At 37.2% G+C, this 72089-nt stretch overlaps 2 protein-coding genes across 3 annotated transcripts; both read left to right on the top strand.

Annotated features, from left to right (window-relative positions):
* Positions 1 to 4428: 4428 nt before the first annotated feature.
* On the top strand, positions 4429 to 8696 carry LOC121391420 (sepiapterin reductase-like). Its single transcript, XM_041523061.1, has 3 exons — positions 4429 to 5013; positions 5940 to 6095; positions 7989 to 8696. The coding sequence occupies exons 1-3, from the start codon at positions 4518 to 4520 to the stop codon at positions 8096 to 8098; spliced, it is 762 nt and encodes a 253-aa protein (XP_041378995.1). The 5' UTR covers positions 4429 to 4517; the 3' UTR covers positions 8099 to 8696.
* An 8238-nt stretch (positions 8697 to 16934) lies between these two features.
* On the top strand, positions 16935 to 37541 carry LOC121391421. Of its 2 annotated transcripts, none has more exons than XM_041523063.1 (8): positions 16935 to 18001; positions 25505 to 27792; positions 29193 to 29287; positions 31598 to 31798; positions 34371 to 34482; positions 35423 to 35442; positions 35532 to 35618; positions 36834 to 37541. In XM_041523063.1, the coding sequence occupies exons 2-8, from the start codon at positions 25524 to 25526 to the stop codon at positions 36939 to 36941; spliced, it is 2892 nt and encodes a 963-aa protein (XP_041378997.1). In that variant the 5' UTR covers positions 16935 to 18001; positions 25505 to 25523; the 3' UTR covers positions 36942 to 37541. The 2 variants fall into 2 exon arrangements, with proteins under 2 accessions (XP_041378997.1, XP_041378996.1); XM_041523062.1 differs by having other exon boundaries at positions 25505 to 27852.
* Positions 37542 to 72089: the final 34548 nt, after the last annotated feature.

Raw genomic sequence — 72089 nt, 5'->3', positions numbered from 1 at the left:
GTGTTTACTTAGCTGAAATATATATTAGCTAACAAATAAGTAAACTGTGACGGAACATGTTCTTAATTTGTTTTCGCCTGTGGCGATGTTAATTGTTTTAGAGGGCCGTGTGCAGTCCCAATATGCACTTAGACTAGGTGGGCACTTTGTTACATAATACCTCTGCGCGACGGTGGTCGAGCTGTTCTAATACACACCCAGACCAGGTGCGGAGGCCATGTGGCCAGTAGTTACATAATACCTCCGCTAGTTCGGTTACGATCGGGGTATTGCTGGCGAACTAGGCGACGACCAGTCTAGGCTTCTAAGAAAAAATACCGACTCTGGGAGTTGTGGGAAATTCACATGATAGGGGGAGGACTGCGATGTGCCCCCAGCCGATATTCGGTTTTGTAATAAATAGCTAGGATTTAGATTTATCGGGGAGAAACATAGGAAGGCTGCAGGGGAAATGGACGTCGTCCACTGAACGAAATATATAAGTTCAGTCCGGACGTGGTAAATATATTTTTCTGCTCTGTTGTATAACCTTGATGTGATTGATGTGACTTTAAATATTTTAATACTGTATTATACCAATATTATTTAGACAGTGTTTCCGGTAAACTGACGAAGTAAATTGTAGGCTTCACTGTTCTAAAATTATTAAGGCTTAACCAGGCATCCTAGAGGACCTAGGTAAACTGTAGGTTATTGTCTTTATTATGATAGGTACCAGTATTAATTCTGTATTAGAAGGTTACTGAATGAGTAGTTACGGGTTAATTAAAAATTAACCAGTTAGGAATAGAGTGGTAATTCCTTTATTAATTAACTTCCCCTGGCAGCGTTTCTCAATTATTACACGTGTGTGTGTTGTATCACGGTGAAGTGATTAGAATATTGTGTAAACTAGACACCTAGTGATTAACTAAGTGATTAGTTCTGGGTTGTTTTTATTATTGTTGTTGTTAACTATTAACTGCGGCAAATATATTTGTCAGCTTAAGGTTAATACAGATTCCAAAGTGTATTGTGTTTTGTTGTGTTTTCTAGTGAACTAACGTGCTATATTATACCTAGAGCTGAGCCACTCGGGTATAGACTGCCCGATACAGAGAGATCTAATAGATAGTAGATACAGTTAGGAGAGATATTTGGATAATAGTGTTTCATTCAGTTACGGATATTATAGGATCCCCGTGACATAAACTAATATACCATATTTTGGGAAAAGTACCTTCGGTAGATGATCTTGTACCCTCGGTAGTTCGGTACCATAAAATCCACCCTATTGAAATCTTAAGTGTCTCATTTTCCTAGAACTATCCCTAGTACTGATAGTAAACATAAAGTATGTTTATTCACAAATATTAAAAAATAGTAATAATAAAAATAGAAAAAAATAATAACTTGTTATAATTTGAAAATCTACCCTTATTAGTTAGATAATGGAAAGAAAGAAAGAAATTTTTTATTTAACGACGCACTCAACACATTTTATTTACGGTTATATGGCATCAAACATATGGTTAAGGACCACACAGATTTTTAGAGGATCGTTTATTTGCGCTTCCCACAGGCAGGATAGGACAAACCATGGCCTTTGTTGAACCAGTTATGGATCACTGGTCAGTGCAAGTGGTTTACACCTACCCATTGAGCCTTACGGAGCACTCACTCAGGGTTTGGAGTCGGTATCTGGATTAAAAATCCCATGCCTCGACTGGGATCCGAACCCAGTACCTACCAGCCTGTAGACCGATGGCCTGCCACGACGCCACCGAGGCCGGTTTTGGTGCAATCTAAAGCCCTGACATTAGCCAAATATCATGAACCACATTGTTAGGTCAGTTGTTCGGTCAATTTAACCTCACCGTACCTGTAGGTGGTAGATTATGAATTAACGCACAATTATATATTCATTTTTACATATACTGTATATATATTCATGTTTACATATCTGATACAGACGTTAACTCCCCCCCCCCCCAAAAAAAAAAATAAAAAAATACACCCACCCAAACTATGCGATATATTATATTATTCACGTATTATTAATATTGTGTCACGTTTACAAACGATTAACTTTACAGCGTTGTTTGTAGTCCGATATATCTGTCATAAACTCACTGTTACTCAGTTGCCGAGTTGACGGCAGGTGTATCGGACTACGTAGGTACGTCAAAACATCGGAAGTACAGATTAGAAGAAAAAAACCCATTGAAAAACGCATTTGTATTACTTAATATTTTATTAAATGCTCGTTACAATAACACAGCTCTATATTTGACATAATTTACTAGGGAATTAGGCCTATTCGTTCATATTTATGTTTATTTCCCGCGGAAACATATCAGACTAGTTTATGACATGGGGCGTGGCTTACGAAAAAGGGCGTAGCTTAAAATCGCATTTCGCGAGATGTTACATCCTGGTGGCTACGATTAAGTATTTCCCAAACTTATGTGAGAACGGCTTCGCCGATTCACACAATTTACGGATGATTTATTTTGTTCATACCCCTATGAACGTAAAAGAAATAACAGACACTCCTTAAATAATAATAATAATAATAATGATATATGAATATATATAGAGTGATGACGGCTGTGTACAGGACGTTCCTACACAGGTCCGTCTAGTATTTTATATACTTAGATATGGTGGAAAACACATTAACAGTAAAGAAAATAAATATATTTTGTATAATACCCAATGCGTTCATGTTGACACTGTATAAAAATGTGGGTATGGGTAAACAGAACGGCACCTACCTTCAACCCCCCCCCCCCCCCCAAATCCCCCTTTTTTTAAATTCCCACTTTATGGATATACATGTAACAGCATAAAATCAATTCCTTTTTTTAACTTTTCCCAATTAGATAGACACTAAGAAAAAATGCAACAAAACACCTTCTGATATATATATATATATATATATATATATATATATATATATATATATATATATATATATATACATACAGTCAAACCTGTCCTAGCGGCCACCTGTACCCAGCGGTCACCTGCCTTAAGCGATTTATAATGTAAATGCACCTGTAATAAGCGGTCACCTGTCTAACGCGGCCAGCGGCCACCTAAATCGGATCCCAAATCGCTAAAATACCTGCATTAAGCGGCCACAGTAAAGTTTTACTCTTATATAAAAGGGATATTTTAACAACAGCGATAAGGTGCAGCAAATAACTGATCTTCACACCTTCAGGAATACTAGTACCCATTCAGTCCCGACATCTCCACTGTGTATCAATTAAGGAAGTATGAATCTGACATGCATCTAATTGCCTCTGGGCAGACTACGCTTGACATTTGTAGATTCACTTACTATAACAATACATCGCATGAAGTCGGAATTAAATAATTAAATGGAAAAAGAAAACAAAATTGTGGAGAACGGTTAATTTAATATATTCTATTTGCATTATTTCTGAAGGAGACAACATGTCAAAAGTTTATTTATAGTCAACTATGAAGCACAAATCCGTTAATTAGCAGTACAGACGGTAAAACAAGAAACAACAACAAATGTTTTAAAAACTATATATGTGGCAACCTGTACTCAGCGGCCACCTGTCTTAATCGGCCACGTTTATCTACTCCCTTGTGTGGCCGCTTAAGACAGTTTTGACTGTGTATATATATATATATATATATATATATATATATATATATATATATATATATATATATATATGTGTGTGTGTGTGTGTGTGTGTATACTCTCTCTCTCTCTCTCTCTCTCTCTCTCTCTCTCTCTCTCTCTCTCTCTCTCTCTCTCTCTCTCTCTCTCTCTCTCTGTTATCGACTAACAGAGACTTTTTAACGATTGTAATTACACATCAAATATATTTTTCTGCATAAAATATCAGTGGCTGTATATTAAACGTGTTTCTGATCGTTCTAATATTTGTACTATGTTAAATTTCATCTTATTTCCTAAAATATTTTTTTTTTCTTATGTACGAAGTTATTTGAAGACAAAATCCAGTCTGGGCTTCTTACAAATATTAAGACGATCAGAAACACATTGAATATACAGACACTGGTATTCTAAACAAGAAAATATATTTAATATGTAAATTTAATCGTAGAAATATTTTGTTAGTCGGAAACATCTTACAATGCAGCAAACTCAGGAATGTCCCTTTAATTTGAACCATTCCGCTGTAAATTTCAGCGGACCGTTTTCTACGGCCATTATGCCATCTAATTCGAAATATGTACATGTTAGTTGCCAAAGTTTAAAAGTCTCCTATGAAGCTACTCAAGTCACCCATAACAACCTGTCTGTCACGCCCCCCAATTTGTAAATAGACTAGTTTCAGTCTATTTTGTCAAGGGACGTTACTCTTCGCGCGCATGCGCAATAGGAATGCGAAATACCTCTATTAATATGCTAACGAAAACATTACACAGTGACAAATAGGCTAAGTGTTTGTGGGCGGGGCATATTGACCATTCGGACGCGAAAACCAGTCTAGCGAGAAAACTTCACCGTCTTGAACAGCAAAACTATGTTCTCCGGAAAAACCGTATGCATAATAACTGGTGCAAGCCGTGGTTTGGGCAAAAGCATTGCTTTGAACTTTTCAAATCTCTTTACCAAAGACTCTGTATTTATTCTGTTGGCTAGAGATGATAAATCTCTGTCTGATACAAAACAGGCGATAAGCCAGAAATGTGTGACCCAGTATTTTGATCAGGGAACACTGGACCAGAGTGTGTTCGATTCGTTACTGCCCAGGTGTTTGAATGAATTGCACGTAAACACTGAGGAGTTTGAGCACGCGTGCATCGTGCACAACGCAGGCACTCTCGAGTGTGAAATGACGGAAGATCTCGTGTCAGTTCAGAGTGTTTCGAATTACTTTAACGTCAACCTGATTGGTGCTGTGGCACTGAATGCAAGCTTTTTGCGAGTGTTTCAACATGTAGAACACAAACTTGTAATAGGAATATCATCACTAGCTGCACTACAGCCTATAAACAGCTGGGCACTTTATTGCTCAGGTTCATTTATTCATTCATTTATTCCAACTTACTTTCATGCTTACAGTATCCAATTAAGGTCCAGACACACTGTCCTGAGCACACACATCAGCTACCTGGGCTTAGTGAGACAGAAGAGGGTGTAGTGGTCTTACACCTACCAATTGAGATTGAGTCGTTAAAACTCGCTCTGGTTTGGAGCTGGTACTGGGCTGTGAACCCAGTACCTAGTAACCTACCAGCCTTATGTCCGATGGTTTATTTGATAAGTGTGAACATAATTTTTAAAGGTTTATGTCTATCTAGCAATTATAGGGGTAATGTCAGTTGCAGATTAAGTACAGTTGGGGCTTTTTTTTTTTTTACCTGGTACCGTTGGCAGAATCAGAGGGGGTCATAAACGTACAATATGGAGCAGGAGCAAAACCTCAAATTCGGGCAAAACTTATAGTATTTGAGCAAAATGTGCTAACCTGAGAAAATTTTACCATGTATTTCCATCATTCTACCCTCAAAATTAGTTATAATCCATGTAAAAATGCATACAGATTCTTTTGCAATCCTATATAGCTGTTTGGTAGTAATGCTAATATGAATAAATGTTATGCAGATTCAGGCATTTTTGTTTACTTCGGGCAAAAGCCAGCCTGCCTCCCTATAAAAATGAGAGCCTGTACGACTATGGAGTGGGTAATAGGCATCCACAATATAGGTGTCTCTGAGCATGTTTTATTTTTTTTAAATTCTGGGGAGCATGTCCCCGAAACACACACACATACGCACACACAGACAGACTCAAAATTGTCCTCGTTAGAATTTTGAGACCCTCTTCCCCCTAACCTTACAAAATCCTGCATCCACCCCTGGGTACCATACTCACCAAACCCAGGTACAGTTATTTAGCAATATGCTGACATTCATCTAATTATTATCTGTTTTCTATTCAGCCAAGGCAGCACGTGACATGTACTTCAAACATGTGGCATCGGAGTACCCCGCTATACGAGTCCTGAACTACGCCCCAGGTCCACTACGTACTGACATGCTGACTAAAACAGCGTGCACCGAATCAAAAGATCCACAAGTACTTAAAGTGTTTAAAGGTATGTGACATCAGTATATTGGACAGTGCTGTTTGTTTTAAAATAGCTATCTTGGTAAAACAAATATTGTTGTCAATTCACATATAGAGCTCGAATTTAAAGGGAGAGTAAACTCAAACATGAGCCCTGTGTGTTGGAAAGATGCATACACAGACCACCAACATAGCCTGACACTAGTGACAGTTTAACAAATGAAAATGCGTAATTTTAGAGTTGCCATAATAAAACTCTGATTGTTGCTGCTAACTGTGGGCAACCATTTTCTTTTCTTTTCGAGGGGTCCAGTACAGCTAGCAAGGGGCGAAGTGACGTCAGCTCCTGACCAACTCCTGTATGCATAGTGTAAACAAAAGCAGTAATTTTCAACAAGGTGCTTCTCTTTGATCAACCTGACTTGTAAAACACCATAAATGACGTGATAATATAATAAACTATTTAACTAAATATATTTTCAAGTTGCATTAACGGAATGAAATGGGGTTGTTTTACAAAACTATTTACAGTAATAAACCATGTCCATTACCATTAATATTACACACCTGCCATTCAGGAATCATTGGTAAAGGCAACTAACAGAATAGACCAATTAACTAAGAAAACACTTCATGTATCATTTCAGTACGTAGGTTAATGCATGGACAAAACATGGTGGTTTATTTTGTATTGAAAACTAATATATGCTTATTGCTGACTTATTGGGATGTATATTATTACAGAACATTGCAATGCATACCTATTTTATCATCCTGCAAAAACTTATGTAGATTCATTTCTCTAGTTCTAAGACTCCTGACGTTATGTGCTAAGTATTACGTAACCACCAGCTCGCCAGATGGCGTATTCACTGGAATAGAATGAAATGGCTGCACCCGTTATATATAACTGCCGTCACGTTTAACCGTTTTATTAATTAAATATTATAATATGCTTGTTGATATTAGCAATAATGTGCATTATATGTCGTTGAATATGCATACGCCTTGCTTGAGTATTCCTTTAAGAACTTGTCTCCCACTGCAATTTTTAATGGGATGGTGTGTATAAAAAATCCTGGATGCTGATCGAAAAGAGTAGCCCATGAAATGGCGATAGCAGGTTCTCTCTCTCAATGGTCCTTAACCATAATGTCTGACCCATATAACCATAAATAAAATGTGTTGAGTCCGTTGTTAAATAAAACATATCCTGGTGGGTTTGGGTCGAATATGAACTTATCAGACCCGTATGTCTACATTTTCCCTGAACACCTATCCAAATGACCTAATATTGCACTGTAAAAATAGTTTAGCCTCTGTGGAGGGGAGGGGTATTCCGAAATCCCCCCCCCCCCCCCCCCCCCAGCCTATGCTCCTGATTTGCCAACTACTAAATGTTGTAGTCACTTTGTATATAAAATATTCCTTGCTGCTAGTGGAAAGAGTTGGCAATGTGTCCTCTCTCATTATCTGGGGTGAGACGTAGCCCAGTGGTAAACGATCGCTTGATGTGCGGTTGGTATGGGATCGATTCCCAATGGTGGGCCTATTGGGCTATTTCTCACTCAGCTAGTGCATGACGACTGGTATATCAAAGGCCGTGGTATATGTTATCCTGTCTGTGGGATGGTGCGTATAAAAGATCCCTTGCTGCTAATCAAAAAGAGTAGCTCATGAAGTGGCGACAGCAGGTTTCCTCTCTCAGTATCTGTGTGGTCCTTAACCATATGTCCAACACCATATAACCATAAAATAAAATGTGTTGAGTGCATCGTTAAATAAAACATTTCCTTCCTTCTCTCATTATCTGTGTGTGCCTTTACCACATGTCATGCCATATAAGCGTAATTAAAATATGTTGGGTGTGTCGTTAAATAATGGCTTCCTACTTTCTGTTTGAATTAAATTTGTTTTTCAGATTTAGCTGCCAAGGCTCTGTCCTGCGACACCAGTGTTTTGAAGCTGATTGAGATTCTCAAAGGAAACAAGTTCAAGAATGGCGACCATGTGGACTATTATGATGAATAATTGTAACACTCGGGGCTAGCTCTGGGTCAGCAGAAAATTTCGCCAAATTATCTATACAACTTCAAAAACTGCAGAAACCTGGTTATTTTGTAACAAAATATCAGTTATTGTATGCAATTATTTCGCCAAACTATCTATACAACTTGAAAAACTGCAGAAACCTGGTTATTTTGTAACAAAATATCAGTTATTGTATGCAATTATTTCGCCAAATGAAAACAAAATTTAGGAATTGTTTTTTGAAATTCGAAATTGGTGAATTTGGCAAGTGACAGAGGTAGCCCTGACACTGCAGAAATAAACTCATAAGAAATAGATCTTGTAATATACATTTGTATATACATGTATATTAATCCGCTTGTGCTAGGGATATTTGAGAAAACATATGCTATGTAAAGTACCTGCATTTATTGTGTTCGATGGATGACAAATCTAATTGTAGTCATGCATTATGGGGTCTGGGATTTAGCTCCGTCGGTTGAGTGCTCGCTTGAGATGCGTGCATCAACTGATGGAGTTTTTTCTTGTTCCAACCAGTGCACCACAACTGGTCAACGGTCATGGTACATGTGCTTTACTGTCTGTGGGACAGTGCATATAAAATACCCCTTGCTACTAATGGGAAAATGTTGCTGGTTTCCACTCTGAATTACAAAATGTTCGACATCCATTAGCCAATGATTTATAAATTAATGTGCTGTAGTGGTGGTGTTAAAGAAAACAATCTTTCATACATTATGGTGATGTACACATGTATGGAACATCCAAACTATATCTATAGGCTCATTTATCACATGTTGAACATATTTAAAATGTGTGCTAATTGTTTGTCATGACATATATTTAGTATATCCCTAGCATATGTCAAGTAGTATACATTACTGTCAGTGTTCTCCCTGGGTGAAAATTAAAGGAGGGCGGCCGTGCAGCACCACACCCTTCAAGAAAGAAAAAAAATGGTTGGGGGGAGAGCTTGGTGGTTACCATGTTGTTGTGTGTTGATATACTTTGTGGAAAGACATACTCCTTATTTTGATTACAAAAAGTGTATACGAAATACAAGCAGACTCGTCTTTTAATTGAACCGAAGATGTTATCGGTCTGATATTCACTGACAGTTCCAGTTTTGCTGAACCGATCAAAGTTTTAATATTATTATTTTAATAAAGATTTCAAGATATACGCAAAACAAAAAAAAGACGTTTGTGTGATCCCCTAATGTCAATTTTTTTTTTTGCTATTCCCATCTTCATCAAATCAGTCTGTAGTATTTCAGTACATTGATAGTTATACAGCTGTTCCCTAAATTCTGTGCACTGACAACATTCCACCTTTTTAAATTTTATTCCTGACAAAACAATGTTTTGAAATGTTTTTTAACACACATTCCTTCTTCTTTTTTATCAGTGCCATATCTTGAATTATGCTGTATTGAATCATGTATTTATATCTTTATAAACATGTCAAGGAAGAAATTAGTAGGCAATTTTTTGTCACCTAGTTTGAGGGTAGAATGATGAAAACACATTGTAAAAAAGTCTCAGGTTAGTACATTTTCCCCTAATATCTCAACAATTTTTGCCCAAATTTGAGCTTTTGCTCCAGCACGAAGGGGGGGGGGGGGGGGGGGGGGGGGGGTGCCCCCTGCACCCCTTTCTTATATGCTAATGCATGTACCTGTAGTTTATAGAGAAGATGTTTTAAAAATTCAAATTGTGTCTAGCACAATCTGATTAAACATAGCTCTACTGATCTACCAGTAGATCTAACAGCATTGTGTGGACTCCCATGTCCAGGTGACATTTTATCCTTTAAATTACAATTTAAATATCGACCAATTACACTTCGCCTTTTATAGCGTTATTAGGGAGCATACAAATTCTAAAAATATTGGGCGAGACTATTTATGCAATAGACAAACTTCTTGGGTCTATTTCAACATTAAAAAACGGGGAGAAAAGTGCAGTAATAAACTCTGGATTGTATACTGGTATAAAAAGATTTTATGGCTATACAATTACAGGGTTTTTTCCATCTTGAAACAAATTTTATATAAAAATTTTTATTGAAATTAGTTTCCGGCATACTTCGTAATTCACCCGAATCATTTCGTATAACCTCTGCGTAATTCCAAATGTTTTCAAATTCTTTTCAAATCACTGGCATGATTTTGCAAGTAACATTTTGAGTGGTCGAATGAAAGGTCAACTGGACATGAGCTCCAATTGGGTGCTGTTAGATCCACAGGTAATCGTAATTAACCAGTGGAACTAATTTTAATTAGATTGAGTCTAGCAACGTCAACAGACATTTAAATATATGCTAGATAGTACGTACTGTGAGACATTATTAACCTTGTGCTGGGGCGTTTGTTAAACATTTATTCATTCATTCATTATTAACCTTGGGTCTAAACTGTAAAGTTTTATGATCTTACTTGGCATCTGTCATTTGATGTGAAGAAAAACAGTATATTTATAAGGTATGATGGTTATGATTTGTTCTGTAGAATTGAAAGTATTTGAACATTCTGCAATATTGAGAGGAAACACTTGATTATTTCTCTGTTTATGTGTGGGGCAGGACATAGCCCATTGGTAAAGCACTTGTTCTAGAATCGATCCCCGTCGGTGGGACCATTGGGTGATTTTCTCTCTAAGACTATGTCAGAATTACTAAATGTTTGACATTCGATAGCCGATGATTAATAAATCAATGCTCTAGTGGTGTCATTAAACAGAACAAACATTAACTATTTATGTGCAGTTGCCACTTATTCTTGATTAATTGTATGAAGACAGGAGGACAATTAGTCAACAAAAGCTGTTTGTAGTTTATCATGTGTTTATATCATGTGTGAATATTTACCTTTAAATCAAAAATTAATTTTCTCAAGTCACGTGTTTGTGCAATTACAACTTTAAGCTTGTGAACAATTTCTGATGATATGTTTTCATTACGCTTAAAGATCCATTATCAGAGTAGCAATTTTACTACTTGATTATCTTTGTGTACATTCACATTGTGATATTTTATTATAAATAAATAATCGATCCTACATATCACTGGGTCAGGGCAAGAATATTAAATCTTTAGCGTGTCCATATTGAGAGAACTAGCATTAAATCAGCAAAAGCAGAACTTATATTCTATATGTATGTCATGCCATATTTTGCTAATAATGGAAATGTTAAAGGTGAATCATGTTTTCTGGCTGACTTGTGGTGGTATTCAGGTTGTTTGGCCTTCATTGTTTTCTTTTTATTATACCATTCACTGTAGACATGGTATGCACCATATTGACATGTTAAAATGTGTCATCACGTGGTTACCTGTATATCATCTTGTATGGCCTTTTGAGTGGGGTTTTTTTTTTTTGGGGGGGGGGGTAAACATTTTCTGTTAACAGTAAATAAAATTCCCTATTAGATTGTAATTTTAAATAAAATGATTACTGGTAGGTTGTAGTTTTTTTTATGGGCATGCATGTATTTGAAGGTATGTTTACATGCCCTTCAAAGTTTGCTATGGATCACATATACTTTTGACCATCAAAAACGTTACATTTGATATGCTGTATTGGCTATATTTTACTGACCATCATGCCAGTGTGTGCAGAAAAGTTGTTTATAGTGATACAGTGATGACTATACATCAATAAACATGACCGGGTGAGATGTAGATCAGTGGTACAGCGCTCACTTGATGCACGGTCGGTCTGGGATTGATTCCCATCGGTGGGCCCATTGGGTTATTTTTCATTCCAGCCAGTGCAAAGGCCGTGGTATGTGCTATCCTTTCTGTTGGATGGTGCATATAAAAGATCCTTTGCTGCACTAGGAAAGATGTAGCGGGTTTCCTCTGATGACTACGGGTCAGAATTAGCAAATGTTTGATTTCCAATAGCTGATGATTGAATAATCAATGTGCTCTAGTGGTGTCGCTAAACAAACAAAAAACCCACATTTGAATGAATATTTGAACTAGTTTTGACAAAATAAACAAACAGTGCTGGCTCATTTATTTGCTCTTTTCTCTATTTATTTATTGCATGCTGTTATATTAAAATGTGTGTATGTTAGTTTTCTTTTGAGTACCGTACTGCACTTTATGCTGGGCAGATCTTGTTGCATTTTGTAACCCCCTTAATACAAACAAAAGTCGTCCAGCTCCTCGTTTAAAGTTACATTCTCTGGTTACCATATAACATCATGTACAAATGTGAAATACAAGCTCAAATGCACTTTTAAAAAAGTCGTGTGTGTTCGCTATGAACGAATATCGTCAAACGTATACGCTTGATTCGTCGCCTGTACCGCCATAGCTCGGCAAAGCACAAACGACAGCCTGTTGTCAGTTTCAGTTAACACGTGCGTTTGCCGATTTCAAATTGTAGGGTTCGTCTCAAAAATTTAAAAGATTAATCTTGAGCTGTACGAAGAACGTTCGGTTGAGGACGTTGGGACGTTGAGAACGTTCGGTTAAACCGGTTTGATCTTGACAACGTATTATCGACAGTCGTACCTTCCTATTTCAGAATTGATATTTTAATGTGTTAGTAGAACTTTCAAAGTTTAGTTTGTATACTAGTAACACATTAATCATGTATATATTTTAAAAATAAAATATACTAAAGTAGACCATGAACGTTTTCACTTCTTAATTTTACGTGTTAAAATCGACGAATTAAAATAAATATTATTTCGTTTCGAAAGGGTAAAGTTGGGGGTTAACGACATCAAAGGTAAAGCATATTGATTTAATAATCATCTGACCCCATACAACCGTAAATAAAATGTGTTGAGTGCGTCGTTAAATAAAACATCCTATCCTTCCTTCCTTCTGCTGTTGGATGTCTAACATTTGGTAATTTTGACATATAATCTTAGAGAGGAATCGGGTGCATGTGCCGGGGGAGGCTATTGGAGGTCGAAACCCTTACTTGCCCAAGCTTAAAAAAAATAAATGAAATGTATTTTTTTGGGGGAGCATGGCCCCATATAAACTTCGCTCAACACAGTCTATAACCCCAACCCCGCTGAAATGCCTGCACACGTGCCTTGGAAACCTGCTACATTTTTTTTTTTTAGCAAGGGATCGTTTATATGTACCATCCCACAGACAGGATATTACATACCATGGTCTTTTTGTATACCCGCCGATGGGGATCGATCCTAGATTGACCGCGCATTTCCATAAGTAATGAATAAAAATAACATAGTCTTGCAAAATGTTACGTAAATCGAACACAGTACCCTCTTCCTCTACCCTAGAGCGTTACGTAATTAGTAACACCCCTTTACATGTAACGCGTATGCCAACAGCTGGCCACTGTCAAAATTTCAAGGCAAATCCCCCACTCACCGACGCCTGGAAAGACGTTGTACCATACCTCTATGGATATAAATATGTTTTGGAGATATGAGACGACCCCTCAAGACAGATAAATTTGTTCAAAATTTGCGAAATCTCACGTGATCTCTTGTTGGGGAATTCTATACTTGTGATAAGCCAATGAAAACCGAGATCGGTACGAGCCCGTCAAAAGTGTCCAACTTTCAAAATACTGGCTTTGTTTTTGACCTGGATAAGCCAGCGTAGTGAAACCAATTCGGAGTGCGTCGTCATATATGCACCAAACGTAATTGGATTTTCTGTTCTATATGTTTTTCTGTTCTATACACTTTTACAAATAAATGAATGTTTAACGACACCCCAACACGAAAAATAAATCGGCTATTAGGTGTCAAAACTATGGTAATGCAAGCATATAAGGTGATAATCAGCATCAATATAAAAATTCAAGATTTAAATAAAAACAGTGTAAAGAACTGTGCAAAAATACAAATATCACAGATAGATACTGACTTTTACACAAAATTTCAATTTGTGCTGTATTGGCCATTCTCAAAGAGAATGTTACACCCCTGCACCACGGTGAGATTACAGCACGCGCAGGGGCAGTTATATTAAAGGCTACGCCTTGTAAATGATTTGCACACAATAAACGCCTCGGACTGCCAACATGTATGGCGCTTCTCTTTTATCTTTGATGAGCGCCGCCTCCCTTTCATCTTTAATATACCTACTTGGCTATATAACTAAGTCGTGTGTGAGACACCCACCGATACGTTTAACTGAAATTAAGAAGATAAAGATCAAAGCTCGATTTTTAGTATACAGCTTGTCTTTGTATTCGTCTGTTGTACTTTTAAAAAAAAAAAAAATATATATATATATATATATATATATATATACATACATGTGTTATAATTTTGTAACACTTTACGGATCAAAAACTTATTTTCCATATATAACATTTATATATCAGCAGCTGTAACGGAAGCATTAAAAACGTTTTTCAATGGTTAACTTATCATATATCTCGGGTATTGCTTCGATCCGATCATAACTATAGGGGCGAAGTAATAAAAATAACAACAGAAGATTCAGAGTAAATATATATGGTCTTCTCCAAACAAAAAGGGCATTTCTTGACCAATAATTAACTTTACACACCCCGCACCACCCATGCCATAATGTCAAGTCAAGGACATGGTGGGGGGGGGGGGGGGGGTAACTTAGCGGTACAGCGCTCGTTCGATGCGCGGTCGGTGTGGGATCGATCCCAGTCGGTGGGCCCATTGGGCTATTTCTCGTTCCAACCAGTGCACCACGACTGGTATATCAAAGGTCATGGTATGTACTACCTTGTCTGTGGGATGGTGCATATAAAAGATCCCTTGCAGCTAATCGAAAAGAGTAGCCCCTGAAGTGGCGATAGCGGGTTTCCTCTCTCAATATCTGTGTGGTCCTTAACCATATGTCTAACGCCATATAACCGTAAATAAAATGTGTTGAGTGCGTCGTTAAATAAAACATGTTCTTTCTTTGGTAATATTGTTTCATACCAGCCTCGGTGGCGTTGTGGCAGGCCATCGGTCTACAGGCTGGTAGGTACTGGGTTCGGATCCCAGTCGAGGCATGGGATTTTTAATCGAGATACCGACTCCAAACCCTGAGTGAGTGCTCCGCAAGGCTCAATGGGTAGGTGTAAACCACTTGCACCGACCAGTGATCCATAACTGGTTCAACAAAGGCCATGGTTTGTGCTATCCTGCCTGTGGGAAGCGCAAATAAAAGATCCCTTGCTGCCTGTCTTAAAAAGAGTAGCCTATGTGGCGACAGCGGGTTTCCTCTAAAAACAGTGTCAGAATGACCATATGTTTGACGTCCAATAGCCGATGATAAGATCAAAAATCAATGTGCTCTAGCGGCGTCGTTAAATAAAACAAACTTTTATTGTTTCATTGGCTTGCGAACATGCACCAACGTAAACAGATCAAAATGACGGAATACATGTCTTCTTCTACATGTCTTCTTCTACCCCCCCCCCCCCCCCCCCCCCCCCCCCCCTTTAAAATTATTTTTGTTTTGATACTGATGATTACAGTCTTTATGCATTGGTTACTATTTTCAACCCTGTCCAGTTAAGATTCTAGGCACGCATATTATGTAGGCACTTTTTTTTTCAAAAGTTTATTTCCATGAAATGCCACATTTACATCCGTGTTATATACTCACGTGGCTTGGGTATACTATATATACACACACATATACATATTATTAGAAAAAATAACATCGCAAAATATTAATCATGAAAAATAGCTATGTACATCTATTATCTGATAAGGATCGGCAAAGTCATGGAGGACAGTTATATTAGTAAGAAAATTAAGGAAATGTTTTATCTCCAGCTGGAAGGATGTTTCCATTAGCGTAAAAATAAACTATGTGGAATTGATGGACTTATTATTATTATTTAAAGTATTAATTTTAAACAGGTAAAATGCCCCATTTTTCTGTGAAGCGGTCTTCATTGTACCTTTTAATATATGTTTCTATTCGATAATATTTTATAAAACTAAGAGCTTCCATAAATTTTGGTAGTTTTTCTTTATGTTTACAAATATATATGTATATTTTTAGTATAACAAGTAGATTTATTAAAATGCTTTGACTAGGGTATGGCAGACGCAATGGGAAGGATATACAACTTTCTACGAGGACATAAAGAAATGATTTATTTAACAGGAAATGGTTTATTTAACGACGCACTCAACACATTTTATTTATGGTTATATGGCGTCGGACATATGGTTAAGGACCACACATTATATTGGAAGCCCGTTGTCGCCACTTCATGGGCTACTCTTTTTCGATTAGCAGCAAGGGATCTTTTATATGCACCATCTCATAGACAGGATAGCACATACCACGGCCTTTGGTGTTCCAGTCGTGGTACATTGGCTGGAGCGAGAAATGGACCATTGACAGGGATCGATCCCAAACCGACCGCACATCAAGCCAGCGCTTTGCCGCTTGGCTACGTCTCGCTCCGACATAATAAAGTCCTTTACACCTGGTTGTCTAGTTTACTGAATGCGAAAACAAAACCGTGTGCGCCTTATCCGGAATGTGACAATGTGCACCTTAATTACACGCTTACGTAAGGGTGTTTTCTGTCCACTAACACCTGGATGGTTAATAAGACAAGTTTTACAACAGACCAGCGTTACCGCCTCTGGGTAGAACGATCCAATAAACCAAACAGAACAATGGTACATAATTTTTGTGTTTAAATGATTATTTTATTTACATTTTCAAAAAAAGAAGAAGATAGAGAATTTTATAGTTAGGTCTACGCTGTTTACTTTTTTTTTACTGGAGTGGGGTGGTGATTGATTGGGGTTTTTTGGTGGGGGATAATACTGTATTTGATGTGAGGATTTTTTCCCTTTCTTTTCTTTATTATTATTTTTAAAAATATATTATTTAGGGGTTTTAAGGATGTTCTATTAATAATGTTGTTAAGATTGTTTTACAATCCTTAGCTAACCGACCCCATATTTTGCTGTACGTTCCAATTATTTTCCAAAACGCCCCTGGGGAAGGGTTAAAATAGACACACTAGCTGTGGCTCTGGATTGGAGCTAATACGGGGGCGGGATTTACCTCAGTCGGTTGAGTGCTTGCTTGAAGTGCTTGCGTCCCAGGATCGAACGACCTCGGTGGATCCATTCAACTGATTAGTTTTTTTCGCATTCCAACCAGTGAACTACAACTGGTCAAAGGCCGTGGTATGTGCTTTCCTGTTTGTGGGAAAGTGCATATAAAAGATCCCTTGCTGCATTAAACAAAATGTAGCGGGTTTCCTCTGATGACTGCGTGTCATGCTAGGCCTATTTGAAAACAGATGTATAATAATTATGCTGATATGTGTACAGGTATCGGATTAAACAAAATTAATGTGATCTGTGTGATGTGTTAATCCCCCCCCCCCCTCCCCACACACACACCCACACTCCACACCCCGCCTTCCTTTCCGCGTGTTATGTTATATAATACATGCGTGTCAATTAATCGTGCATGCATTTGTACGAGACTTAGAGGCTGTGCCCAGGTTGAACATGCTTGAACTTTGTCTAAATAATGACATGAAAAATGGGTTTTGTTTTGTTTAGTTCATTTTTAAGAGTCGATTCTTGCATATCCTTTAAAAATAACTCAAATAAATATTTTTGTATTATTAGTGAATTTGGTAAAAATTAAATTAAATTAAATTAAATTAAATTAAATTAATAAAAGATAAGGGGCTCCATAGTAGATATATTATGTCCCTTGTTTTGTCATTTTTTTTGTAGTTGTTTTTAATTATAAATATGAATTAATTAAGTTATTAAAAAAAAAATCACCGCCGTTATTCAATAATATTAATAATAATAATAATTTTCTCAATCTGCGTCCGTATCTTTAAAACGGACCAATCCCGAAATAATGTTCTGAAGTGTATGACTTCCTGTATGTGGAATTCTGGGAAGGACGCGAAATTTGAAAATGGTGGTATGTTATTTATCTTTATTTGTTATTTCTTGTTACTTTTGTTTTATCATTAACATTGTGATGCTATCAACCCTAATATATATATATTATTGATCTTTCTGTTCGCCTACATTTTTGGTGCATCTCAAATGTTAAAACTATGTTTTTGGGTGGGTTTTTTTTTTATATGACTGAAAATCTATTTCGGCATTTGCATAAAAAAAAAGTTTGAAAATGGTGACGAGTCTGACTTAGGATAACGAAAAATAGCGTTTTTTTAGTATTTGTTGTACTAATATGACATCTTTAAAATAACTATTTTTTGTTTATATATATATATATTTTTAAAGGTGCCCCATACTAATTAAAATTTTCTATTCACGGAAAGTAGCCCTGTTTGCAGTGTTTCACTGACACTGACTGACCGAGTCGCTGACAGTGTTTGCCAACAATTGAAAAAATTACCAAAAACCTATAGGCTATTTGCATAGTGAAAGTTTGTTATTTAGTGTTGAAATGCTTTTAATGAATAGCATTAAAACTAATGATTAAATGAAATTTGATACCCAATTTCTCACTGGTCATTTACAAAGTTTTTAGTTTTTTTATCATTCAGTATATATCGTCAACATCCCTAACTGCGTTATGCTTCCAACTCGGAGTTCACTTTGTTTTCTCGTGCATGGTTCGCACATTCAACATCCGATTTGTTGTCATCGGCATGTCGTTCATTCGTGAGGTTTTTCTTCACAGTTCAGGAACATTTTCATAAACAATAAAGTTCAGAAAAGTAAATATCTAAATACAAAACTTTACAAACCCCTAAAACCATTAATTTTACAAAGTCGTTTTTGTTCATTCCTTAAAATTACTGATATCGGATCCACATGACTCGTAGAAATTGACTTAAAATGGAGAAAGATGAACTAACATTCGGTGCGTGTCACATGACAAGGCCAAAGCATTTAATTTTTATGATTTTTAAGACCTCTGTTATTAGAATTTTTCAATTATTATATTCGATTTGCAGAAGTTATGCTACGTTTTTGTGCCTCTACTGTAGTGAATAGTATTCATAATCCATTCATAACAATTGTAATTGTTTTGAGTGTATAAATTATGTTAATTATGGATCAATTCATTAAAAAAAAGAAGAAAGACATTTTACAAACTATTCACTGGTATAAACGTAATGCCCATCAGTATTGACATCAAATGTTAGCGATGTGTGTTGATAAAACACGGACCTGACCAGAACGCTTGACAAATAAAAATTTTCCTTTTGAAAAAATATTAAACTAAGTGTTCGTCAACTGTGCATAGTTAAGAAACATATATTTTTTTCATGTATAGGACTTGAAAATGGAAAATAACGAACCACACATGCACGTTACGATACTTTTTGCAAACGCATGCACCTGAACGCTGTTAGAAACGTCGCACTCTTTCCTGTTTATCGGAGGGTGTTTCACTTTTGTTTACTAGAATGGATTTGTTTTACATCGACATTGATCAATCTATTTTGTTTGACGTATTGTAGCTGAAAAATGTAGAATAACATTTCTGTAAATATCGTTTTTGTCATTAGGTGAACGCAGTTTGGGACGTCGATGGTATATATTTTTTTATTGAATCCACATTTTGCACCCAACCCAAGCCAGTTCTCTCCCCAAAAATACGCAGTGCACAATATTTTACATGAACCGTTCGGTTACGCAACTTTAAAATCACAAGAACCGCCAATCGTTTACGTGGTGAACAATTACATTCTAAATTCAAAAGTACCATATATCAGTAATTAAAGTAAAAGTCAGTTTGTTTTTGAATACATTTCAACCACCAATGTAGCACAGAACTGCAGTTCAAGTGTTTTAGGATTAGGTAGGCCTAACTCATCGGTTATGAGAACTATATTCACATACGTAAACAACTGGTTACCTAAGTAAAACTCACGTGAACTGACTTCCGGTTACCTTAAATTTTGACATATTGTCCCCTGAATATGTCAGTCCCCCCACCCTCCAAACAGATAAATTTGTCAGTTCACCCCAAATCAGGAAGCAGGTCGATCTTGCCACAGTTCTATTTTGCCATGGGTGAGATGGCCGTAGATCACATTTACATGTAACTTGACTGGATTGTGGCTATTAAAATGTTCTCATTACTAACATACATTATTTAATTTATTTATAAGCTTACTATTGTTCAGTCTGTGTGTTTTTGTTTTTATTTGTATTTATTTCACATTACGGGGCGAAGTTGCCGACACTTTTTTTCCGAGTTTAGTCTTTTCCACTTACTGCATAGGAAGATATTAATGTAACAAGTTAATAAACAGGAAGTAAACAGCTGGTAAAAAGGCGTTCTCATTATGTGATTAGTTGCACCAACTTGTCGTAGTGAGTCTAATCATGTTTGTGGGAAGAAGTTATGTCATAAGATTTGATGACGTCAAACAAAGCTTGCCAGTTTTAAAATATTTTGCGGGAAATGTAAGTGCCTACAAATTTATACTGGAATAAAGAAAACATGAATGTAGACAATTTACTGATGACATTATGTGACAAAACAATTATTGAGCATGTGGACAATAATAGGTTACCTTGAATCTGGAAATTTTGACATACTTATAAGCTAATGAAAAAACACGGAAATGACAAGACCAAATGGTTTGTACTTTAATGTGATTTGATTGGCTGAGAGCTTACGATTTATCGTGAGAAATAGAACATGTTCTAATCGGTATGATTCTGACACGACTTGTCATATATGACTAATGTCGTTCCGATTTGTGTGTTCTTAAAGTACGATTCCGTGGCTTGCAACAAGTCTAATCGCATAATGAGAACACCCCCTAATGAATTAATAGTCAAAGAAGAAAAAAACAGACATACAAAGTTTTATTAAGCACAATTTTTGGACAAATTGCCGAGCCATGACGAAGTGCAGAAATCAAGTTAACATGACCCACCCACAATGAAAATAATTTATTAAAATAACAGAAACAATATTCATTTCGGGGACAGTATATCAAAATCTTAGGTACCCGGAAGTCTGTTCATGTGAGTTTTAATTAGGCAACTGATTGTTCGTTTAAGTGAACAGGGCTGACTAAAAGTACTCATCTGCTCGCGTAAGACAAGTAAAATTTACAATTCAATCATCCGCTGCCCAACCAAAATGACCAAACACAAACTGCCTGTTTATCTCTTTTGTACACTTGTGATTTTTGTAATTCCGTAGTCTGCATCAAGCGTCATCCACCATTTCAAAGCTAGACAGACTTTTGGATGGTTATGATTGCTCTATCTGCCAGAGTTAACTCTATGGCAAAAACACAGAATTGTGATTCCTGCTCTAATACAACAATAATCCTATGACGTTAAATACCTTTATCTGCCAATACTTTCACTTGTACAAATAAGTTGTTATTTTTATTTAAGTGCAAGGACATTAGTTTAGATTGTTCAAAATGAAACTGCATTGAACATTTTCACTTGTCCACTTGACAACCATTGAAGTACATTTTGCTTGTCTGAACATATTTTCACTTGTCAGGACAAACAGACAAGTGTTTATATCGAAAACTGCAGATGTACTCGAATATTTGGTGCACCAAACAACGATCTGTTTTGTAGTTACAATCGTATTCATCACTAGCTGAACCAAATACCCAATGTATACATATATCGGATAAATTACTCACCTCATATGCTCCAGGTGAGCAATTAGTGTTGCATGGAAAACATGTTGAGCATAACATGCACATCTATAGACAATAGCACCAATTGAATAATCTTTGTATAATCAGTATAATGAGATTAAAGCAGTATGCCGCCCCCCCCCCCCCCCCCCCCCCCCCCAAATGTAAAAGTATGGTCAGTTCCAAAAAAATTAATTTACAAATAAATATCAACTTCAGATAATACTGTCATAATAAATTTTCGAACACTGTCAATGGCAATGTAACACTAATATATTTTTAAAGACACACTTGCGTCTGAGAATTAACAATTATGAAGTCAAGTTTTAGTCTTATTTTTAGAGGGTATTTCACCATTTCAAAGTCACAGACTCATGTTTCACTCAATTGTAACGTTATCCAAATGTGTAGATTAATTAAACTTGGTGTTAATTTTTAAGGGTTGAAACTCGGGTCTGTCCCTTTAAACCGTATTTTTGTGCAACAAGTTTTAATGCGACCCTGAATAATAATGATGAAAAATAAGTAATCTCCTGGACAGTTACACCTGTTTTTAATATATCCTCCAAGGCTTCTAGAATTTTTATAAAATCCACTAGCCATGGAATTAGTGATTTAAAAACATTAATAGCCAATATTAAAAATTCACTAGCCTTACTTTACTTTAAGTTAATACAATGTTACTAAATAATAGTAATAATCAGATATGTCACCTAGTTGGGGTGGTGGGCAGGATATTCATATTTACAAAATAGACAACTGCAACATTTGACTAAGAATTTTTTTACTAGCCCAACATTAAATTACACTAGCCATGGGAGTGGGGCTACCATAATCTAGAAGCCCTGTATCCTTCAATCAGAGTTCAAAATTAAGAACCTGGGCAACTTGAGATGAAGTTTGCTGAAGAGGTGTCTGTTTTATTCCAATCGACACTAGTTAGCCAATAAAATGTGATACAACAGTCAGCGTGGTCCACAATTTAGACCATTCTGTATGCATAAGATACTTGGTAAATCAATGGGTCAACATTAGTGAGGTGCAAATTCAAAAGGGTTGGAATATTACCAACCTACCCTAGTGAGAAAAATTCTCCTGGTTAAAACAACTATACATTATGTTGGTGCTCAGAAAGGTTCTGCTGTTGTGGTTATAAATATATTTATAATGAACAAAAACAACCACATAAAAACACTGCGTAATAGGTGAATTTGTTGGATTAGCTGTGGTTTCGTTTTCCACTAGTTACCTATTTTAAAAATATATATATATTTATGGGTATGTATATAGAGGATAATAAATGAGTTACCAGTTATTATCAAATTTATATTCTGAGTGAAACAATTTTCAATTGTCACGAGCTTTAGCGAGTGACAAATGAAAATTATTTCACGAGGGACATACATTTGATAATAACTGGTACCAAGTTTGTTATTCTATTTATTACCTCATTTATTTTTTCTCGAAAAGCCTTTATTTTTTTTACGCACATGCACGAAGGCCAACCTGTATAGAAACGATGTAAACTACTTTACGCACTGTTCTGAGCATTGCTATAACATTGTAATTTAATCTCGCTCATAGATAATTTTCAAAAATGTTTTTTTATTCTGCTACAAAATCTATAATGAATTGCATTAAAATGACATTTTGTTAAAAATTTAACTCCAAAAAACAGAGAGCCATAAATAACTCTTTAACTACATGTCATTTTGTGTGTTTGCCAAATCGTGATGATGTCATATTTAGTACCGACACAGTCATTGGTTTGTAAGTGTCCAATAGTATTGTTCGTTAGACTAATGCAGAATATTTCTCACTGAGAAAATATGGAAAATATTTTTCCTGTGATGAGTGACCGCTGCGGTAATAAATATAATTTTTTTTTTTTTTTTTTAAATCACAATCTTTTTAGCACTTTCATTTCAGACATTTTATCAGCATGGATGATTTACACACACACACACACACACCTCTTTCTTTTGGGTATTCGTTTAGTAGGAACAAGTGATGCATTTGTGAGACTGTTTCAAGTTTAACAGATGTAAATAATTTATTATCGTTTTAATCCCATGCCACTTATATTTTTAAAAGATTATAATTTATCTACATCATAACTACCCCTCCCCACCCCTACTGTCACTCATTCAAACTCATGCTGCATAATGAAATGCTGGATTGTATGATGCTCTTTGATTGGCTGGAACAATTCATTTCGCTGTGACTTAAGCAGGATTCTTTCTATTCCCAAAAGATAACCTACTTGTTTTGTACTGTAGTCTTATCTGTATCTCTGACGAAATGTAGATTTTTTCAGAATATTTATTTTATTATTATTAATAAAAATCGCCAATGCATCATACACCACACCATACATTTTTATTTATGTCATTGTAAATTGAGTGTTAAAATAGTGTAAATAAGTGCACCGTTATTTTTTCAAACACCAGTTTATTTTCATAATTGAACATTGGATCGAAGTGTTAAAAACAAACTTGGGACTTCCATGAAATAATACCAACTCACAAATAAATCTAATGTGTTTAATTTTCACCAGTGAGTTTCTTGAATAATTACAAAATTAACTAGTATATACCAAAAATCAGCAACAAGACCCATGTTTAATCCGTACATCACTCTGCGCATCAACTATGACATAGATTGCCGTGTTTGTTTACAGTCGCTCTCACGGGATGTTCACAATACATACGGAACATAAATATAATATATCCCAACTTAAAGTAGTAGTAATAATAACCCAAGAATATATGAACTACTGGGGTTGGCTGTGTTAAATCAGCTGTTGTTCAAATCACCAGTGAAAGGCGTGCTGTTACCAGAGTTTTAGGTGGACGATAGAAAATTCACCAGAGATGAAATATAGGTGCGCGCAAATGCGACCGTGCACCTCGAATGTGGACTGAATCTTCAACATCGGTGCAATTTTGTACGAGAAAACAAAACGCTGACATAAATTCATTTAGTGGATGCTGCTTAAACGCGGAGTGACTTGCACGCGAACATCGATGCAATTCCTGACGAGAAAATGAAACGCAGAAGTCCTGAATGCATTGCCTGGTTTACGTTCGGAAACGAAACTACCATTCGTTGAAATTTTTTATCGAAAACGAAACACCGTTCTCGACTTTTCTAACATGTGGTAACCTCCCGGTAACCTGAACGACCGTTCTCGACTTATTTTGATGCCTGATAAACTGATTTATATTCCTTTACAATGAACAGATAGTTTAAATGACTCTACATTATATCTTCTGTTGCCTTTAAACTGAACATATAATCAGGGCTAGCTAGCCCTGTGCTCCTATTTATGTTTCGCCAATCATCAATTTGTTTTGTCAATTTAATTGATTTTGCCATCTACACAGACATTTCAGTCAATAACCCAAAGTTGACAATATACACTGTTTAAAATGTAATTTTATTATTACTTGGTGAATATTATACATTGCCCACCCTCTTCAAGTTGAAAGGCGAATAAATATATACACTGTAACAACTGCCAACCCCAAAGTGGGTGATAACTGTTTGTTTATTTATTTTTGAATTAATTTATTTATTGTATCATTACATGTAAACATAAGATCATAAAAATAAGTGTGCAATATGATTAATTAAGTGACATCATCAGATATACAAATTCTTGGACAGTGTCATTTCTACTTGTGTACAGAAATTAACAAAATTGTGTTACAAAGGCTAGACCATTAAAATGCCTTTTGACTGAAATGGTTATAACAAATTTACAAATTATATCTTTATATTGTATTCATTTATTTATTATTATTATTTGTTCTTTTCAGTTCTAACCATCAAACAGAAATGATCTCTGGTGAGCATTTCAGTGACGATGAAGACGTTTTCTTTGGTGAGATTTCTGAACGTGAGCTGCTCAAGTCAAACAAGTACGCCAGAAGGAAAACCGCTCTTTACGTGCCGGGACTGCCAACTGAGAAAAACCTTGTGCTGCGGGAGAGTGTTGAAATGGAGGAGGATGGACCCATGGTGGCAGGCTACGAGAGCATGTCATCACCCCCGTCACTGTTGGGATTCAATGTCATGACATCCCCGGCTGTCCAGCCCATCCCAGACAACAGTCCACCAGCTCCCAACAACAGCCCCATAGACGCTGACAAGAGCCCAGCGATTGGCATCTTGGTCAACTCCAAGCTAATCGCGGAGTACTCGCTGAGTGGAGAGACCACTCCGGTGTTTAAAGTGCCACAGAATTGTACAGTGAACAAAGAGTTTTCGCCGATGCCTAGGGAGTGTGATTCGAGACTGTGGGATAGCGGAGTGGAGTGTGGAACGGTTGATTGTTCAGTGCGGTCGACTCCCATGTCGTGTATCAAGTCAGGCAAAAAGCTGGTCGGTGATGCAGATCTCGGAAGTGAAATGGGAGTCACTGTTCCCTTGAATCATGTCCCCAAGGAATTGGTCAGTTCTCCGTTTGGTGTCACCACAGATGTTGTTAACCACAGTGCTAAAGGGACTGCCGAAGTCGCTGTGAAACGCAGGCTTAAGGATCCTCAGCTTCAGATGGATTTGTTGACAAAACAGACTCGACGTTCTCTGACGTTTTCTGTCGGTTCCGAGTCCGGTATGGACAGTGAGGTCAGCGTTCAGGATGAGTCCAAGGCATCAACAGACTGTGAGGAGCCAGCTGTCCGCAAACCGACCACAGCCAGCACACCGAGAATGTCTGCTGTGCCCACTCTGGACTTCACCAGCCCACATCTTCTCGTGAGTCCTATAGCCAAATACAAGACGATAGACTCCCTTAAAAGAGCAGATACAAAACAGTCTGTGCCGTCTTCGAAACTAGTCATGAGTTCAGCAAGTGCATTTCAGAGAGTGTCATCACACCAGGCCGTTCGCCGTAGTCTACGCAAAAAACCCATAGATGAAGATAGTGTGATTGATAATTCTCACATGGATTTGAGTACGTCGTGTCTGATGGACATGACGTCTTCCAGCTGTGTATCGGAGAACGATGTGTCGAGTTGTGGCTCATGTTACAGGGAGTTGTCCACACGGCAGACCCCACCCAAAAACCGACACAGCATAGCTTGTATTGAAACGATGGTAACAGGTTTCAGAGATACCATCAATGAGCTTACAAAGTCAATCTCACAGCTCAACAACAGACTTAGTGAATCAGCTGTGGTAACATCGTCAAGGAATTGTGTACAGTCTGGGAAGAGTTCGTCTTGTGATGTACTTGAACAGTCTGGACACGAAACCTCTTACAGTTCCGTGGATGGTGTTAAAAAGGTTGTTGTAGCAAGTCCTCCGTTTAAGTCGGTGTCTGAGAATGTGCTTTCCCTCCCGTCGACACTGGCCGGTCAGCAGCTTCAGTACGTGAAGAGTCGAGAACTGTCCTTGATGAACCTCGACAGTTCTCCTGACTCTGTTCAGTCGCACTGCTCTACGGCCACTCAGCCTGGACTAAGAGTGTCGTCGTCAGACAGCAGCGGGGCACCGTTTCACAGACCGGTAATCAGCAGCGGCGGTGTTCAACACCACAGTTCCTCTCAACTAACGGGCGAGATCCTGTCGAGAACTCAGTCCTTTGTTAACGACCACATGGAATATGACTGTCAAACAGAACAGAAAGAAAATTCATTAGACTGTGAACCTTCACGGAAATCTTGTTGTGACTCTTCTTCTTCCACAGACATACCTTTCATAGACGGTGCACCCTACAGGATATGCAGGAAAACTGGTTTGCCATCTCCCCCACTTCGTCCAAGTTTCAGTGACATTGATCTTGTAAACCATCAGACTGAAACATCTGATATCATAAGACGTCATAGGTCAAGAACAAAGAGGAAATATGTGGCTGAGACGAGTCGACTGTCTTGGACAGAGACCGGTTATTTCGATTCGGACAGCAGCAGTTCCGAGCTGTCTGACTGCTATAACTGTGGCTCGAGTTCGGAGTCTGACTCGTCATCTCTGCTCGACTACAGTGCCTCGGACTCCTTTGACTTTAACCCAGCCTTGCTGGTCACGGTAGAAGGCTCCAAGGAGAGACTGACCACCGTGGAAACGAACATTGATGTAGTTAGCGCCGAGCCAAGCAGCAAAGGCAAGTTAGTTAGGCAGAGATCATTTCAAGAAAAGCTTAGAAACTTCAGAGACAAACTAGGTATTTGGTTGTGATTTTGAAGTGTTTGCATGTTGCATGAACACCACTTTGTGTTTGGTAGCATGTCGGGTAGTATCTGTTGTTTTACCTAATTTATGAGTACAGTTTTTGTAGCATATATTTTACTAAATGTACAATCATGTAGATGCACCTGTTGATAGCTTCACAAGTGATTTGTGATTTTACCCTTGAAGCTACATGTGTGTATACCCTACATGTAGTTTCCGAGATCCATACCTTTTTGTGATTTGCATCAAATTAATTTTGATCTACTATTAAGATAAACAAAGATAAACAAGAACACATTGGATTTGGATGCAGTGGAGAATGTGAACAATAATGTTATTGGTATACTAGTATGTGGTGATGGGTTGTTTTTTACCTGCATTTATCGCACGAGTAGTTTTTATTGAAGGTGCACTGTTTACTAACCTAAACCATTGGCTTTGTGAATGTATATTGACCATGATTCATGTGCATACATGCATACAAGTGTGTCTTAACAGGACTAGCTCTAGATGATCAGACATTTTTACAAAATCATCACTTTTAAACTTCAAAAATTGCAAAAACCCAGTTATTTTCTAATAAAATTTATTAAAATAACAAATATTACATGAAATTTATTCGCAAAATTAAAATAAAATTAGCCAGTTTCGCAATTGTCGAACTTGGAGAGTGCCAGAGCTAACCCTGGTTATTGTTTTATTTTTGTTATTGTTTCAGTAGTGAAATAACTAATCAGCACATTCTTTGTTTTGCCTTTTGGTATTTTTATATAACGATTCACATACATACATACTGTATAATACTATAAATGATCATACATGTATCATTGTATGTAACAACTATACACAAATTGTTTAACATTTTTGTCAGTAATTTGCCTTGTTGATCCTCCATCTTGCCTAGGTGACCTACGGTATTTAAAAATAAATTAAAACATTTTAAATTTTTTAAAATACATACCTGCATATTGATTTTGATGCTTCAGTAATAATATTTGTTGACTGTTGTTTTTTGGTATGGCATTAATTAATACATATTTCATATATAAATTCAGTGTGTTACCATTACTGTTATAAACTAATATCAGGGCTAGCTCTGGCACTTGCCAAATTTGCCAATTGCGAATTTTTAAAACAGTTGGCGAATGTTATTTTAATTTGGCGAAAAAAATAATGTACTAATTGACAATTTTTTAGAAAATAACTGTTGATTTCTGCAATTTTTCAAGTTTAATAGACAATATGGCAAAATATTTTTCTCACGCAGAGCTAGCCCTGAATATTACACTTGAATAAAAATTTTTAATTCTCTGCTCGTTTTTTTTTTTGCAGTACCACGGAAGAAAAGATCTAGGAACAAATCCAAAATGAAAGTAGATAAGGAAAATACACCTGCTGTTACCAAAAAGAAAAACAGTTATCCAAAGGTTGGTAATGATTATTTATAAATATGTTTTCCCCCACTGTTCAGGGGTCTTGCTTCATGTCATAAGCGATGGCAGGCCCACCATCTCTTAAGACTAATTTCCAATATGCCCTCCATCCATTGGCAGCGATAGTAATATCCACCATCCGTTTATTTAGGCTGCCATCCAAAATCACAAGTCGTGCCATCATCTTGAACTACTAGAGTAATCAGGTTCATCGTTGTTTAAAAACATTTTCAAAGCACTTGTACCCTGCAAATCTTAGGTACCATCCCTTCCTATAAGTGGAACCACCTCTACCGATTTCCGTGTCACTTGCTTTTGGGAAAGGGCCTGTGTTGTGTACCACAAACAGCGTGGATAAATCCCAGGCTAATCAAGTTTGTTTTGTTTAACGACACCATTAGAGCACATTGATTTATTAATTGGCTATTGGATTTCAAACATTGGGTAATTTTGACATATAGTCTTAGAGAGGAAACCCGCTACATTTTTCCATCAGTAGCAAGAGATCTTTATTCTTACACACCCGTGTAGGAGATCACCATTGTGTATTAAAATTGTATACAACATATGTTGGAGATCATTTCTGAGAGATCATGACCCAGTTTAGTGTTATTGTAAGGAGAGGTAAAGTGACGTCATTCAAATTCAAAATTAGCTGTATTATTACAATGCTTCACTTTTCATCACTTTTATTTTCCGAGTGGTTGGCAAATGTTTTAGAGTGCTCTATTTTTTTTAAGGAAAACAGATTTGTTAGTACAGTAGTGATTTGGTTATGACGTGGTATGTATGCTTTAAGCCAAGTATCCATACGCCATGACCCAGTTAGGCTACGTTCTGTAACAACATAATTTAGTTTATTATATTGTTTTCATTTTCATTGTTTGGGGTATGTAAGAAATAGAATACTACATACGTGCCCGTTTGATACCATTTATCTTAGAACTCGTTTAAAAACATATCAAACTCGCTTTCGCTTGTTGGATATGTTATTACACAACTTGTTGTAAGATAAATGGTTACAAACGGAAACTCATGTATTATTCTCTATATATGCAACATCCCACAGACAGGATAGCCCAGGCTAATATTGACTGAAATTTGATCTACAGTAGCAAGTGTTCCCATATTCCGTTCTGTCTGTATATTATGTATACATGAACATGTATAGAATAATAAACACTTGCAAATCCATTGATCTTTTGCTATTACATATATACTGTAAGCAAAATAAATAAGTCCAATGAAGTATTGCCAATTAAATCTCTGGCTGTGTGATGAATAAAGAGCGAGAGTGTCATAATTAGTTTCCCATTCTTCAGAAGTGCACAGATTAGCTGGTTAATCCTTGATCTGGCAAGCTGTGATGCAGCACATCAAATCCATTATATCGGTGCTTAACATGCAGATAATTAACCTAATGGATACATGGTGACACTTGTTTTCAAAACATGTAGTGTTTAAGTTCATCCCCAGACATTTCACAGTTCTGTTTTTCATGTTTTAATAGAAGGTGTTTTCAATAGTTTAAATTATATATTGATTAATTGTACCTTCATGCCTGATCTAGGGGAATTGATTTGCATATACACTTATTATATGTACAGGTTTATGTGGCAGTGAGAAACATTTGATGCTTTTTATGATGGTGTCTGTTCATGGGGATACATGTAGCTTAATAGTTTAATTGTGACAAGTGGAATTGTCATCTTAATGAGACTAGATCTTTATATGTGTTTGCTGTTATATTTCAGTTGAATGTATCACATAATCAGGGTCATAACAAAACTACATGGTCAGCCATAAGCAGAAAGGTTGTATTGGTTTTGAAAAAAAAAAAAGAGATAAAGAAAACAGTTCTCTGAAATCTATATATCTGGAAAGAACTTGTTCTGACTGTGTGGTGTTTTAGTACATTTAACATGGGTCTTCACACTGTTTTTGAAGACTTTGAGATTGTTGAAATAAACTCAGAGGATAGCTGGTTTTTAAATACGGTAATTATCTAGTTGTTGATCAAACGTACATATAGTTTATATTTAATTCACATTTTAAAACAAATATTGTTAAATTCTTAAGTGCTCATAATTTTTATTTAAAAAAAATAATATCAATTACTACATGAAATTATTCTGCCAGATTAAAAAAAAAAATCACCAATTGTTTTTAATATTTGCAGTTAGCGAATTTAACAAGTAACAGAGCTAATCCTGGTATTAACTTTTGAAAGCTTGAGAAAGGGATCATACAGGAATTGGTAAAATTGGATGTTTGAGTAGTTAAATTTAAATGTTAATTTTTCAGACTGCGCGGTCAGTGAAGACCGGGTCAGCATCGTGTGGTGACCTGACGACCACTGAGGAGTTCACCTGTCTGAAAGTGCAGGTAAACGGAGCGGACTGCGCTCCAGCCGACGTTTCACAGTACAAGAAGAAAGCGCCGCAGAGGTGGAGGAAACCAGATGGCTTTATGTCACTGTCTCCTGTCACGGGGAAAAAGTCAAAGGTAATGATGCGTGCAGGAACTGCCTTAGTATGAACATCTTGGGACTTTGATGGGTACAGGGCATAAAATTTGGCACGAACGATTTTGTCATTTGTATGTCGGTTATGCAAAACCAATATTGACACGAACGACGGATCGTTTGTGCAAAAACTATAATCACTCGTCGGAAAATGTAAACCTACATTTATTTTTTTAACATATATAAATGCATCGTGTTGAGGTGTATCTCTGTGCCAAATATGAAAATGTACACTTCGGCATTAACATTCGGGCTTTGTTTTTGTCTCCGGGCAACGTTCGGGCTCCGGGCTGCAAATAGGTTGAAAAGGGGGGATACAGACTTGGAACAGACAAGTTCTTTAACAAAAGTTTTGGTGCCATTCCCATCGACCATCTTAGATAATTGTCGTAATCCCCAGGTGTGAAGTGGTCACAGCAAATCGAATCCCATCTTGACGGTCCTTTCCAATACACCAGTGTTTGGTTTAAGAACTGCTTCCGTGCAAACAATGTTGGTTTGTCTCTCGGAAAAATATGCAAACTTCTTTTGCTTTTAACTGCAGCTTTTGTACATCCATACACCGAACAATGGTTCACCATGTTTCACATTTGAAAGATATCTTCAAAATAATATTCCAAATATACAATTCAATTCAATAGAATAACATTTTCGCGTTTTAAAACTACACAGTGTTCCACTTCCATGTAAAATGACCGAAAAGGCTGTGAATCACGCGTTAATGTTATGCTGGTTAGCACGTCATGGGGACTTTTTATTGCGAATATATTAAAAACGGGTAAATTTTTAAATTTTTTATTTTATTAATACTTCATATATACTACTCAAAAGAATTTAAGGGTCAGAAATTTATAACCAAATAAGTTTCAGAGTGTATTAGATTGATGATGTAAACTACACCAAAAATTTAATTTATTGTTCCATATTTACAAAAAACCACAAATAAACGTCACTGTATACAAGAAAGTCACATGACATGCTGTCAAAGTTGAAGGTTGTCAAACATGGATTTTACACATTAGAACATTCGTTTAATAGTGTGTGAATCCACCCCTTGCGCGAATACACTCGACACATCGTTGCCTCATGCTGTTGATCAGACGTCTGAAGAACTCTTGGGGAATGGCCTGCCACTCTGCCATAAGAAGTTGACCCAGATCATGAAGGTTGGCCGGAGGGGCATGGTTATCCCGAACTCTCCTGCCTAATTCGTCCCAGACGTACTCTGTTGGGGCCAAGTCAGGCGAATATGCTGGCCAATCCATCCAGGCGATACCTTGTTGTCTGAGAAAGTCCGTTACCACCCTGGCGCGGTGGGGTCTGTCATTGTCATCCTGCAGAACTGCCCCGCCGCCAATCTGCTGAAGGCCTGGGAGAACCAACGGCCGGATAATCTCATTCAGATAGCGGATTCCATTCAGATTGCCATCCACCACATAGAGGGGGGTCCTGTGGTGGATAGATATGCCGCCCCACACCATGACGCTGCCACCACCGAACCGGTGACGTTGTCTAACGTTAACGTCAGCAAAGCGCTCCCCAGGACGTCTGTAGACACGAACCCGACCGTCGTTGAACTGGAGACTAAACCTGGACTCATCAGTGAACATCACTCGACCCCACTGAACATGCTGCGTGCACCAGTGACGTCTGGCCGTTCTGTGACGTGGTAGGAGTGGTGGTCGAACAGCCTGGCGACGGCAGCGTAGATTATTGGCTCTCAGGCGATTGCGTATTGTTTGATCAGACACTCGAGTTCCAGTCGCAGTCCGCAGATTGTCACGTAATTGGCGTGCAGTGGTTGTGCGTTGACGTAGAGCCATATTGGTGATGTAGCGGTCCTCTCTATTTGTAGTGCTTCGGGGTCTTCCCGAACGTGGACGATTTCGAACAGAATTCGTTGCTTGGTACTGTTGCCACAGTCGGCCAACGACACTCTGACTGACACCAAGTCTCAGAGCAACATTTCTTTGCGTATTGCCATCCTGAAGCCAAGCAATAGCCCTTCCTCGATCTTCGATAGTCAGTTGACGTCGTACCATTGTCGAATTTGGAGTGTGCACCGTACACGAACGCAAGCTTCAATTATATGGAAATTCAGCATTGGGAACATGGAATACACGTGCAAAGCGTGCAAATGAAGCGCTTTGTGAAAAAGCAAGTTATGGGCACTTAGCAGACCTTTCCCTTTCGCCCTAATTTACGTGCAAATGTAAGCATGTTTTCGCCATTAGAACTAGTCGACAGTGTCAATGACAGTGGATTTTAATTCATTTATGGGTTGCTTAGACCCACTTTCGTCAGAATGGAACAATACCATGCGTGACATTGTGGTCTAGCTAATATAATTGACATTCAGAAAATAATGTCGAAAATATCGTCTGACCCTTAAATTCTTTTGAGTAGTATATATATTGTAAAAAGTATACGTAGATACCAAACAATAGTAAATTACGTTTTTGATAAATGTAGACCTTTAATAACTTATAGGCATAACATGGTCACTTCTAGCATGACTTAATTTGTTGTTGTTGTTTTTGTTGTTTTTTTCAGTGTGATGAACATGTTGAAAGAATAACTCAACTTCACACCATGTGCAATGGTCAAAGAATTGTCCGATATCTCAACTTCTCAGAATCACCCATGATTATCAAACATTACCCACGTGAGTCAGTTAGTAGTATGTATAGGGGGTAAATTAATATATCCTCTAATTATATCCTCCCAGATCATAAAACACCCATGATTCATAGTCAAACATTAAAATCCTATTCCAAGTTATCCAGTTACACGTTCCCATTAGTAGTATGTATAGGGGGTTTAATTAATCACCCATCCTTACACACGTGAGTCAGTTAGTAGTATGTAGTAGGGGGTTCATCAATAATCACCCATGAATTGATCAAACATTACCCACGTGAGTCAGTTAGTAGTATGTATAGGGGGTTACATTAATATATCCTTTTCTAATCTTTATCTTTGTCATAAAATGTATAGGGGGGTGCGTTTCATGGACAAACTCAGTAAACGTCACAGCTTAGTAGTATGATATAACATTGTTTACAAAATAACCTCTTGGCATATATTAGGATCCAGTGATATGGTGTAAATAGGTCTTATCATATAGTTGGACATTTCGACTTCAAAGCTAAATATTTTTATCTGTTTATACAGTTTATTTGTAATAAATAACTATAAAACAATCAGAGATGAAAGTTTTCAGGGTTTATCAATAATTCTGGATTTTTAATCAGCTATACAGTGTTTTCGTGCTTTTAGTCATAAAAAAATTCCATGTTCTCCCATCTAACATGTGCATCATGGTTTCAGCTGATACTTTCTATACATTGTGAATGGGGGGGGGGGGGGGGGGGGGGGGGGGGGGGGGGGGGGGGGGGCATTTTCACACTATTTTCCAAACCTCAATCTCAGTACCCGACTACCAACATTAAAATTTCCAGATTTTTTTTTGTTTTGTATCTCTGAATAATTGAGCCTTCACAGAATCTTTGCAAAATCAGTTTTAGTATATAAAAATTATAGTTTGCTGCTACTGGGTGTAAAGACAAATTAATTTGTTAAATTTTTATTATTTATTATTGCAGCTCCTAAAGAGGCTGCTAAAGTAAGCTGGAGTGACACTGTCCAAAAAAAAAAAAAAAAAAGAAGAAAAAATAAAAAAAAAAAAAAAAAAAAAAAAAAAAAAAAAAAAAAGTAAGCTGGAGTGACACTGTCATTGAAGAAGATGGAGTCTACAGTCCTCTGTCGAGTCCACCTGCACCCAAGCCAATTCTACAACAGGTTTGTCATATTGTCTTTAATTCACCAAATACAAAACATCCAACATCCATCCATGCCAGTGGAAATGATTGCTTGATGTTTACAGGGTGAAGAAGTGCATGCATGCATGTGTGCATACAGTATTTTACTTTATTATATAACCTATTCAATCTTGCTATAGTGATAAAGAAATTTTCAAGCTGTCTGATAAATTTATCTTGTGTCGCACATATGTGCGATTTGGACTGGAACTTTTAAATGGAAAATTCCCTTTTAATCTTTACTGTTACTGACGTCATATATGATTTACAAATTACGTCAGATTGTATTTGAAATATTACACAAGGCTGCCGCGGAGTATGATTTCTAACGTTAAGTAAATCCATGAAAGAGTATTAATCATAGATTTAAGAAAGTGTTATGACATTAAATTAAAAACTGTTTTTGTAAAACATAAAAGAAGATATGCAATAAATACAGAACTTCACATACATGTTTTCGCAAGTATGTCTGCAATTCTCATTTGTGTTAAATGTTATAGAAAATAACTTTTTTTGTTATTGATTCAGTATATTTTTTATAATTGTTTATCTTTATTAATTAATTATTGATGCAAAATTTGTGATGTAATAAAAGTACACATGTATCTTAATTAAGTCTAGCACATGCCTTTGTAATAATTAGAGATGAAATTTATGTGGATGTTTTCATAATTCTGAATTTTGGAGCTACCTAAAAACTGATTGATTATAAAAATCCATAATCGATGGTATGGGAAAATGTTAACTGCAATTATTCCTCCAATTTAGAAATGGAATTTGTGTAAATATGTTCAGGTTGGTGTCTGTTTTCATGTCTAGATAAAAAACAATATTAAATGTAAAATAAGCCATTTGTAGAACTCATCTAGATCCCTGTGAATATGGCAGTAGGTGCATGGTCCTTATAAATCAAATCATCCTTATGATCATTTGACTGATTGTGTAATTGAATGTTGATCAGTTGCTGCCAACTTATTAATTGTTGAAACTTGTCTAAACTGGACCCTGGACAAACCGGAGTCCTGTCAAAGCTGGTCACGTTTTTTTCTAGGTCCCAGTGACTGGTGATTATAACCATTAATTGATGTTGAAATTCAACCGATTCCCAACACTAACTAATAATTCTATTTATTTTATGATGACATTTTTTTCGTGTACATTTCTTATTGTTTTTTGTTTTTATCTCTTTCTTCAGAAACCCAGTAACCACATGTATCCATTTGTAGGAGACGTGCCTTCACCTATCATTCTCACTCGGACTCGCAGATCAAAGACTTTGTTTAGAAAAGTGACCCAGTTATAGCATTGTGTTAATGTAACCTTGTTATTTATTCAAAGAGTGCTTGTTGAACATTGTTATTATTTAGGTCAAGTTATTAGCTTTTTTTTTTTTTTTCCTGCTTGAGCTTTTTATTTTAAACTTTTGTGCAATTATGCATTTAATCAAAATGAAAACTGTTTATAATTATTGCTTACTGATAAACAGCTGAACATTTAAAAAAAAATGTTTTCTTTGTTGATACAGTAATGTATATTGTATTTTTGGACTTGCTTTTTGCAAGTTGTCCTTTTATGCTATTGATAATCTTTTAATATAGACTTATGAAGTCAGAATGCAAGATTATATGTTACTTTTTTGGTAGTAACAGTATCAGTATTTACCATTCTCCCAACCCCACAATACATTAAACAAAACACTATATAATTTGCATACAGTCAGTGTCGGATATGGACAGATGAGCTTTATTACATTCATAAACGGTAACAGCCATATTATAAAGCAGGGCTCGAACTTAACGGCGGCACCAACGGCAATTGCTGTCATTGAGATATAAATTGCCGTAGGTAGAGAGCATCACCGATGGCACTTTTGTGCTGTCAGTAAAGCTCCTCAACAGTGGCAAAATGTATACACCTGGTGTACATTATCTGCCAATATTTAACATTTGCACATTTAAACAATGTCTACATATAACAAGATAGCCTTTCAGTCAGGTTTATTTGCTGCAAATGTCACTTTTAAAAAAATTGCCATAGGTAGGCTCAAAATTGCCAAAGGTAGGCTCAAAATTGCCATAGGTAGGCTCAAAATTGCCATAGGTAGGCTCAAAATTGCCATCGGTGGACTGTTTCACCCACTGCAATTCTTTTAAAAATTGTCGTGGGAGATAAATTCTTAAGTTCGAGCCATGTAAAGACTTCCGTCAGTCTCACGACATTACATTTTGAACAGTATTAGCAGAACTGTCTGCATCCACGAATTATCAAGGTTTGTTAGCCTGCACATGGACCATATCCTATTGTAATGTATCATTCAGAACATAACATTCATATTATAAACACTTGACATCCGTAGCTCATTGCTTTGGACAGTCTCTAAAAGTATTTACAAAATAACAAACTAAATCAGAAAATACCCCATAACGTATTATCAAGGTTCGCCAACCTTCTGACAAAGTGTCTCCTCCGAAAAATACAATATATCGTTTGTCATTCTGAATTCTGACCACTGAACAGAGAGAACATGGTACCTTGCCTTTTATACTTTTTTTGCAGAATGCCCTCTATAACTTGAAATTACCTTTCTTGTTATTTCCTATACTAGGAGAAATAAATGTTCTAATTTGAATCTTAAATGAAAGAAATGACATTTCGTTTTGTACACCATTTAATTTTATGGTAGGCTAGACATTTAATTCTGTTGAATCATTGTACCTCCTCAAAAACATTGTTTACTATAAATTAATTTATAATAATTTACCCAGTTCACTTTCATTTATCATTTCTTTTCCCCCACCCCTTCTTTTTCTTTCTATAATATACTTTGTATGCATGTGTGTGCGAGACAAACTGACAGTGATAGACATACCAACCAATCCACTTTGTAAATGGTACTTTGAGTTACAGCAAAGTAATGTTTTTTAATTGTTGACACTTTTAAATCTGATGTTTTCAATAGGTTGCACCCATCAGTATTTGTTTTCATTCTTTGTTCTTTCTGTTTGGGTAAGTAATTGTTTTAGATCTGATAAGCCATAAATATGTTTGCTTTTTGATGTGAATATGTAGTAGCATATTTGATACTGATTTTATTTTATGAATAGCATTACAGACTTATACATATGAATGTTTGAGTATTATTTTAAGACAAGCATTTATATACACATTGTATATTATATACCCGGTTGTGCCCATCATTTTGGAATAAAGAGTCTGAGGCTGTAAGTAAGCATGGTTGTGATTACAATTGAAGAGAGGTCTATTTTAATACTAATATTTTTATCATCTGTACATTTTGTAGAGGACAGATAGCTGAAATGTATTTTATACATTGCACTAAACATATTATAATAACAATATATTCCAGTGATTATAATGTTCTTGTGAACCAGTTACATTACATGCATTACATCAGTTAGGCTGCCTTTCCATTGGTCCGGTTTTACACGTGCGGCTGTTTTTGCCGCTAAGCGGTAAAAATCAAATGCGTTGATTTGCATTGACATCTTTCCATTGACATGGGTGCTAACCGCGCAGTAAAAGAAAGTCGACCATGTATCGATTTTTTGCCATCTGGCTCGAACCACATGTGGAATCCATAAAATGACGTCATTTTGGAGGTATTACCCATGATTACCCATCTCCTGCACTTGTGTGTTTTATTGCGTTATGTAATTTTCAAGTTTTAGTAGTAGGCATTTTTAGCATTCTTCGTGCAATGGGTAGAACCGCTCTGCGGTTAGCCGTGCGAGTAAAACCACACCAATGGAAAGGCAGCTTTATACAGTTTTTGTTGATTCAAAATTATTACATAGGTTAATTTACCAGCATTACAAGCATTGTCAGAACATGCCCTGTAACATATTATTTTAGCAGTTATACACTTTAATTCCTGTTTGTAAACTGATGTGAGTAAATTACATAAAACATTTTCAAAGAATGGACACTAATTATTTTCTTTTTAGAAAAGCCAAATCTGTATTTCACATTTTTAAAAAGTTTGTTTTGTTTAACAACAGCATTTAATTTATTAATCATCGGCTATTGGATTTGGTAATTCTGACATAGGTCAATGGTCTTAGAGAGGAAACCTGCTATATTTTTAATTACTAGCGGGGGATCTTTTATATGCACCATCCCACAAACACGCAGCACATACTGCTGTGGTATTACCAATCGTGGTGCACTGGCTGGAATGAGAAATAGCCCAAAGGGCCACCGACTGAGATCAGTCCGAGACCAACCATGCATCAGATGAACGCTTTACCACTGGACTACATCCTGCTCTTCACATTTTCAGTGCATTTATACATTAATCCTAAAGCACAAGTGTTTTAAATGGAGCTTTAATTTGTTTTTAGTAAAATCATCAGTGCAATTCTAGTAGTTGTCTGTATTTGTAGTACAGAAATGTTTTTAGTTATCTTTTCTTTGCTTACTTTAAATACTATATTATTATTAATTTATTATGTAAAATTGTACAGATATTACGTACCATTATTGAAACTGAACCTACTTGTGCAAAATTTGCATGAATTGTATATAAATAAAGAACTAATTTTAGTTATTATTAGTGAATTGATTTATTTTAATCTCGTATAGTATTGAGTTTTGTATGATCATGTACCAGTAGGAGCAATTTTTAGATATAAAATGCCAACATGTCAGCATTTGTATCGAAATGATACTTGGTTAAAACCTATAACAGCCACCCATGCGATTATTTATTAATTCAAATACAGAAAAGTCAGACATCACAGTGACATTTACACCATCAGACCAAAAATTATCAATGTTATTCTGTTCCTTATACTGTGATTCACACCTTCCAATAGAGCCAGTTAGGAACACACGTACATCTGACTTCTGAAAATATCTGTTTACAACAACATTATATTATCAGAAATAACACAACGGGTCACTAACAATGATCAATCGGTGAACAGTTAGCAGTACACACTCAAACACTTGGCATCCTTGATGTCCCAAGTTATTGATGATTGCAAAATCTTAATTTATTCTTTCATTTAATGGATTAACCTTGAATAATTGTTGATTTGTAAATGTTCAGGAAAGAAGTGGGTACCAATCATGTGTATTTAACTAGTGAATGTACCTTGATGTAAATCTATTGAATCTGCCCCTGTATGGCATCTTTATTCAGGTGTGTTACAGTTTTGCAGATTAACAAAACTTACTGTCTTTGTTTTATATCCAATTAAGATTCAAGCACACTGTCCTGGGCATACACCTCAGCTATCTGGGATCTCTGTCCAGGACAGTGGGTTAGTTGGTTAGTGAGAGACAAGAGGGTGTAGTGGCCTTACACCTACCCATTGAGTCATTAAGAACACACTCTGGGTTAGAGCCTGTACAGGGTTGCAAACCCTGTACCTACCAGCCTGTAGTCAAATGGCTTAACCACTGCGCCACCGAGACTGGTCAAGCAGTATTTTTTCTTGTCATTATAGCAAGAAAGATACCTATTGACATTTGAGCTAAAACAGCAAATTTGATATAATATCAAAGTGACGTGGGGTCTAACGTGATTGTAATGAGGCCTAACTGTATACCCATATATATACACTTCACATATATCGTTCTTATGGGCTTAAAACATTTCTGAGCTCAAGCCACAGCTACTAGTAACTAAAATATTTGGTTATGGCAGGGGTTGATCATTAGAATTGTGTTAACTTCAGGGCAGTACCCTGATCAAAATCCTAGTGGAGGGGTGGGGGGGGGGGGGGGGGGGGAGCACTACTATTTTATAAACAAATTAAAACCTGAGATGTGTATGCTATTTTCTGGAGTAAATAGAAAAGAGATTCTCGGGGGGGGGGGGGGGGGGGGGGGGGTGGGGGGGGGGACTGCTCCCCGGAGGGTATGTCCCTGATCTTGTATTTAACTGAGTTGCTGAATCTCCCATCTTCACATTCATCTGAGTACATTTCTTTTGAAGCTGCAATCTAGAGTAAATGTTTTATATTTAAACATTTATCATAGATGGCCTAATTAAATTTTTTAACTTGCCATTGACAATATACTAAAATGGCCTGGCGAAATGTCGTCTTGTTAAATGGCAATGGACGATGACTGTTTATAGGAAAAACATTAAAGTTTGTTAAAGCTTTGGTGTTTTGCATTATTAAACAATGTTATAAGATGGAGACACCAACTGCATATTGAATTGTTTTCATGCTACCAATCAATGTTCAGGTACTGTGAACTCCAGAACAAAGTAGTAGGTTGGTAAGAGTTTAATAGCATCTTATGGGCATAGGGGATGGGGTGGGAGAACCAAAAGTGCTATCCCACCCATCTGCTACTCCAGTGATTGATTTGTACAACTAATTCGATTTTGAACCGGTATTGGCATACAAACGGTACCTATCAGGCCTAATGTTAATGGTGTCACTACGCCCGTTATTTGCGACGTATCTACAGTGTATTTGCATTGTTTTATGTGAGCTTCCAATCGCAGAGGTAATGAAAACAGTGTTGTGTAGTTATTCCCCTTTGATCAATATTGAAGTAAAGACTTCTGCTATGGAACATCAGTAACAAAAGCCAACATTGCTTTTATATCGACAGAATCTGCGGACCCCAGTCGATGGAATGAGGTGCGGTGGCTACATTTGATACACTGTATTGTACTCGTGTAGAATGTCAGTAAAGCCTAAGGCACATGTCTGTGGGTACGACATCTGGACGAGGAGGGGCTGGGGGTGGTCACAAGCCATATTTTAATATTTATTTAAAGTAGGAGAGAACAAAAACCTACATTTTCGTCGTCGTTCCTACAGGCCTGTGGCACTGGTTCTAATCATGAGACTAGGTAAAATGGTTTCAGCAATTAGGCTAGTTTTTTTGCCGTTAAATTGTACATTACTTAGAACATTTCTTTAAAATATTAATTTGGGCAAATACGATGTGTTTGGTCTTTTCTTTGTTGGAGTAGTTGCAAATAAATTTCATTTGAAACAGAAAAGGTTCGTACTTCATAATGCTAATTTTCGACATTAAACTTTGTGAATCAATTGATATAAACAACGAAGTTTATTTGCATTTGAAGTGAAAGTAAGATCGATCCCCGTCGGTGGGCCTATTGGGCTATCTCTCGATCCAGCCAGTGCACCACGATTGGTGTATCATATACCGTGGTATGTGCCATCCTGTCTGTGGGAAGATACATATAAAAGATCCCTTGCTACTAATGGGAAAATATAGCAGGTTTAAGATTATATATCGGAATTACAAAATGTTTCGCATTTCCAATAGCCAGTGATTAATAAATCATTGTGCTCTAGTGGCGTTAATTAAAACAAACATTTATCTTGAAGTAAAAGATCTACACGCAATTGTAGGCAAAATGGATAACATTTTAATCAAAATATTGACTGGACCTACTTTTACAATAAAGTTGGTTTGAGATCAGCTGTTACTAAACTTGAAATTTCGATAACATATTTTATAAGTAACCTAGTTTTAGGGTTCGGTGGTGGTTGTGTTCTGCCATATATTAATGAGTAACAGGATCGAAACACATCACTGAACTTCTTGGGTTACATGTAATTGTTATTTCCCCAACCACTTCCGTCCATCCGTCTCTCTCTCTCTCTCTCTCTCTCTCTCTCTCTCTCTCTCTCGTCTATTTAATAACTGAACAGTAAAATAAAAATAATATATATAACACATTTCTACATATTGCGATTATTTCGTCTCAAAAGGTAGGGAAGCAATCATAACTGACTACTGAATAGCCTTGTAAAGTTTGTCGGGCAGTGAATACGGATTAGCTGTGGTATTTTTATCGTAATAACTTTATAGAGCATGTTATAACAATGTATTGCATGAGTGATAAGAACCAGACGAGTCTGGTGTATGTTATCCTTATTACAGCCAATTCCACGACCGATGTGGTGAACTTTGAGTCTTGTCTGAAACAGAGATACATGTTTTATTATGATATATTAGGTGACCGCCTTCACCACCACCTCCAAAACCCCCACAAAAACATCAAACAAATATTAAAATACAAAACGAAACAAAATAGTACCCCTCTTTACTGATTAATAACATTTTGCACCTGATATTGTATTAGATGGGGAACCAGGTCGATATATATATGTCGGAGAGTCGGGAAGGTTTGAACATTGATTCTTATGTAAAATTATCTGTAGATTTCAGATCTGAAACTCTTACTTGCCAAAACCTGTACGTTAATTTGGGTATTTGCATTCTTTTAATGGTACGTCAAAGTCAAATGTTTGTTTTTTATCTACTGCATGCTTTTTTTGTTTGTTTTTTTATCAATATCAGACACCAAATTGCAGTTATAGGGGAGATTAAAGTCTCTTCTTTAAAAAAAAAATCATATCACTCATTTGTGGTAATAATTTCAAGTATACAGGTTGGATGTTTCATTAATACTGACAATCAAAAATGCATGTCACGTGATATAATGCCGGAATCGCATGCGCTTAGGGTGGCGCCTGCTTGGTGTATAGCAAGCACCACTATCTCACTGATAACACTTGATGGTAAAAGTTTATTGTGTTTAACGACACCACTAGAGCACACTGATTTATTAATCATTGACTATTGGATGTCAAACAGTTGATAATTTTGACACATGGTCTTAGAGGAAACTCGCTATATTTTCCCATTAGTCTCAAGGGATCTTTTATAAACACTTTTTCACGTACATGATACCAAGGCTAATTATATACCAGTCGTGGGGCACTGGCTGAGACGGGGATAAAACAGTCTGAGAATTGAGTCCAGTGAGGAAACCGCTATATTTTCCCATTAGTCTCAAGGGATCTTTTATAAACACTTTTTCACGTACATGATACCAAGGCTAATTATATATTAGTCGTGGGGCACTGGCTGAGACGGGGATAAAACAGTCTGAGAATTGAGTCCAGTGAGGAAACTCGCTATATTTTCCCATTAGTCTCAAGGGATCTTTTATAAACACTTTTTCACGTACATGATACCAAGGCTAATTATATATTCCTCGTTCTATCACTGGCTGAGACGGGTCATAAACAGTCTGAGACCCTATTTTCAGTCCAGTGAGGAAATCTCGCTACTTGTGGCGATTAGTCCCCCCTGGGATCTTTTATAACACTTTTCACGTACATGATACCAAGGGTAATTATATACCAGTCGTTGAGAGCACTGGCTGGAGACGGCATAAAACAGTTGAGAATTGAGTAAATTGAGGTGGTTCGATCCTTTAACGCAAGATCTTAGGTTTTTGCACAGTTCGACAATGAGCCAAATCGTATTTATGTTAAATTCATCGTTTTATTTATCAAATTCCGATGGACCTGTCATATTGTTTCCGACTTATTTTCACTACCAGATGTGTTGTGTATCTAAGACTTGTGGCGAATCCAAATTACTAGTAGCCTACTTGGAAAACGCAGATATTCTCAAGGACTTTAATTTCATTGAAGATTTATAACATTGTGAGGTGAATACTAAATAGATGATTATTTGAATTTACAAATGCTGACGCTTGCCCTGTTTGTTCTCAGTAAACACTTTAAGGTGCTTCATTACGGAACGACTTGCAGAAACGATTTGTAGTATACGACAAAGTTGTGTTAAACTGCATAATAATGTAACCAAGATATGTTTTTAACGAAACTGATAAATATATCTATATATCCATATCTATATTTATATCTATATCTATCTATCTATATATATATATATATATATATATCCTCTCTTTGTATCTCTCTCTGTGTCTCTCTATCTCTCATAAAATAAATAAACATTCAACACTGGAGAGAGAGAGAGAGAGAGAGAGAGAGAGAGAGAGAGAGAGAGAGAGAGAGAGAGAGAGAGAGAGAGACTGGATGTACCAAGATACCATTATATATGAGTTTCTTTTTAACAGAGTATATCTATATCTATCTATCTATCTATCTATCTATCTATCTATCTATATATATATATATATATATATATATATATATATATATATATATATCCTCTGTCTCTCTGTCTCTCTGTCTCTCTCTCTCTCTCTCAAATAAACATTCAAGAGAGAGAGAGAGAGAAAAATAGAGGGGGAGGAGGCAGTGAGGGGAGAGTCAGAGAGAGAGAGAGAGAGAGAGAGAGAGAGAGAGAGAGAGAGAGAGAGAGAGAGACTGGATGTACCAAAATACCATAATGTCACTGACTGTGGTATATCCGAGGTTTGATTCCTTGAATCGGCTGAGGAATTCTCTAATGTAACGTCAATACGATTTCGCATTCGAATGTACACCCGACGCCATATAACCGTGAATAAAAAATGTGTTGAGTGCGTCGTTAAATAAAACATTTCGAATGTACACACGTGTTGTACTCCGTTCAGTCTTTGAAAGGAGAAGAAAATAAAAATGAACTGACGAAAAAAAGTTTGTTTTGTTTAACGACATCACTAGAGCACATTGATTTATTAATCATCGACTATTGGATGTCAAACATTTGGTAATTTTGGCATATATTCTTAGAGAGGAAACCCGCTATATTTTTCCATTAGCAGACAAGGGATCTTTTATATGCACCATCCTACAGACAGGATAGTACATATCAAGGCCTTTGATATACCAGTCGTGGTGCACTGGCTCGGCTCGAACGAGAAATAGCCCAATGGGCCCACCGACGGGGATCGATCCCAGACCGACCGCGCATCAAACGGGCACTTTACCATTTGGCTACGTCCCGCCGTAAAACTGACGAATGAAAGAACATTACTCGGTTTTGTCTTGCTGTATCTTAAACAGTTGAAGAACTTCATACATTGAATTCTGTTGCATGCTGAAATATAGTTACGAGAACTTGTTTGTAACGTTTTTCTTTCATACCCATTAGACACCAAACAAACAAAATAATAACAACAACAGTATTGACCACGCTTAAGTTACATAGATGTCGAAAAATACCGATATCTGGGGATGGGAAGAAATGGAGAGACCATTTATTAAAGGGACATTCCTGAATTTGCTGCAATTTTTAAGATGTTATTGACTAACAGATAGTTTTTAACGATTGTAATCAAATATATTTATCTGCATAAAATATTAGTGGCTGTATATTAAACGTATTTCTGATCATTTTAATATTTATACTAGGTTAAATTTATTTTATTTCCTAAAGTATAATTTTTTCGTATGTACAAAATTATTTGAAGACAAAATCCAGTTTGGGCTTCTTACAAATATTAACACGACCAGAAACACATTGAATATCCAGACATTGATATTCTAAACAAGAAAATAGATTTAATATGTAAGTTTAATCGTAGGAATATTTTATTAGTCGGAAACATCTTACAATGCAACAAACTCAGGAATGTCCCTTTAAATGTGACATGTAATTATATAATTGGGATAGAAGAAGAAGAATGAACTTCTAGCGTCCTATAGTGTTTCATTCTGAAGGAACTCCAGATGGGTTTTTTTAAATTATTATTCCGTCTTTGACTGTGAAACACTATTTGTGTATTGCGGCTTGCTTCTCGCCACCGCTTCCCAAGTGTAATTACAATAAATTTAATAAACTCCTGATCTCGTTTGCTTTTCCACTAATTATAGTCGGCTGCGTGTTCCAAGTGACAGAGAGCGACACCGTGGTCAGACACGTTTGAAAGGCTGTCACTTTCTCGTGTAATTATTATTCACTTGATCAAGGCTTTATTGACTGGTAAGTGGTCGCTTGTGTCCTTTCATTTGGAGAATACATACTTTTGTCATTTTCAATGTGTCCGTGCCGGATCATACAGAATGTGGTGTATAGGTTCACATTTAAGGATTGTAGACGATTTTATTGATTCAAAAAGAACTGGACATTTTGTCGGTTTTCTTTCTAATGTTTGACTTGCACCTCGATGGATGGATGTTTCTGTTTTTGCTTAATACAAGGCGCGGGACGTAGCCCAGTGGTAAATCGCTCGCTTGATGCGCGGTCGGTTTGTGATCGATCCACGTCGGTGGACCCATTGGGCTAGTTCTCGTTCCAGCCAGTGCACCGCGACTGGTATATCAAAGGCCGTGGTATGTGCTATCCTATCTGTGGGATGGTGCATATTAAAGAACCTTTGCTGCTAATCGAAAAGAGTAGCCCATGAAGTGGCGACAGCGGGTTTCCTCTCTCAATATCCTTAACCATATGTTTATATGTCCGACGCCATATAACCGTAAATAAAATGAACGAATTAAACGAAAATGCCCGAATCTGAATAACAATGTTTATTCATATTACAATTACTACCAAATAGCTATAAAGAGTCGAATCGCTACGCATTTTAACCTGGGGCGCATTTCACTAAACATCGTAAGTTTACGTCTTCTACTAACAGTTACACCGGTCGTGCGTTTACACGTGTTTGGCATCAATTTCACGCAGAAAATTACATCATTACGGAAGCTGGAGTATTTTAAGGACAAAAGGAAATGACATATGTGTACTTCAAACTATATTTGTTGAACTACAGTAGTAATAGGAATTGTGGTTTAGTCGTAGATTTACGTGTACGTGCAAAACTAGGCTTAGATGTTTTGTTAAATTGGGCCCTGGATTACAACTAATATTGTGAGTAGAACGATGGAAATACATACTGAAAAGGTTTCAACCAGCTCAGTTTGCGTAAATGTTTCCATCGTTTTGGCTCGAATTCGAAGCTTTGCTATTTAACAAATAATGTCAGAGATTGGCAAACTACTTTCCATTAGGGACGGTCCATAAATGTCAATGGTTTTCATAATCCTAACAATGTTAGGATTGGGTTTGACCCCCTCCTCCCCCCCCCCCCAATCCTAACATAAAAACATTGATATAATGTGTACTACAAGATGACTTTTATTGATGCAGTAGATAACAATTGTAGAGAGCGCCGCCGCAAAAACTAGCCCCCAAAATACTGATGTTATGGCCTGAAAAACAATCAGAACATGGCGTTTACCCCCTCCCCTTGTTTCGAATTGTAAGAAACACTGACCTTCGATGGACCGATGTTTTACCTGAAAAGCAATCCGAACATGGCTTTTACCCCTCCCCTCCCCCCCCCCCCCTTCCGAACATTGTTCGGATTGTGAAGCACGTCGATATTTATGGACCGTCCCTTACAGTCTATATAGTCCTATTTTAAGGATGAATACACTTTTTACCTTTTGAGAATGTTCAAGTTCTTAAGTTTTTAAGTTCTTCTACCATGGAGTTGTCCGCACGACTACTTGTCTTTCTCAGGAGGGGGGTAGATACAGAGAGAGAGAGAGAGAGAGAGAGAGAGAGAGAGAGAGAGAGAGAGAGAGAGAGAGAGATATCCATACTGAATAGTTTACAGATTTGCAGTCTGAGGACTTAAAAAAGGGAAATCTTAAAATGGAGAGAGACAAAGGAAAGAAAGAAACTGGAATTTAGCTTTTTATTAAATTATTTCTTTTTAACAATAATCTCGTTTAATTTGCGTCGTAAAATCCGAAAATTTCCGACTTAAATTTGAAGTGTCAATACATGATTTAGACATACGTGCATTTTCTCATTTTACGTTATCGACTAACTCTTTAATTGAGTGAACACGTGGCCGTCCCGCGGCCAGGCCGGTTTTAGAACGGACTACTTGTTTGAGTATCGAAATGCTGGTTTTTTGTCCACCAGGAGAAATCATTATATAACCTTTGTAACCCGTTTTTCCTCTGGAGCGGCAAACATACTGAATCAATAACTCAAGTTCCTGCAAGATGTACGGGGAGATAGCACTCGGCGATTCCGCACAGTCACTTTCCTTACACTTCGAAGACGAAAAATAATTATAACTTTTCTGAATCCTTTTAAAGCAGAACCTACCGTGATTAAATTCACAAGATATGGCCAGTATTGCATATTGGACTAATAGAGATTCTTTTGCTTTAAAAAAAGAAGAAGAAGAAAAAACCCAGTTATTGAGCCAGATTTGGTGATCTTAAAGTTGTAAGAAACTGTCAAACATCCACTCACTTGAAGACAAAGCTGTATAAAATGTGGATAAAGTAATTACGGACAGTTCTAGGACTGACCACAAGGGGTGGGAGTCGATTTCTTCTATTACTAAACGTCCAGAGAGGGAAATTAAGCAAATTGGCTTTATTTGGATATAAGTTTGTTATAATGCCTTTCCCTTGACACCCCATGGAATCCTCTTTTTTTTTAGGAATTGTCTTAATATTCAACGATGTCTTAACACACTGGCAGTCTGTTTTATGTCATGTCATAGCTTCAGCATGTCAACGACAGTCCAAGAAAGGAAATGAAGGTTGCATATAAATTACAAACACGTCAAGCAAAAGACAAAATAACAATATGCACAGAAACCAAAAGGAATTAAAAGATGATAAATGAATAAATAAATAAATAAATAAATAAAATACATGTATATAAAGACACCCAAAGTATAGAAGGTTAAGCATTCAGCCTTTGCTCCCAAAAGTATGATCTTTATTGACCCCCCCCCCCCCCCACCCCACCCCCCGGTTGTTTACATCTCATATTAATAATGCATTTTATTTACGGTTATATGGCGTCAGACATATGGTTAAGGACCACACAGGCATATGTTATATGCACCATCCCACAGACAGGGTAGTACATACCACGGCCTTTGATATAACAGTCATGGTGCACTGGCTGGAACGAGAAACAACCCAATGAGCCCACCAACGGGGATCGATCCCAGACCGACCGCGCATTGAGCGAGCGCTTGACCACTATCATTTGATAAAATAATGAGAAGGGAACATCAAATGAAACAGTTAAAAACAAAATCTCCAAATGGTCTGGCATTATTTTTATACACTGACCTTTTGTGACACCCAATAGCCGATGTATATTTTTGTGCTGGGGTGTCGTTAAACATTCATTCATTCATTCATTCATTTATTGTATAGACTCGTGGTCGTGTGTGTGTTTTGTGTACGTGTGTATGTGTGCGTGCGTGCTTGTGTGCTTGTATATGTATGTGTGCACTTGCCCAACGTAAGGTGCTTAAAAACAAGAACAAAGCAAGATGTTTATTTTGTTGGGGGAATAAACGGAAGTCTTACTAGGACTGAAAACTCAGGAAAGCCCCTTCTAAACACTAAATATATTTAGAGGAACAAATAAAGGATTTACACTTGGTCCTGTAAACCAAATTTAATTCAGTGCTATTATCCTGTTCAATTATTTAGACCCAAAGTTTTTGGCAAAAGTTACGTTTATGTCCTATTCGATATTTGTTTTCTTTGCATTTACATGAAAACAAACCCAAACCCCGACAGGTTTTATATACAAATCATCATATAAAATGCACGAAGTTGACGTAATTCCACTTTTTAAAAATCTCTGCGTCTTTTGAATACACGTTATTTCTCCTATAAATAACTAAGGTCATTTGCATATCAAAAGCACCATTCTTTAGTGCGTTTCAAACTAATGTTCGGTTCTATCGTCCTATCCGCACAAATCGTAGTATGATCTATATTTAAGAAAATATCTGTAAACATGAAGCAGGCGCGGATTCAGGTGGGGAGTTCAAGTGACAAAACCTCAGTTTGAAAAAAAAATATGTATCATATATTATAATTATATTGTGGAATACACAAGCGCGCGCGCTGAAGGGAGAGAGAGAGAGAGAGAGAGAGAGAGAGAGAGAGAGAGAGAGAGAGAGAGAGAGAGAGAGAGAGAGAGAGACAGACAGAGAGACGTCATTTATGTAACGACGCACTCAACATATTTTAATCTATGGTTATATGGTTATAGGGAGAGAGAGAGAGAAGAATATGGTATGCATGCGATTGGTGGAGGTGTGACCCTCTGCACAACCCCAACCCCACTTAAGGCTTCTTTTGTATATGGAGCGGGACGTAGCTCAGAGGTAAAGCGTTCGCTCATGGTAGGTCGACTGATCGATCCCACATGGTGGACCCATTGGGTTGTGTCTAGTTCCAGCCTGTGCACCACAACTAATGTATAAAGGCTGTGGTATGTGCTATCCTGTATATGAGATGGTGCATATAAAACGTCCCTTATTGCTTATCGGAAACAGTGGCCCATGTGGCGGTAGCGAGTTTCTTTCTCACTGTCATAATGCTCCTTAACCGCTTTGTCTGACGCCACATAAACGTATATCAAATGCGTTTAGTGTGTCGTTAAATAAACATTTCTCTCGTATGTATGTGTAGTCTATATGCATTTCTAGTCGATTAGTTTATAGGTTGTTAGGTTGTTTGATAGTGAATGATATGGAAATAAATTGTATTTGGTGTTAAAGAGTTCATGCATACATTAAAGTAATACTCCTGATGGGTATGGAGAAATAACTTAATCAGTCGACGAACTCATTTCTTCATCACTATCTTCGTTAAGGGGGACTATCACAGGGGGTATTTTATTTCTTATAAAACTATTTTGTTTTCTAAAATCTTCTTCGATCTTTATTACATGTTTAACTGCGTCAGAGAAGTGTGTAGGTGTGACAAGAGTTCAATGCATGTGCAAGTTCTCTCCGCACCGTGGTAATTTTACCATCATTATGACGAGCTATGTGCCCTTTGACTTGACTCCAGATCAGTTCTATCGGATTGAGTTCAGAATGTCTTGGCGGCAGTCTTAGACACAAGTGCCCATGGCGTTCAGCAATATCATCAGTAACAAATTGCTTTGCACATTTGTTACTTTTCACAAGTTCATAAAGAACTGGCTTTGTCATGTTACTCTCAAAAGGTATATTTTTGTTTCGTAGCCTTGACTGAATTTCTTCCTTTTTAGCGACCGGCGTCGGTGGCGTCGTGGCAGGCCATCGGTCTACAGGCTGGTAGGTACTGGGTTCGGATCCCAGTTGAGGCATGGAATTTTAAATCCAGATACCGACTCCAAACGCTGAGTGAGTGCTCCGCAAGGCTCAGTGGGTAGGTGTAAACCACTTGCACCGACCAGTGATCCATAACTGGTTCAACAAAGGCCATGGTTTGTGCTACCCTGCCTGTGGGAAGCGCAAATAAAAGATCCCTTGCTGCCTGTCGTAAAAGTAGCCTATGTGGCGACAGCGGGTTTCCTCTAAAAACATCTGTGTGGTCCTTAACCATATGTCTGACGACATATAACCGTAAATAAAATGTGTTGAGTGCGTCGTTAAATAAAACACTTCTTTTTTTCTTTCCTTTTTAGCGTTTAGTGCAGGACATCGTGTAATCTCAGTTAATTTGTTGTGGTAGCTTGCGTTATCCATGATGATAACAGAAGGTTCTGGTAGAGAAGGCATAAGTTGTTCTTCAAACCATTTGATGAAATTTTCATGATTCATCTCACCATGATAGTCTCCGTCTGTTTTTTTAGCCTCAAAGATCAATTCACAGCCATCTATCAATCCATATTTATCACAGCCAGCATGACAAATAATAAGTCTTTTTCCATTCCCAGTCACCGAACAGAGTTTAGGAACTCGATCAGCAGCGTCTGATTTCGGCAGGTGATTGGCGGTACTTGTGCCCGGGTGGATATCTGTCCAGTGGGGGGATGTTGTGTGGTTGACATTCACCCAGGTCTCATCTTGATACACTATTAAATACCCCTGTTCTCGTAAACTGGATATTTCATGGAGATAGGACAGTCTCCTGTCTGATATATTGGCGTCCTCAAAAATTACTTTTCCGGTTGTAGACATATGTTGGTATTTAAAATCGAGGTCATGGAGTGTTCTTCGTAAAGTTGATATGGATATGTTGATTCCACATTCCTCCCTTAAAGCCACGTTAATCTTATGTAATGTAGGTAATTCGCCCTCTATAAAATCTGTATACTCGTCGTCTAATAACATCTTTATCAAATAAATCGATGAGTTTTCGGTCGCGTTTTTTAACAGTGATTTCTGTGCTTGGATTCGTAGAGCTTAGATTTTTCAGTTCTTTTTACTGTTGAAACCGAAACTTTAAGTGCAGCGGCAACTCGATCGACAATTCGATAAGAAGCATACCTAGGTCTACCGCGCTGATAGTCATCTTCAAAATAATCGAAAACGTTCCTAATACACGATTTTATATCAACTGAAGTGTTTTTCGATTTACCCATATTTTACCTCAAATAACAATAACAAGAATGTCGACTAATACATTTTCAATGAATTTATATACCCTACCTAACTTGTATTTTACGTGGTTTACACATTGCTACAATAGCACGTGCAGTCATAGATCGAAATAATGATGTTATTGACCAAGCAATGCAATCGTATTTTGAACATTCAGGCTGTGTCTGCGGGATGAAAAAGTGGTTGAACCCATACGAGTCCGAACAATAGCCCTTTGGTTTTTCGCATTACAAATGTAACACCCAACCCCCAAACCCCAGCCCCTAGCACCACCCTAAATACTATATATATATATATATATATATATATATATATATATATATATATATATATATATATATATATATCGTTAAAAAGTGTATGTTTTTCTCTACATGACAGGCTTGTTTCATGAGAGAGTTGAATTATTGCTCTCACTCATCAGATGTAGATTTAATTACACCGTCAACGGAAAGCTGATGACGTAATGGACTCTGTGACGTCGAGGTTACGTCACTATGCAGGTCTATAATAGGTGATGTGTGGTATGCGCACAGAAGGTATTTGCGTCTGTGTCGACATGCTGATACGAGTTCATTCTTGGAGTTTAGTGTGCTGGTTTCAGGTTTATACATTATGAACAGTTTTTCCTTCAGGCAGAGGTTACATCTTTTGCTCGCTGGAGAGTATGATTTTGCTTTGGATAAAATTTTCCCACTTAATGGTGTATGGGGTGAATCTATCCTTCAGTGTCCAAATGTACTGACTTAGCGCTGTTGCGTTCTTCTGTGTTGCGTTTTGAAAACTGCTCGTGTGCGCAGTATATCTCGTCTTAAATGTGTTCTCGGTCAAACCAACGTATGTTTCTTGCTTGTTGTTATCGAGTGTATTAACGGTAGCTTGATATATACTCCTTTCTGCAAGCATTTGCCCTCAAGTGGACATTCAGCTCTTCGTCTACAGTTGCATTCTCTGGGGGGAACTGCGTCTTTGTCTCTGTGTTGTTGAAGTAGAGTTTTGTTATGCGCTGAAATTATTTTCCCAACATTAGGCATGCAGCTATAGCTAATTTTAACGGTGTTTCGATTTATAATTTTGGTGGAGAGGGTTGCTTTTGGGAAAGCACTCATCGAGTAATCTGAGGAACTGGTGACCTACGTTGGTTTTCACGTTGGAGCTATATGGTGGTTTTACCAGGTGATGTTTCTATTGCGGTTGTTTCTGCGTCTGTTGTTTTCTGCTGTTGGGGTGTATTTGAGGTTATAGTTATATCCGCTCTTGAGTAAGGCTTCCTTATATGGGCGTTTCGCTTCTTCAAAGATGCACTCATTCGAAGATATATCAGAAAGCCTTTTATTTATTGTTTTTGGTATACTGCGGATGATATTTGGAGGGTGGTTGCTCTTGTTGTGGATGTATAAAGGTGTGTTGTTTGGTTTCATATAGGGTTTGACTGAGCTCTTTTCAAGGTCTAGAGTTACGTCTAAGTAATCTACAGATTTTTTGTTGGCGACTATGGTGATCTTGAGTTTATGGTTTGCAAATAGACTGTAGACGAAGAGCTGAATGTCCACTTGAGGGCAAATGCTTGCAGAAAGGAGTAATATATCAAGCTACCGTTAATACACTCGATAACAACAAGCAAGAAACATACGTTGGTTTGACCGAGAACACATTTAAGACGAGATATACTGCGCACACGAGCAGTTTTCAAAACGCAACACAGAAGAACGCAACAGCGCTAAGTCAGTACATTTGGACACTGAAGGATAGATTCACCCCATACACATTAAGTGGAAAATTTTATCCAAAGCAAAATCATACTCTCCAGCGAGCAAAAGATGTAACCTCTGCCTGAAGGAAAAACTGTTCATAATGTATAAACCTGAAACCAGCACACTAAACTCCAAGAATGAACTCGTATCAGCATGTCGACACAGACGCAAATACCTTCTGTGCGCATACCACACATCACCTATTATAGACCTGCATAGTGACGTAACCTCGACGTCACAGAGTCCATTACGTCATCAGCTTTCCGTTGACGGTGTAATTAAATCTACATCTGATGAGTGAGAGCAATAATTCAACTCTCTCACGAAACAAGCCTGTCATGTAGAGAAAAACATACACTTTTTAACGATATATCTGGCTCCCACACGGTTGAGCACTCTATAAAATAGCGTCTTTCAACTCGAAAAACGACTACTATATATATATATATATATATATATATATATATATATATATATATATATATATACGTATGAGTTCCCAATTTAGAGGCAAAATTAAATAACATTTTTATTATTATTTGATGTTGGTGGCCTTTGACATTTTACCCCTCCCCCCTGGTCTTCTGGGTCCGACCCTGCATTAAATTTATTTATAAATTTGGAAAGCACATTCCTGCGGTGTGTGAGGTGATTTGTGTTTATTACTGTGCTACACCTCAGTTGTGTTAGGTTAGGTATGGTATGCTAATATATAATTGATATAATAAAATAAAAATACATAATACATTAGCTAAATTTATTAAATATAATGCACCTACAAGAAAGGGTTACATGTTCTGTTTGTTTACATCTATGTTTAAGGGAAACATTAGACAATGCTGTTACACACTGCAAAACAATAATATCCTTGATTTAGTGAAACAAGCTATAATGGCCTTCACGTAGCCTCAGATCCCAATGTTTTGATATGCAAATGACCTTAGTTATTTATAGGAGAAATAACGTGCATTCAAAAGACACAGAGATTTTTAAAAAGTGGAATTAAGTCAACTTCGTGCATTTTATATGATGATTTGTATATAAAACCTGTCGGGGTTTGGGTTTGTTTTCATGTAAATGCAAAGAAAACAAATATCGAATACGACATAAACGTAACATTTGCAAAAAAACTTTGGGTCTAAATAATTGAACAGGATAATAGTGTTGTAATCTCTATATTATAATACGAAGATATAATATGGGGATTGAATGTCAATAATATGGAACTGGGTATGAGTAACACTGTTAACTTCATGACACTATAGTTGCAGTCATTTTCTGATGTTTGTCAGTGATTTCTTATTTCTATCCAGGTGCAGATCCACGGGGGAGGGGGTCACAATCAGTGCCGGGTTATGGTGTGGTGGTATGATAACCACAGGCCTTGTGTGATGTGTCTAGTGCTGTAGTGAAGTAGTTGGCTTGACCATCTCGCTTTCAGCTGCAGCCGCCGGATAGTCTAACGACAAAAATGTAGGCAGAGGCACGTAAGTCCTCATCTTCATAAATCAAGGCTAATATTCGTTCCTCGTATTCAGCCTTGATACATGTAGTCAAGATTACTGATATCCACTACTAGCGCCCTCTATTGGAAGAAAATTTGTAACACCGATTATGTCCCTTACACGATGACATCGCTGACCAATCACAGCATCGGTAACATGTGACAATCTTGAAAGCAATATCAAAAATTAACCGCCGGACGCTGACGCTGCCATCTTTGTTTACAATAACAAGGGAATCTATAAGGAGCGTTGCGATTCGTTGCAATCAGATCTCATCGCATCCAATGAAATTTAAGCATTTTGTGGCACGATTTCTTGACATGTATCAAGGCTGAATACGAGGAACGACAGGCAAGACTCTCTCAGTGCCCCCTGCTAACACAGCTTGGTACACCACGGTAACTGGGCCCTTAAGGACTCAGGCTAGGCTGGGGGGGGATCTCGGAGCAGCTGGAGCCCCAGAGGTGCAGTGTGCATGATCCATCGACGTATGGACACGCTCTGACACTCACTAATCCAACTCCAGCTATGGACAAATAACACGGACGGACAAAGTACGTTAGTCATGAAAGACAATCTGTCTAAGAGATGGAAAACTCTGAAATAAAACCCGGACAGATGCCATTCGTCAGCCTTGGAAGGCAAGACATCTAGGAGACGGACACTTCAAAATCAAACCAACCCACTGGATAGAATGAATTCATCAGCCCTGTAAAGCAACCATTCTAAGAGAGATAACTCTACAAAAATCACAGCCGAAGTGGCGCGATATAGAAATAGGGGGCTTACGCAATAACCTTCAAAGAAGGAACGAAAAGAAGAACAGCGCCGGATTTATATGGGGGGCAAAGGAGGCAACTGCTCCGCCCCACCCCCCTCCGACTAAGGACTTCCTTTATAAAAAGTGTAATAATTATAAAATTAGTTCATTTTTTTATTTGTCCAGTAATTTAATTTCTATGTTGAGGTCCCCCCGAACCTGAAGTGCCATATTTTAAAAATATTAAACATTATATATATTAAAATATGGCATTTAAGAAAAATATTGTTTTCAAGAAGCCATACACCTTCCATACGCCGATACGGAGTAAAACCAATCAGCCCTACACCCTACAATCAAGCCGCCGTACACCTTTGAAATATTTTTCTTTGCGATTTTGAGTAATAGTAGAAAAAAATAATCAAACAGAAGTGACATAATAAGTATGAATCTAAGTCATTAAAAACTGTTTTTGCGGCACATGAAGTTGACAGACACAACATTTTGTCGGTACTAGATGACCTGTTTAATGAGCTTTATCAAAAATATCCAACTGAGTCGGTACACTTTTAGGTTTGGTTGATGGCGGAAATTGTTATAAATTAATGTGTAAAATCTGGCACGGGTAAGACATTCATAATAAATCTGTTTATTCCGAATTCTTACGAAAGTAAAATTCCGCGTGATCTGAAAATGTAAATCATACTGACATCAAAGTTCGACGACTGACAAACCGCGCATCTAAAAATGCTCATGGGAGTGCCTTTGTGGGGGCAAACTGGTTATGCACGTGGGGGCGAACTGACATCCTATTTGGGGGCGAACTGACTGGGGATTAACAGACCTGGGGACGAACTGGCTTGGAGGCGAAACGTCTGATACCCGTCGAAGCCAAGAGATCCGTTTACCAGATTGATAACAAATGTTTAGTCCAGTTAGTGGGCGTATCTTTCACAACAGGTAGAGTGTATCGTAACCAAGTCATATTATTTTCCTTTTCCATCACACTACATTTATATCGGTATCGGTAATATCACGCATCACAATATTTGATGACGTTGAAAAAAGGGGAAAAAAAGAAGAAAATATTTTATCTCTTCTGACAATCCCACCTTTTGTACGTTGGTATTACCTGCAGGTGATACTCTTCACTGAGCACGGATGGCCAGGCTAGTGACTGCATCTTTACAAAGAATCCACACTAATGTATGCCTTATATGTTGCGTATAGATGCACCTGATAAAAGTATTCATGGACTATGACTTTTTATATAAAGATCATAAATACATTATGAGTAAAAAAAAAAAAAAAGTAATAGGAAATTACTAGTCAAGTTTAATAACTGTTGTATATCACGCTGGGCGATTGTGGTAATATGAGTAGCCAATGACAATGTTTTTTATTCAGCCTTTTTGTCCCCAGCTCAAACCATATAAATGGGTTAGGTTTACCCTATTGGTGTTTTTAGCACTCTTCTTATGTATTTAGCAATCTTCTGCTGAAATAAAAATATTACGTAATTTTGCAGGAAAATGAAGACCATTCTGTTTCTAGCAATATTTGCTGGTACGTTTCTTTATTTGTTGGTGTTTACTTGGTTAACATTGTCCTGTTGGTGTCTTGCTACAAAGACTAATAAGCAAATAAACCAGGAATGCTTTCACTTGTAAATATTGAAAAAGCCGTTGACTCCCTTTCATGGAACTTCATTAGAAAAAAGGTTTAGCGTATCTTAAATTTTAGTCTGTAAATTCTGAAATAGATAACAACTTTCTATAATGAATGTGAATCGTGTTTATCCATAAATGGTAATATTACTGAGCCCCAAACATGGCAGAGGATGTAGACATGATGATCCTTTATCACCCTATATATTTTTATTTTGTGTGTTGAAATTCATGGGACCTTTGCCAATGACATAGCCATACTATTAGATTGGAGAAAAAACCTCTCCCAGCGTCTGTGAAAACATTACAATATTTTACACATATCTCGTGTCTAAACTTTAATGTAGATAAAACAAATATAATAAGATTAGACAAAAAAACGAAATGATCATAGAATTTTATTTTCCAAAATATAAATTATAATGGACTACTGAATTGACAGATATTGATGTACAATTTTCTACTAATCTATATCAAATACAAGAACTAAACTATAATGCAATGCTACAAGAAATGAAAAAGTGGACAGCCACTTTTGGAACCTTAAAAGTTGAAGGCGTCCCTTTTGCCATGTAACTTAGTTTCTCTTTGAATCCCTATGCTTATATCGAGGTATGAAACTGATTTAATACAGATGTTTCTTTTATTTAAAACTCTTGTGGGTAAATCAATGGAAGGTAATCTGTAATCCTACTGTTAGTGAATGATTATAAGATCATCAATATAGCGAAACGTTCATTACTAGGATGTCTGTGGTCTAATAGCTGTTATTAATATTTCAGGTTCCCCTACTTTTTTTGAAGAGTATATATATATATATATATATATATATATATATATATTATATGTATATATATACTCTTCTGAAAAGTAGGGGAACCTGAAATATTAATGTTAATATCGAACTATTAGACTGAACATAAGTTTTGACCACAGACATCCTAGTAAAGAACGTTTAAGTCTGTTTATCAACACACTGAAACACATTCCATAGCTTGCACGTGCATCACGCAGTTGCCCCGTACACGTGCGTGGGGTGTCATTCTCGATTTTGACAATTTTTAGGAAGGTCGATTAATCACTGTGGAACATTATTTCTTTCAATCTTTTTCATTCTGTTGATCGTACAATTGTTATTGTTTTGTTTTTAGTCATTTTTATTGTTTGAATTTGCAATTTACTGATGAAAAGAAACGTCAACTTTCAAATTTCACTTTAGACCCCAATCGTCCTTCAAGATTTTTCATGGTCATAAAACCTACTGTAATGCTGAACTACCGGTTGTAATGTTTATTATCATATAACCATTCCCCATAGCTAATATACCTTATAATTTTGGCAATTGTAAATTCTTATTAGAATTCCCCTACTTTTTTTGAAGAGTATATAAAAAAATTAAAATAAAATTATCATCTGCACTTGCTTTGCATAATCTGTTGTTATTATAATTACATGTTTTGGACAAAAAATATTATAAACGTATTTTAAAATGTCAACGCAATATTCAAAAGTGAGTTTTTTGTTTTGTTTAACGACACCACTAGATCACATTGATTTATTAATCATCGGCTATTGGATGTCAAACATTTAGTAATTTTGACACATAGTCTCAGAGAGGAAACCCACTACATTTTTCCATTATAAGTAAGGTATCTTTTATATACACCATCCCACAGACAGGATAGCACATACCACGGCCTTTGATATACAGGTTGCGGTGCACTGGCTGGAACGGGAAATAGGCCCACTGACCGGGATCGATCCCAAACCGATTGCATATCAAGCTAGCACTTTACCACTGGGCTACGTCGCCACATGACGCCTGACAGGTACACAATTACATTTTTAAAAAACGACAACAACAACACGGAATTAAATGTTTGTGATGAAATGTGTAATTAGTTCATTACAAAACCAAAATCAAATGTGTTTGCCGTTGAGTTTTAGTTACATGTTTTAACTTGTTCAAGGACATATTTATTTATTTGTTTAATCGTTGATTTACCCATCTATTTATTTATGTATTTATTTATTTATTAGTTCATTCATTCATTCATTATGTGTTTGTTTTTTCAGTCATGTATTCACATACAGCTGGCGATGCCTGTTCACACTGCCATGAAACTTATACTAATGGTAGCAAAACCTGTACGTGAGATTACGTCTTATATAGTAAAGTAAAAAACGAATGCTTTTGAAATGTACATGTATATACATGTGTGTGTATAATATATGTATGTATGAATGTATGTATGTATGTATGTATGTGGTGCAGGGGTGTAACATGTATGTATGTATGTATGTATGTGGTGCAGGGGTGTAACATTCTCTTTGAGAATGGCCAATACAGCACAAATTGAAATTTTGAGTAAAAGTCAGTATCTATCTGCGATATTTGTATTTTTGCACAGTTCTTTACACTGTTTTTATTTAAATCTTGAATTTTTATATTGATGTTGATCATCACCTTATTTGTTTGCATTACCATAGTTTGACACCCAATAGCCGATGTATTTTTCGTGCTGGGGTGTCGTTAAACATTCATTCATTCATTCGTATGTATGTATTTATTTATCCTATAACTTAATTCAACTTACCGTACTAGTACAACAACAATGCTATACGACTTTGGGGCCATGTTCCCGAAGCTGTCGGTCGTTATGCCTTAGCGACGTCGCAAAAGTACAATAACGACACCATAACGATACGTTGAGCGACAGTTAGTCGAACGTGCAGTTACAGTATCGTTATACTGTCGTTGGAAGCATGTCGTAACATGGGAAATCCCTGTCGTTTGGTACACAGGTGTGAAATAGATATTAAATTTTATATGACCTATTATATTATATTCAGTTTTTATTGTACTTATAGGACGCTTTTAGTGGCTAGGTTAAACATGATAAAAGTCATATTGTGTATTATGTAAGTGTACATGTTTACAGAACATAACATATATATTTACTTCAGTAGATATTTCGTTAAAACTGCACATAAACTGTATGTAGCAGTGTAGTGTGTACAATAACATGCATGTACACCACCGTCCCTTAAATCTAACTGTGACGCGTAGGTCTACATATTTAGCACTTTTAACAAACGACAGAAATGTGCGACAAAAGTGTGATTCTTGTGCAAGGCGTGCTTTATAATAGGCCTAGGTGCTGTTCGTATTTGTGTATTCACATTATCTGTACAAGGCTGACACATTAAGCATGGCAAGTGATGGTGATCATAAAAGAAGACGAAAATTCACCTCAAATGAATTAGAGGCCTTGGCAGACGCTGGGAGTGATTCGTAAACAGCTTTGTCTATTGTAATCTTGATTCGTTATCACAATGTACATGCTACTTGTATTTATAATAGCTAATAAAATGTTCAGACAAAGCCACATTAGTGGTTGAAGTGCGTCAATAACAGTTGCCTCCGGGTAGCTACTCCATTTCTTCACAATTGATCGGCTCTAGCATCGTTGACTTCGTGATCTATCACCTCATCTTGTACGTCACTTGTGTCATCGATGATGTCATTTGGGGGATCTGGAATTAAAATATCTTTGCAAATGTTCTCAAGAACAGCAGTTGCAACGATGACAAGGACACATCGCTCTGGAATAAACATCATGGATCCTCCAGACTTATGTAGGCAGAGCCATCTTGATTTCCACACACCAAAATGCCCTCTCGCAGGAGCTTCTAGTGGTTGTGTGGGCTCTGTTGTATGCTCTTTCTTGTCGTGATGCCGGCTGCAAGAACGGAGTCATTAGCCATGGTCTAATATGGTATCCTGAATCCCCTAATAACATACCGCCATCAACTGGACCATTCTCAAACAATTCCGCAATTCCACTATTTCTCCATATCAATGCATCATGTGTAGCACCAGGCCATTTTGCCACGATGTCCAAGAAAACACCATTAGCTGACACTATGCACTGAACGTTGATAGCATGGTATCCTTCGTGGCTGAAATACAAGTGTTTGTCACGCGAAGGGCCTTGCATTGGGATTAGAGTTCCATCCAAGGCCCCGAGAACGTTGGGGAAATTTGCCAATTTAAAGAAATCTTCTTTTGTGTTTCACATTTCAGCATCCGTGTAATGCTCGGCGCAGACGAGCGTTTTTTAACGCATGCGTCTTGCGTTAAAAAAACGCATCCGTACGAACGCAGTAAAAACGCATCATATGCGACCCCCTCTGCGTTGCATTTTTTTAGCGCTGCGTCGATTTTTCAGATATCAAACATGTTTGATTTTAGACGCACAAACGCATCCGTCTTCTGCCGCATCCGTCTCAAAACGCACGTGTGCGCCTACTTGCGTCTGCGTTGCGTTCACATTTTTATATTGACCAATCATCTGTCTATATATCTGTATATAACGAAATTAACAATTATTTGTTTCAGCGATGAATAGAACTGTGAAAACAGACCCGACCATTATAAATGACTAACATGTAAATGTTTCAACACAAATAATTTCCAACTGCTCATCTTTGAAACAAAGACTAGGCATGTGTAATTAATGACATTTCTAAATAGATTAAATATTTTTTTTATTTTTTTATTGCATTCATTGTACTATGCCTAATAATAATAATTAAAACAAACAATTGTGAAATAAGAAAGATTTATATCGTAATAGTATATTGTACATAATGTTTTAAATAAAGTTTATTATGTTTTAAAATGTATTAATAAATTATATTTAATCTTTGTTATTTTTCCTAGAGTAAAGTATAAATAAATTAATTAATAAAAGAAATCGCCAGTGGATCGCAGGAACGCATCGCAGGTAGGCGCACACGAGACGCATCCGTCTGCGTTGAGTCTGCATTTTTTAACGCAGACGCATGCGTTAAAAAAACGCTCGTCTGCGCCGGGCATAAGGGAATTTTACATGTACCTTCTGCAATTTGTTGACAATAGACTTTGAAACTGCGTGTATGCACCTAGAAACGGAATACCGGTAACGTACCACTTCTGCGCGTCTGTCTCTCCACTTGCAATGTACTGCATAGATACAATATTCCTCTCCTATCCATTCTGTATCTGTCTTGCAATTCAATGTCATCAATGTCTTCTTCTATAAGGGCCATTCCGGAGCATTACAACCATCGCAGTTGTTATTTTGCAGGATGTCGAATGTTGACACCGAAACGTACGATTAAAACAATATTCCGTGTTTTTCATGCTCATCTACGACAAACATTTTACTTTACGACACTCTAACAACAGGGTAGGAGCTGTTGTTAATATAACGATATCGCTAGTAACTGAAACCCGGAACGACACTTTCTGGCACATCAACTGTTCCTCCACGACAGCTTAACGATGTCGTTAAGTACAACGATAACTTCGGGAACATGGCCCCTGAGTCGTAATCTCCACTGCAGAATTATCTCCCTTTGCCGGTGTATAACCTACACCCGCGCATGGGCAGACCATATACCTTTGTTTTTGATTCTGCAGTACTCCATTGCAGTTGATGTTCGTACCAATCTAATTAAAATTAGCTCCACAATTACATGTGGATCTAACACCAGCCAGTTGGAGCTCATGTCCACCAATCAAAACCTTACTTGCAGAATCCTGCCAGTGATTTAAAAATAATTTGAAAACATTCCGAATTATCCTGAGGGTATACGACATGTTTCGTGTGAATTACGAATGTCTTAAAACATGTTTTATTTTATAAAATAAATAATTTGTAATGTAAAACTGAAGACTAATTTAGTTTTTTTTTTTTAATAAATAAATAATTTTTAATGTAAACTTGAAGACTGATAACCCACCCCGTATGTATTGGTATGGTTCGCTGTACTGCGGCCACTAAAATAGACTCACCCGATATTTTTAGAATTTGTATGCTCCCAAATAACGTTATAAAAGGCGAAGTGTGATTGGTCAATATTTTTATTATTTACAGACGAAATGTTACCTGGACATTGGGGACTACGCAGTGTTGTTAGTTTTAAATCACTGGCAGGATTCTGCAAGTAAGGTTTTGATTGGTGGACATGAGCTCCAACTGGCTGGTGTTAGATCCACATGTAATAGTGGATCTAATTTTAATTAGATTGTGTTCGTACTAGCTCTTGAAATTTTTTATAAATACATTCCTTCGTCCATGAATGACTTGGCTGGCGCCTTGAGTCGTCGTTCCCCTGTTGAGACGGAGTGGATGCTACACCGGGAGGTGGCTTTTTGACTTCTTCAGTTGTGGGGGAGTTCTCAACTCGATATGTTTGCCACCTGCCTCAACAATCAGTTGCTAGTGTTTGTGTCGCCAATGCCCGACCCACTGGGACTGTAGTACGATGCATTGAGCATGGACTGGACGGGACTGGATTTGTATGCCCCCCCCCCCCCCCCCCCCCACCGGTTCTGCTCGGCAAGGTTCTGGCCAAGGTCAGACAGCAACCTTGTCGTGTCACTCTCGTAGCCCAGAGTTGGGCAGCTCAAGCCTGGTTTCCTCCGCTTATGTCACTTTTAGTGCAGGAGCCGGTGTGTTTGCCGTTGATACCCGATCTGCTCGGTCAAAGACTGTGACAAGTAGCTTGGCATCCGAAGCCGGAGATCTTCCGACTTCACACGTGGAGGTTGTCGAGATTTTCCTCCGAGACCGAGGCTTTTCTAAGCGGGTTGTTGAGCTCGTCTCCTCCTCGAAGCGTCAGTCTACGGAGAGGGTCTACCAGTGTCACTGGCGCACTTGGGTTCGTTGATCGACTGAGAAGGATGTGGAACCTTGTCGCCTACTGTCATTGACTTAGCTGAGTACTTTCTGGCTCTTGTCCAGGAAAGGCAGCTCAAGGTTCAGACAGTGTGAGAAGTCATCGGTCGTCCATTTTCACTACTCTGCGGCAGTGTGGACATCAAGATTTCTCGACGAATCTCGGGTTGCATAACTTGCTCAAGTCGTTGCAAAACACGGCCAAGAGGCCTTCCATTTTGCCAAACTGGAATGTTTTTGTAGTTCTGCATGCCTTTCAAATTCACCAGTCTCCGTCATTTGACGCGGAAGACTTTGTTTCTTGTCTCACTAGCGGCATGTCGTCGTATTAGTGAGATTCATGCTTTTTTGCATGATTTGGTGGATTGCAAAACGGATGGGTAGGTTACATTACGTACTAATCCTATTTTCATGGCTAAGAACCAGGCGCCAGGGGAAGAGTTTCCTTCGGTAATCATTCAGAGTTTGTCTCGTACGCTTTCTGTGGATAATTCTGATCAACGTCTTTGTCCGGTTCGGGCGTTGAAGTATTATTTGGCGCGTACCAAGAACCTCCAGCAGGGCACAAAGATACTTTTTATCTCTCTCACGCGCCAGCTGGGAGACATTACGAAGAATGCTTTGTCAAGATGGATTGCTGCAACCATTAAACTGGCTTATGAGAAGGCAGGTGATCATGTTCTGCGGAACTTCTTCGTCAGACCTCATAAGATTCGACGGATTTCTGCTTCCCTTAATTTTCATGATTCATTGGACATTTTCAAGGTCATTAGTGCAGGGGTTTGAAAAGGTCAACACACGTTTGACCGGTATGTATTTCCGATGCATTGCAGGGCAGCAAATCGCATTGGTGCGCAGTGTCACGAGAGGGGGCGACCCTTATTCCGTCCGGTTGCTAGCGCAAGTTGTTCCGGGAGATAGTTATTCACTGCATTTTGTGTGTGTGTGTGTGGCTGGAATACTATCTGGGGCAGTCGAGTGTTTTTTTACCATTACTCAGTGTGCGGGTTTCCTCACCATGTCGAGTTGGTTTTACTTTTACTTGGAGTTGTAGTCCTTCAATTTATACCTCGTATTATGCGGGTTGCTTTTCACTGTATCATTACTTGAGACGAACACTACTGGTTGAATGGGTAAGTCCTTCTTCTTTTCTTACCGCCTCCCTTTAATGTTAAATTCACATGCTTTAACTGTCTTACATCACGTCTGTTATAGCTTTGTTGTTGTGCTAGTACGGTAAGTTGAATAAGACTATTAGAAAATTTGTTTCTAATTTTCATTATTATTCATACTTACCTAGTACTAGCACAACAAGCGTTACCTCCCACCCGCCTCGAGGGAGGTTTTTTAAAATTTTATTCAGTCATTCATTATTTGTTTTTTTCCCAGACATGTATTCACATACATCCGGACGAGGATATATAGTATGGTGCATCTATCCTTTGGTGTCTTGTTTAAGAGTTCATAAGTTACACTGGTCTGGTATGGCTTTTCATGGTGTAAATGACCCAAATTATCAAACTGACTTCAAACCAAGTTTGACAAAATCTGTCAATAGACTTTAAGGTCTCACTACACAGATCACTTCCGGGTGAGAGTGCATTCATCACGGTCCACTATAGTTCCTAATTGTGACATATGTTGTGGTTCACATACTCACTTAAAATTAAAACAATATGTATGTTTAATGGTAAGCCTTCTGGCTGTATTTTGCCCATGTTATTTTGTAATATTGTGTATTGACCTTTTGGGACATGGGTGTATAGCGCTAGAGACAGCCCCAGTGAATCGGTTAATGAATCACCTATTCGGACCAGGTACTACAGCCAGATGCGGTAATGTAGCAAAAAATTGAGACCGAAATGTTCTCAATTTTGGAGTGAAAATAAATGCTTATGCAATGTGTGTTCGCAATGGTGTATGTTGTTAGTGCTAACGAGAACCCGTTCTATTGGCAATCTTCATTTGAAGTTGGGCATTTTAATATGGGTTTCAATGACAGATGACATCTGTGTAGTGAGACCATAATGTAAAACATGAAATTACTGTTTATCCCCAAAAATATAAGTTTAGCAGCCAAAATGAGAATGTACTAGTGTAGCATCCTTATAAAAGGTAATTTCATCGATGTGGATTTTATCCAAGCTTATGGGGCCCTCTTTGGGTATATATTTCAAACGTCAATTTTATTTATAATTTTATTTTTTATTGGGGGGGGGGGGGGGGACAAAATGTATATGCTAATGTTCTTATATGTGATATATAAAATGATCTGAATGTCTAACATTGAATCATCATTTGAAGTTGCGTAATTTAACATGGTATGGGTTTCAATGGCAGATGACATCTGTGTAGTGAGACCTATATAGTCTAATAGCCGTAGTCTGCTTTTAGTTTTCAAGACATATTTTCTCATCTATAATTTATGTTTGTGTTAACGTAGGGAAAAAAGAAAACAGTTTTGGTAAAAACAGACGATGTTCTGTGAAGTGAATAAAATTCTTTAAAAAATGGTATGATTTAAGGATACTGTGGTGTACTTCGATGTTAGTCCTAAAATGGACGGCAATCACAGGCTCTAATTTGGGCTTCGTATTCAATAAAATATCACACATCTTAGTGTAATTTGTTTGACTAGTTCGTCACGTTTGACAGACAGGTCATTTTATGGCATCAGTTTCAATAGATACAGACATGTGGGAATAATCCCGCCTCCCCTCCATTCTCCACTCTGACCCAGAAAATTCTGACGGACGAATGAAAAAATTAAACTACCGGTCCAACGGGTGATCTAAGGGTGTTTTTTTTTACTGACTGGTGTGTGTGTTTGGTGGGTGTGTGGGTGCACGTGCGCGTTGAATCCACGACTCTTCATCAGTCATGCTAGAATTTCAAACCATTCAAACAAATTGTTGATAATGATGAAAAAATACACAATGCATGTACCGCATTGACAATACATGTATTGTATTTTTTTGTCAATAGACAAGTACGACATTCTCGAAACAGAGTCGGTCAAAGGTCAATATTTCCTACAAATGGCTTGTTTATGTTGATAGTCATCTTCATAAATCAAGGCTAATATTCGTTCCTCGTATTCAGCCTTGATACATGTCGTCAAGAAATCGTGCCACAAAATGCTTAAATTTCATTGGATGCGATGAGATCTGATTGCAACGAATCGCAACGCTCCTTATAGATTCCCTTGTTATGTAAACTCCATGTTGGCGGGCGAACACTGATATTGCTTTCAAGATTGTCACATGTTACCGATGCTGTGATTGGTCAGCGATGTCATCCTGTAAGGGACATAATCGGTGTTACAAATTTTCTTCCAATAGAGGGCGCTAGTAGTGGATATCAGTAATCTTGACTACATGTATCAATACGAGGAACGAATATTAGCCTTGATTTATGAAGATGGTTGATAGTATGTTGCTAGTGTGGTTTGAATATATTGTTCTATTAAATACTTGCGGGATGTCACTTAAATTTTGTAAATCTATATGAAAGAAATGTGATAAACTTCGTCATTACCAGAATAATAAAAATTTATTGATTTGTCAATCACGGTCATGTTGATTGCTTACCAAGTGTCTTTAATTAATGCTTTCATGTCAATATATTATAATATTGTTAAAAATAAGCGTACGAGACGGGGGGGGGGGGGGGGGGGGGGGGGGGGGGGGGGGGGGGGGGGGGGAGCAACTGTCCCCTAGTCCTGGAGCAAAACCTCAAATTCGGGCAAAAATTATGCAGATATTCAGGCAAAATGTGCTAACCCGAGACCTTTTTATCAAGTATTTTAATCATTCTACCCTCAAAAGTAGCTGTAATCCATGTAAAAATGCGTATTGATAAGTTCACATCTCTACATAACTGTTTTATAGTAATGCTAATATAAATAAATGTTATTATTCAGATTTGGGCATTTTCGTTTAATTCGGGCAAAAACTAGTCTGCATCAAAATCGAGAATGACACTCCACGCACGTGTACGGGGCAACTGCGTGATGCACGTGCAAACTATGGAATGTGTTTCGGTGTGTTGATAAACAGACCTGAACATTCTTTACTAGGTTGTCTGTGGTCAAAACGTATGTTCGGCCTAATAGTTGATATTAACATTAATATTTCAGGTTGAAAATTAGAAGTCGCCCGTGGCAACCTTTATTGGCTAAGGACGATTACGAATTTTACAAAGATAGTCCGTTGGGCGACCATCAATTTTAAGGTCTGATGAGTATGGTACCAGTTTTACCAAATGTACTAATATTCAATAAAATATGACAAAATACAACACTTCTGTGACAACACACATCGCGTCTTTTTGACAAATGTTATTCAATGCTATGATAAAAATGAATCATTTAATTAGTTTATATTATTCTGGGAAAAAATCAAAATCAAAATCTATCTTGTAGTTTTTAACTCACACTAATGTGAGCACATGTAACAATGGGATTTTCTAATAATACAGGAATTATTCCATTGGTCAGTTAGTTGATTATCGTTGTCGGTATTATTTTAAGTTTAAGCAATTTGCATGACATTAGAACATATCAGATCTTAAGTCTTGACATCAATACTTACATGATGCCACAACCGTCCAAAGAGTATTGTAATAAACATTACGTACGTGCTGATGCTTTGTAGTATGATAACAAAGCCCATTGTATATTTTGGTAAAATGTTTGTTTGCTTGTTTGTCTTGGGGTGTTTATCCACATATTTATTTTTCTTTCAATATTTATTTTATTAGTAATAGTAGTCTACTAGTGTAGCATTTACAATATTCAATTAAACGCACACTTGTTCGTGCACACACACACACACACACACACACACACACACACACACACAAGCACGCATTATTACATTTTACTGAGGTGGAAAATATTAATTCTGAGGCTATTGTCCGTTTGTATCAAAAGGGAACCGATGAATTGGCATGTAATTCATAATGAAGAAAGATCCAAGGTAATCTGTTCGACAATCTCGCTCCAGCCAGTGCACCATGACTGGTACATCAAAGGCCGTGGTATGTGCTATCCTGTCTATGGAATGGTGCATATAAAAGATCCCTTGCTGCTAATAGGAAAGAGTAGCCCATGAAGTTGCGACAGAGGGTTTCCTCCCTCAATATCTGTGTGGTCCTTATCCATATGTCCAACGCCATATAACCGTAAATAAAAGGTGTTGAGTGCATCGTTAAATAACTTAAATAAAACATTTCCTCCGTTCGTGCCTTCCTGTACGACAGAACCGTAATACATGATCAGGGCACAATGCAGATTTGAACGCCCGTTTGGAAAAATAGTGGATGATTCCATGAATCTTTATCTAGTGTCTCATAGGACAGCCACTCCCGAGGAAATCATTTACTGGAGATTTCATCACTGTTGCATCGCCACAAAGTTTATTTCATCCCTCTTGCATCGTCAATCAAGTTTATTTCATCCCTCTTGCATCGCCACAAAAAGGACTGCCAATACCGGACTAAAAGTTTTACTAAACAACAGCGCAGTTTTACCTTTAGTCCTTTTTTTTTTTTTTTACTTCAGAATGAATGAATGTTTAACGACACCCCAGCACGAAAAATACATCGGCTATTGGGTGCCAAACTATGGTAATGCAAACAAATAAAGTGATGATCAACAGGAATATAAAAATTCAAGATTTAAATAAAAACAGTGTAAAGAACTGTGCAAAAATACAAATATGACTTTTACTCAAAATTTCAATTGGATCTCGAAGAAAACAAGGGAATTTGTGCTGTATTGGCCATTCTTTACTTCAAAAACAATGCAAGTCAAGCTGCATACCTTGGCTGTTCTAACACTTTGTCTTCATCCCTGTATTAAAAATGAGATTTAATCTGTATAATTTAATGGTAACTTGTAGAGAATTGGATTTTTAAATTTTTTATACA

Source organism: Gigantopelta aegis, unplaced genomic scaffold (assembly GCF_016097555.1).
Source record: "Gigantopelta aegis isolate Gae_Host unplaced genomic scaffold, Gae_host_genome ctg2374_pilon_pilon:::fragment_1, whole genome shotgun sequence".
NCBI lineage: Eukaryota > Metazoa > Mollusca > Gastropoda > Neomphalida > Peltospiridae > Gigantopelta > Gigantopelta aegis.
This window is presented reverse-complemented; position numbering and strand designations above follow the sequence as displayed.

What these genes read in the sequence shown, in the direction of transcription:
- LOC121391421 (XM_041523062.1), top strand. Translation starts at nt 25,524, where the DNA reads ATGATCTCTGGTGAGCATTTCAGTGACGATGAAGACGTTTTCTTTGGT. An exon ending in CTCCTAAAGAGGCTGCTAAA is followed by an intron (nt 35,443 to 35,531) that starts GTAAGCTGGAGT and finishes AAAAAAAAAAAA; the next exon opens with GTAAGCTGGAGTGACACTGT. An exon ending in CCAAGCCAATTCTACAACAG is followed by an intron (nt 35,619 to 36,833) that starts GTTTGTCATATT and finishes CTCTTTCTTCAG; the next exon opens with AAACCCAGTAACCACATGTA.
- LOC121391420 (XM_041523061.1), top strand. Translation starts at nt 4,518, where the DNA reads ATGTTCTCCGGAAAAACCGTATGCATAATAACTGGTGCAAGCCGTGGT. An exon ending in CTGGGCACTTTATTGCTCAG is followed by an intron (nt 5,014 to 5,939) that starts GTTCATTTATTC and finishes TTTTCTATTCAG; the next exon opens with CCAAGGCAGCACGTGACATG. An exon ending in AGTACTTAAAGTGTTTAAAG is followed by an intron (nt 6,096 to 7,988) that starts GTATGTGACATC and finishes TTTGTTTTTCAG; the next exon opens with ATTTAGCTGCCAAGGCTCTG.